Source organism: Nicotiana tabacum, chromosome 3 (genome assembly GCF_000715075.1).
Source record: "Nicotiana tabacum cultivar K326 chromosome 3, ASM71507v2, whole genome shotgun sequence".
Lineage (NCBI taxonomy): Eukaryota > Viridiplantae > Streptophyta > Magnoliopsida > Solanales > Solanaceae > Nicotiana > Nicotiana tabacum.
The window spans coordinates 3,649,440-3,721,528 of record NC_134082.1 but is presented as its reverse complement, the minus strand read 5'-3'; the positions used below and the strand labels follow the sequence as shown (position 1 = coordinate 3,721,528).

The 72,089-nt window shown below is 40.3% G+C and overlaps 1 protein-coding gene across 1 annotated transcript; it reads left to right on the top strand.

Moving 5' to 3' along the window:
- The first annotated feature begins 42,053 nt into the window (after positions 1-42,053).
- Positions 42,054-44,310, top strand: LOC142179364 (uncharacterized). Its single transcript, XM_075249090.1, has 2 exons — positions 42,054-42,164; positions 43,639-44,310. Exons 1-2 carry the CDS (start codon positions 42,114-42,116, stop codon positions 44,149-44,151), a joined length of 564 nt encoding a protein of 187 aa, XP_075105191.1. The 5' UTR covers positions 42,054-42,113; the 3' UTR covers positions 44,152-44,310.
- Positions 44,311-72,089: the final 27,779 nt, after the last annotated feature.

Sequence of the window (72,089 nt, the reverse complement as noted above, 5' to 3'; positions counted from 1 at the left end):
GGCAGAGGTAGAAATCCCTTCTCTCCGGATCATTGTTGAAGCTAAAATTGAAGACAGTGAGTGGGTCAAAACCCGTTTGGAACAGTTATTGCTGATCGATGAAAAGCGAATGGCTGCGGTCTGTCAGGGGCAGTTGTACCAACAAAGAATGGCCCGTGCTTACAACAAGAAAGTGTGACCCAGGAATTTTGAAGTAGGTCAACTTGTGTTAAGGCGCATTCTTCCACATCACCAGGAAGCGAAAGGAAAATTTGCTCCTAATTGGAAAGGTCTATACATCATCAGGAAGATATTGCTCAGGGGAGCATTATATCTAGGTGATATTGAAGGAAAAGATCTCGACACAGCCGTGAATGCAGATACAGTAAAAAGTTACTATGTCTGAACTTGCTCCGACGATGTTTTTGCACAATTGAGAGGACGAAGGCTTTCATTCCCGCTACCCAAACACTCAAATCCTTTGCTAACCCTTTGAGCCGTTTACCTTTCTTTCATTACCCTCTTTGGAACCCGGAAGAGCTAGTTTAAAAAAAAATTAAAAAAACAAAAAAAAAAATTCATGAACTACATTTGACTTGATTCCGAAAGGATACGTAGGCAGCCTCTCTATGGGGTTCGGTCAAACCAAAACAAAAATCCAGTTTTTCCCCAAAAATTTAAACTGGGGCAGACGTTATAATAATTCGGCGATAATCCCGCCTGGACGGTTCCAAAGTTGTAATTCGATCCAAGTTCTTTTGACCCCAAACCTATTTCAAGTCCTTCCGATCAATCGGCAAAAGTTTCTTCAAAATCAAAGGACGCAGTTGCTCGGATCCGACGTAGTCAGGATGAGAGAAATAAAATGAGAGAGTCTTATTGGTGAAAACCTACAGGCACCATAAGACGATGGCGAGCAGAGAAATCAAAATGAGAGATAGTGAAAACTCATGACGAGCACTATATGGCGACAGTAAGAAGAGAAATGAGAGAGGTCGGCTAGCGAAAACTCGCAAAGGGCGTTGTCGGCCGAAAAGAGGATTTCACCACAGAAGGTTCTGGCAAGGTTCCCTGGTTTGGAAACATAGATCCGTTTGGTTCGTGAGAAAATGTAGGTTCGTGAGAGTCGGGCATCCAGTCCAAAAAGCAGGTCATGTCAATTTAAAGCCAGCATGCACCTCAGATAAGTCTTTCTTTTCCCCGAAAAGGACGCTTCTCTTTTAAATTCATTTCCTCGCTCTTTGTTTACCTTTCTTTGGATTCCTTTTCGGTTTAACCCTAAGCCCCAAAACATGCTAGAAAGAAAAGGTGGCAGGACCGGTTTCACAGGGCTCTGTCTGGCAAGAGGTGGAGAACATATCCGGCCCCAGTGATGCGTCAGCCCAATCTTGACTGATCGTGACGTTTGATTACCTCAAAATCCCCAAGCAGAGTTTGAGACGGAAGAAACAGAGCCTTACACGCGCAAATCATCGTGAAATCCTGAAATATTGAGTCTTATTAGTTTGAAACGAGGTCGCCTTGGAAGCCAATCAATGGCGAATTTTCTCAACAGAAATGAGGCTTGGGACCAAGAAAACAATGAAGGCCACAAAATCGACCACAATTTCAAACTAACAATTTTCCTTTGTTTGAAGTTGAAGTAGTTGCAATATAAAACGAACTAAGCAGGAAGCAGGTACGACCCTGCGAGAGGCAGGTGCAGCCAAAAGGAAATGCGCAAAGATTAGAAATAGCTATGCTGCAATAATCAACCCAAAAGGGAAGTCTCCTCCCGATTCTTTCCTACATTTTTTTTCCTAACCCGAGGACTCTTTCCCTTTTCCGCCATAACCCGATGACTTTCCCGGCATAACCCGAGGACTTTTTCCCTTTTCCGTCATAACTCGATGACTTCCCCGGCATAACCCGAGGACTCTCTCCCTTTTCCGGCATAACCCGATGATTTCCCCGGCATAACCTGAGGACTCTCTCCGTTTTTTCGGCATAACCCGATGACTTCCCCGGCATAACCCGAGGACTTTTTCCCTTTTCCGGCATAACCCGATGACTTCCCCGGCATAACCCGAGGACTCACTCCCTTTTCTGGCATAACCCGATGACTTCCCCGGCATAACCCGAGGACTCTTTCCCTTTTCCGGTATAACCCGATGATTTCCCCGGCATAACTCGAGGACTCTCTCCCTTTTCCGGCATAACCCGATGACTTCCCCGGCATAACCCGAGGACTTTTTCCCTTTTCCGGCATAACCCGATGACTTCCCCTGCATAACCCGAAGACTCTTTCCCTTTTCCGGCATAACCCGATGACTTCCCCGGCATAACCCGAGGACTCTCTCCCTTTTCCGGCATAACCCGATGATTTCCCCGGCATAACCCGAGGACTCTCTCCCTTTTCCGGCATAACCCGATGACTTCCCCGGCATAACCCGAGGACTTTTTCCCTTTTCCGGCATAACCCGATGACTTCCCCGACATAACCCGAGGACTCTCTCCCTTTTCCAGCATAACCCGATGACTTCCCCGGCATAACCCGAGGACTCTCTCCCTTTTCCGGCATAACCCGATGATTTCCCCGACATAACCCGAGGACTCTCTCCCTTTGCCGGCATAACCCGATGATTTCCCCCGGCATAACCCGAGGACTCTCTCCCTTTTCCGGCATAACCTGATGACTTCCCCGGCATAACTCGAGGACTTTTTCCCTTTTCTGGCATAACCCGATGACCTCCCCGGCATAACCCGAGGACTCTCTCCCTTTTCCGACATAACCCGATGACTTCCCCGGCATAACCCGAGGACTCTCTCCCTTTTCCGGTACAACCCGATGATTTCCCCGGCATAACCCGAGGACTCTCTCCCTTTTCCAGCATAACCCGAGGACTTTTTCCCTTTTCCGGCATAACCCGATGACTTCCCCGGCATAACCTGAGGACTCTCTCCCTTTTCCGGCATAACCCGATGACTTCCCCGGCATAACCCGAGGACTCTCTCCCTTTTCCGGCATAACCCGATGACTTCCCCGGAATAACCCGAGGACTCTCTCCCTTTTCCGGCATAACCCGATGATTTTTCCGGCATAACCCGAGGACTCTCTCCCTTTTCCGGCATAACCCGATGACTTCCCCAGCATAACCCGAGGACTCTTTCCCTTTTCCGGTATAACCCGATGACTTCCCCGGCATAACCCGAGGACTCTTTCCCTTTTCCGGCACAACCCGATAATTTCCCCGGCATAACCCGCGGACTCTCTCCCTTTTCCGGCATAACCCGATGACTTTTTTGGCATAACCCATGGACCTTTTCCGGCATAACCCGAGGAATCTTCCCGGCATAACCCGATGAATCTTTCCGGCATAACCCGAGAACTCTTTCCCTTTTCCGGCATAACACGATGAATCTTTTCGACATAACCCAGACAGTTTCCAGCATAACCTGGCAATCCTCCCAATTTAGGGCTCCAATCCCTGAACTGAGCACTTTTTCACTTAGCCAGCATTAGGGCTCCAATCCCTGAGTTGAGCGTTTTTCTGTTAGCCAGCATTAGGGATCCAATCCCTGAACTGAGCATTTTTTTGTTAGCCAGCATTAGGGCTCCAATCCCTGAACTGAGCGTTTATTTTCCATTCAGCCAGCATTAGGGCTCCAATCCCTGAACTGAGCATTTTTACCTTTGGCGACATTAGGGCTCCAATCCCTGAGTTGCGTTTTGCAGACTAGAGTTTTCTTTTTTTTTTTTATCCCCGCATCAGTGCTGTAGATTATTATGGCAATTAACTCACGAAATTTTCCTAGTGAAACTGGGGCAGAAAAATTTCGTTCGTTTGTTTTGTTTGTCTCAGCAGGTCTGACCTCGAGGCGCATGGATCGAGACGACTTACGGGATGAATCTCGATCTTGAATAAAGTAAAGAAGAAAAGAACAAAAAGAGAAGATGTTCCCAAATACTGGAACAAACAAACGGAGGATCGCTCCAAAATTTGATCAAAGTCTCGAAGCTCCGGCAATCTCGTTTCATTCAATATTGCAGAAATAAACAAGCGCCTACAACTTGCAAGCATCAAGATTCGGATCAAAGCCTACAAGCAGAATCAGCTAAGACCCAAGATCAAGTAGCAAAAGAATTATAGATAGGAATCTTGTAACTAGCGGTTGAGGGGCATAAATAGTTAGTTCAGTTTCATCTTCCTGTGGTTGTAATAAGGCGGTCGGTAAGCAGTAGCGGCAACAGCAACAGCAGTAACAGCAAGCATTGCAATCCAATGGTAGTCCCAGCTACCAAAGTTTCCCGAACTACATTGACCTGATTCCTGTTTAGCCCAGGATATGTAGGAAATCTTTGAAGCAAAGATTCGGTCAAGTCTTTCAAAGGTGCTTCACACGGAGTATTCCAATGGGCAAAATTGCTCATATCCGCTCACTTTATCTTTGCACGAAACCTCTTTGTGTTTTTGGGCAAAGAGGGGCAGCTGTGAGCACGTGATTTTTGCTTCACGGAAATCACTCCAAAAAGAAATCAAAAAATAAAACAAGTTACCTTCGGGTACAATTTTGAGAATTTGCGTGACATTTTTGGTAATCATTTTTGTCCGTAAATGTTTACCTTTTTGTAGTTAATCGCAAAATGTAAAATAAATATATTACATGCTTATTTGGGATTTAATTGTACATTTAGGAATTAATTAAATCATGGTTTAGTTTTTAAAGAAAAATCGCAAAATGTATGTTTTCGTCTTGTGTTTTGTTGTCGTGGTGTGATTTTACCTATTTAAATATTTTAATATGTGTGTGATAATTGTGTTAAGTGTTAATTAATATGTGTTTAGTTTTACTTTAATTAGGTATTGTGTTTAAATTAGAAAATAAAAAGAAAAGAGTGCAAATTGGTCTAAATCGGATTGGGCCAGTTTATTTAGAAAATTCGAGGCCCAAAAGCACCAAAAACCAGCCCAAAGGCAGCCAGTCCAAGAGACCCATCACCCAGGCCACTAAACGACGTAGTTTGACACCAAAACTACGCCGTTTCAAGAACAATCCATCTCAGTCATTCAAACCAAGTTGATCTAACGGCCCTCGTCACATATCCATACCCATTGTTTAAACCCGACCCGTTCAACCCCGGACCAACCCAACCCCTTTCAGTTGGAACGACACCGTTCCTCACCAGCTGAAAGATCCTGGCCCTCAATCTCGCTTCATCCAACGGCCAGGATCTAATCACTCACTAACTATATAAGCCCAAAACCTTACCCCACGCCCCCATCCAAACACCCCCCCTTTCATCGTCCCAAACCCACACCTCCCAAACCCTAGCTACCCCTGTGCACCTTCACCGTAAACCCGGCGGCAACAACGCCGGTGACTACCAAAGTTACACCCCTAGGGCACCTCGACCCCTTGAACATAGATCCACCAGCCGTGGGTCTCAAATCTTCCCCCACCGTCTCGAATCTTCATTTGAAGATTCGAGCCAGACCCCAACCTGCACCAAACCCCCCCAAATCCATACCAGGCACTCCCCTTACCTCCCTCATGACCAAACCAGGCTGGTTTTGGTCCTAATCCAACCAGGAAGACCTGAATCCCAAATCCGTCCTAGGAACCCTAGAAGTCCTGAGTCCGAGTTCTTGTCCGTTTGAACGAGAAGATTAGGGTCTAACGGAACTTAATCGAAGTGTTCTCAGTTGAGAACACTTCGATTAAAGTCTTTTCAACCCCAAAAGAAGTTTTGATTCGAAATCCGAGACAGGGTCTTCTGATTTTTTTTTCAAATCTTTAAGGTATTTCTCCTTTCCTTTTCCTTGTCAGTTCATTTTGTTGTTTTGTTATAGTTAAATGTCTGTTCATATGTCCAAATGTTTAGTTGATTTATTTTGAATTTTTGTGTCGACTGTTTCTGTCCATTTTGCCCGGACCTTTTATTTGGTCGAATCTCTTTTGCTATTCATTGATGAATGTATGTGTTTAACAGTGTAATCGATTGAAATGAATTTCGATTGATTAATTAGTTCCCAGGGTCATTTCTTGTTTTGACAGTGCAATCTGAACTCCCTGTTCAATACTGTTCGATTCTGATCATTAGCTATTGATTGTATGTGTTGTAATTCACGTAGTCGATTCGGCGTATGTCGTCAATTAGTTTCAGCTGGGGATGACAGTAATCTGACTCATGCTTTTTAATTTCACTAAGCCATTGTTTGAGTTAGCTAAGAATTGATTTTAACTGCTCATGGTCTGATTAGTTGAACCAAGAGTCATTAAGGATTGGGTTATAGCTGCAATTCAGGTTTGAGTTTGAATCGATGGCATGTGCACTCTTGGGAAGCATGTGCATTATAGTTTCTTTATTGAATTAAAGTAAATTTGACAGCATGTGCTGTCAGGGCATATTCAGGCTGCCCATATTTGCTAATTAGAATAAGGGACAGGCCACTTTAGCAGTAAAGAAAGGGTCTGTCAGGGGAATCTTATGGGGGATACTTTTCTTTTAAGTTTTGAGTGGAAAAACAGAAGAATGCACATGGGGGGAGTTCAATGAGAAATAGGCTGGATTCTAGGCTATAAAAACAGGATAGAAGAGATAGAGAAAGGAGGGAGCATTCTGAAAGGGCAGACCTTAGGAGATAAAAAAGAAGATAGGGGGATTGGACAAAACAGTGGAGAGGGCAGAAAAATATAGTTCAGAAAATCAAAAATAGTTCTGAAAATCAGAAAAGAGAGGGTTCAGAAATCAGGGAGGGAGATAGAAAAGAAAATTTCTGTTGTTTGATTGAAGTTGAAAACTTTGCTTTTCCTCACCTTTTTGTGTTTGAAATCAGCATCAACTGCTTTGTTCTATTCGAAATTTGGGGTTTCTTTCCTTTGAGGGTCTGAAAATCAGAAACTGTGTTTCAATCTTGTGTCGGATTCATCTATTACCTATTGAGTAACATTGGAGTTTCCTGGGTCTCAACTGAGCCTTATTGAGTCTTTTACTTGGACATTGGGTACTGTTTCATTGAGTTACTACTGTTTCATTCTGCCTGGGGGTGCTATTGCTGCTGTATTTGTTGTTGTTGCTGTTGTCCTTTGCTACTGCTGCTGACTTCTCTATCCTTCTTCTTCTTCTTCTTTGCATTTCAGCATCCAGGTACACATTTTGAATCTCACCTTGATATAACAGTAACAATGAGTATTGAAATGAAAGGTGCGGAGAATTTTTCAGTCATTTGGTGTTGTGCCTATAGTCTTATAAAGTGTTAGTAGATTTGTGCAAATTTTTAGGTTGTAACTCAATAAGAAAATACAGTAGGTAGTTTCGTATCTAATTGAAAACTTAGTTTGTTTAATCATTGTGATTTATAATGATTTAGCTTGTTTAGTTTGTACGTATGATGTAATTATGTAATTCGGGGAATCCACGAGTAATTGGTATATCGATAACTAGACTTCATTTTTTATTTATATTTTGTATGTATAAGGTAGATTGCTACTAACCTGGACAAACGCCATATAGCTTTAAATCATTTAATTTAACTCTGTCATGTCCGGATTCCATTAGGCAGTTTCGAATCCAATTAGTAGCATCTCCTAATAAGTAGTTGATTCCATTAATCAAGCCCAAATAAGTTAGTTTAAAATTCGAACTTGAAGAACATTTATTGTAAGTTTAGTATTTTTATTAATCGTGCCTGAAATCTCCTTTAGCAAATTAACAGCATGTTCACCCGTGAAATAAGGCACGAGACAATTCCCGCCTCATAAACAACTAATCAGATAATCAAACAAGAATCCGGAGTTGGCCAAGCATGCAATTTAATTAGAATGTATTTTCTTTCTTCCATTTCTTAGAGACGAACATAATAAAGATGTAGTCATTGTAGGTTTGCCCGTTTCATAAAATGAGATGCACAAACTACGGGGCCCTCATAAATGTACATATTAAATACTTAGAATCCGGGATGGGTCATTTAGCGAATTTCATGACCCTCCCCAAAAATAATAACGTGATAGTCTCTTTAGGCGCGTTTTAATAATATTACTTTCTTAAATTCGGGTGCGCATTTATGTGACCCAAATTCAAATCTCAACGGAGTCGAAATGTGTTAACAACTACGGGTACATTGATTGTGACGTGGTTCGAGATGCATTTTCACGACGTTGCAATTCTATAAAAATAAATGATAATAATAAAAGTGGTTTAAACTTAATAAAAGCACATAAGTCACAACATGTATTTAAATCAGATATTTAGCCATTATAACATTTTAAGCGACCGTGCTAGAACCACGGGATTCGAGGGTGCCTAACACCTTCCCTCGGGTCAACAGAATTCCTTACTTAGAATTTCTGGTTCGCAGACTTTATTTGGAAAGTCGAATATTTTCCTCGATTTGTGATTCAAGATAAACCGGTGACTTGGGACACCAAAAGCCAAACCTTTCCCAAGTGGCGACTTTGAATTAAATAAATAATCCCATTTTGAATATTGTCACTTAAATTGGAAAAACTCCCTCGCGCATTAACCCTTCGGGGCGGGCGCGCAAAAAGGAGATGTGACACATATCAACCTTCATCTCCCAGATATTCCTAACCAGCCACTATCCATCACACCTATAACTCCCAACCATCCCACTTCCAATCACCACCAGCTCGCAAAAATTATCCAAGACCGAGACCCAACTTTGACCGTAAGCCACCTAGACAATACAACTCCATTGCTGAGCCTATCGACCAACTATATGAAAGGTTGAAAGTCGCTGGTTACATCACTCTTGTTCCCGTTGTGGCATTAGAAAACCCATCCCAATGGGTCAATCCAAACAAAACTTGTGCGTACCATTCCGGCATAAAGGGGCACACCACTGCTGAGAGCCAAACATTGAAGGATAAGATCCAGACGCTAATTGACAACAAGGTCATGCAAGCAAAGGAAGCCGCACCTAATGTCCGCAACAATTCCTTCCCTGATCACTGGTGTAAATGTGATAGAGACAAATGAAGAATGGGACACTGAGGGGTCGATCAGGCTTATTCGAGAAGGCAATAATTTAAGGTTACAGTCACACTTACTCCTATTGTGGTTCAGACTCAGGCACCAATCGAGGTTGAGGTAACTGCATCAGTTCCATTCGAGGTGGAAGTGGCTCTGCCCTCAGCCACCCCCGCTCTGTTTGAAGTGGAAGTGGTCACACCTTTTATTGTGACAGTATCAACCACACCCCGATTCAACTCAAAATCAATACCCTTGGATTATGTTGCCGAGGCTCGGCGGAAAAGGAAAGCTAAGGTAGAGGAATCTGATGCTGCACAAGGAATGACTAGAACTGGAAGAGTCTATACACTTGAACACCTGGGAGGTTCAAGTAAGGAGGCCACTATTAGGCAGCCTATTATTGAGACCGGACCAGATAACCTGTGGAGGAAAGTACAGGAAAACGAGTATTCTGTTGTTGACCACCTAAAAAAAGTCCCTGCTCAGATATCTATCCGGTCACTATTGTAGAATTCAGAGACATATAAGAACGCTTTGATGAAAGTACTGAGTGAGGCTTACGTACCCAATAACATCACTAGTGGAGAAATGGCCAACATGGTTGGGCAAGTGCTGGAGAGCCATAAGATTATCTTCCACGAAGATGAGCTACCGCGAGGGTTTGAATCACAATTGGGCATTGCATATCATAGTGCAATTTGAAGACAAGTTCATTACCAGGGTCCTGATTGACGGAGGTTCGAGCCTAAATATTTGCCCATTGGACACTCTGAAGAGGTTGGACAAAGGTTTCCATGAGATACGGGTAGGAAGCATGAATGTGAAGGCTTTTGATGGGTTTTAGAGGGCCACGATCGGGGAAATCAACCTTTGCTTGCAGATGGGGCCAACTTGGTTCAACGTTAAATTCCAAGTGCTTGGCATACCAGCCTCATATAATCTTCTATTGGGTCGACCATGGATCTACGTTGTTGGAGCCGTTCCTTCCACGCTACATCAAGCCGTGAAATTCAAATGGAACCGCTAGGAGGTAATCATTCACTGAGATGGGAGTAACCCCATCTACACTAGTCAAACCATCCCGGCCATTGGACATAGAAGAAGGCAAGGAGGGGAAACCTATCATCACATTGAACGAGTCAACACCGTCGAGAAGGATAAGTGGTGGAGTAACAAAATAGAAAGCATACTAGCATGGTCCGGATATGAACCCGGCAAAGGATTGGGAAAGAACCTCCAAGGCATCACCAAACCAATACAACTAAAAAATCATGGTACCACCTTTGGGCTTGAATACTAATATACATAGCAAGAGTACAATGATTGGTCGCCTCCATGGCTTGGACCATATTACCCTCTTGAGCAACCGGTGCCACGTTTGGAGCAGGCTTTTCATCAGGCTGACACAATATGGGGAACTGCAAAGGAAGAAGCGCTAGCTGGGTTGAAGAATATGTTCTTGGAGGATGAAGACATGGACTGCAGTGCCATAATTGAGGAGGAGGAGGAGAAAGAAGGCCTCACTATTCAGGCTATGGCGAAGGGAGTTGTTCTTAGGAACTGGACCACCACACCATCCCGAGCCCGCCGAGTCCCTTGGTAGCTTGGCAGAATTTACTTCTATAGTCGTTCTAGGCATTTAAGATTTTTAGTAATTTTGTTTTAAGATTTACTTGTTTCAAAATAAATGTTCGATCCATCGAGCCAAGCTTTGTCTGAACAATTTTCTCTGTTTTAATCAAAAGCATTTGTCTTTTATCATTATTCATTACTATTTTTATATTTTTCCCTTCTATAGTGCTATTATTATTTTTCCTGATGAACCAGGGACATGTAATGGGGCAATGCAACATGAGAATAGTGATTTAGATGAGGAAGACGAGATACCCGAGGAAATCTTCAGGGAGGTCAAAATTTTTGAAAATAAGCCTAAGTCTAATTTGGACGAGACCGAAGCAATAAATTTGGGAGATGCCAAGACTATCAAGGAGACCCGCATCAGTATTCACTTGCCACCAACAGAGAAAGAAGAGTACATTCGTTTCTTAAAAGAATATGAGGACATTTTCGCGTGGTCATATGATGACATGACTGGTTTGAGCACTTCCATAGTGGCTCACAAGTTGCCTACTAATCCCATGTGTCCGCCAGTAAAACAGAAACTCAGAAAGTTCAAACCAGACATGATCATGAAAATCAAGGAAAAAGTTACCAAGCAAATCAAAGACAAAGTTCTTAGGGTGGTTAAGTACCCAACCTGGTTAGCTAACATTGTGCCAGTTCCGAAGAAGGACGGGAAGGTTAGATTATGTGTTGACCACCGGGTTTTAAACAAAGCAAGTCCCAAGTACGACTTCCCGCTGCCAAATATACACATCCTGATCGATAATTGCGCCAAGCATGAACTCCAATCCTTTGTAGATTGCTTCACGAGTTATCACCAGATTTGGATGGATGAAGAAGATGCAGAGAAGACAGCTTTTATTACACCATGGGGTGTATATTGTTACAAGATGATGCCATTCGGTTTGAAGAATGCTGGTTCTATTTATATGAGAGCCATGACAACCATCTTCCATGATATGATACACAAAGAAATAGAGGTGTATGTGGACGATGTCATCATCAAATCCAAGAGGGCTGCAGATCACATAGCGGACTTGAGAAAGTTCTTTGATAGGATCAGGAGGTACAATTTGAAATTGAACCCCGCAAAGTGTGCATTCGGGGTTCCCGCAGGAATGTTACTAGGATTCAACGTCAGTCATCGAGGGATCGAGCTGGATCCGTCTAAAGTCAAGGCTATTCAAGAGTTACCACCACCTAAGAGCAAAAAGGATGTGATGAGCTTCCTAGGATGTCTCAGCTATATCAGTCGCTTCATAGCACAGTCCATAGTCATATGTGAACCCATCTTCAAGATTCTAAGAAAGGATGCCGAAACAAGCTGGACCAAGGATTGTCAGAAAGCTTTTGATAAGATCAAGGAGTACTTCTCCACACCACCAGTTCTTGTCCCGCTAGAACCAGGACGACCTTTGCTACTTTATCTATCTGTATTAGATGGAACCTTCGGATGTGTTTTGGGAAAACATGACGGGACTGGAAGAAAGGAGCAGACCATATATTACTTGAGTAAGAAGTTCACACCTTATGAAGCATGGTATTCTCTGCTTGAACACACCTGCTGTGCTTTGACCTGGATAACCCAGAAATTGAGACATTACTTATATGCCTACACTACATACCTCATATCCAGGATGGAGCCTCTAAAGTACATATTCCAGAAACCCATGCCGACTAGAAAGTTGGCCAAATGGCAGATACTGCTAAGTGAGTTCGATATGGTCTATGTAACTCAGAAGGCAGTCAAGGGGAAAGCAAGATCACCTTGCTAAAACTCTAGTGGGAGGAGAATACGAACCCTTGAAAACATATTTTCCTGATGAAGAAGTATCATTTGTAGGAGAAGACATTACCGAAGCATATGATGGTTGGAGGATGTTCTTAGACGGAGTCGCAAATTTCAAAGGAGTGGGCATTGGAGCAGTTTTGGTATCAGAAACGGGTCAACACTATCCGGTATCTCCTAAAATCAAATTTCCTTGCACCAATAACATGGTGGAATATGAATCATGCATACCGGGGCTCAACATGGCAGTCGACATGAAAATTCAGGAGTTACTGGTGATCTGTGATTCAGATTTTCTTGTGCACCAGGTACAAGGAGAGTGGGCCACAAAGAATTCCAAGATATTGCCATATTTGCACCATGTACAGCAATTGAGAAAGAGGTTTACAAAGATAGAATTCCGGTATGTGCCCTGAATTCAGAATGAGTTTCCTGACTCATTAGCCACTTTGTCATCCATGATACAACATCCGGATAAGAGCTACATTGATCCCATTCCGGTGAGGATCCATAATCAGCCAGCATATTGTGCTTATGTCGAGGAAGAAGCAGACGGAAAACCTTGGTTCCATGAAATCAAAAAATACTTATCAAAAGGAGAATACCCGGAGCATGCAAATCACACTCAGAAACGCACGCTCCGGAGATTGTCAAATCACTTCTTCCATAGCGGAGGAAACTTGTACAGGAGAACTCCTGATTTGGGTTTACTAAGATGTGTTGACGCAAGGGAAGCTTCTAAGCTACTTGAGGATGTGCATGCGGGGACCTGTGGCCCACACATGAATGGTTTCGTCTTGGCAAAGAAGATACTCAGAGCCGGTTATTATTGGATGACCATGGAGACGGATTGCATTCAGTATGTCCGCAAGTGCTTTCAATGTCAAGTGCATGCCGACATGATCAAAGTGCTGCCAAATGAGATCAATGCAAAAAGCCCACCTTGGCCATTCGCCACTTGGGGAATGGATGTTATTAGTCCAATCGAGCTCACTGCTTCAAACAGGCATAGGTTTATTCTGGTAGTCATTGATTACTTCACAAAATAGGTAGAAGCTGCATCTTATAAAGCTGCGACCAAGAAAGTCGTCGCGGACTTAGTCAAGGATCGAATTGTTTACCGATTCGGTGTTCCCGAATCCATTGTCACTGATAATGCCGCCAATCTCAATAGTGATCTAATGAAAGCTATGTGTAAAACTTTCAAAATCAAGCACAAGAATTCCACAGCCTACAGACCTCAAATGAATGGAGTCGTAGAAGCTGCCAACAAAAACATTAAGAAGATACTAAGGAAGATAGTAGAGAATCAAAAGCAGTGGCACGAAAAGCTACCCTTTGCTCTGTTGGGGTACTGCACTAAAGTTTGCACATCAACCAGGGCAACTTCCTACATGTTGGTTTATGGTACCGACGCTGTCATCCCAGCCGGTGGAGATTCCTTCTTTAAGAGTCATACATGAAGTTGAACTCAGTGATGCAGAGTAGATAATGAGTCGCTATGAACAATTGGTCCTTATCAATGGAAAGAGGATGAATGCAGTATGTCACGGCCAACTTTTTCAGAACAGAATGTCCAAATCTTTCAACAAAAGGGTCAAACCAAGATAGTTTACACCAGGGCAGTTGGTATTGAAGAATATCTTCCCACATCAAAATGAAGCCAAAGGGAAATTCTCTCCCAACTGGAAAGGTCCGTACATGGTTCACATGGTGCTGATAGGAGGAGCACTCATACTTGCAGAAATGGACAGAGAAATTTGGCCAAAACCAATCAATTCAAACGCAGTCAAGAGATACTATGCTTAAATTATGTACATTTTTCTCTTCTGATGTAATTGAACTACGCTTGACCTGATTCTCGTTTAAGAGGGGATATGTAGGCAGCCTTACGGGTTCAGTCATATCATAATAAAATTTTCATTTCCCCCAAGATCTGAAACTGGGGCAGAATTTTGAGGAGGGTCCTTAAAATTCCGAAGCAAGTCCAGCCAACGCCATCACATGCCAGAAAGTCAGTAATCATTTAAGAAACTGGGGCAGAATTTTGAGTCCGAAAAGATTCAGCAAGGCTTATTATCCGCAAATAGTCAAAAGATAACCCACCAAACTAGGGCAGAATTTTGATAAGGACCCTCAAAATTCCATAAGAGAGCTACAATGTCTTTGAGATGTGTCACAGTCACTAGTTCATCTAAATGTATCAATACATTTCTGAAATAACCCTATTTTTATCAAATTGTATATTTTCGAAAACTCTACTTCCATAACAGTCAGACGAAGGCACGAATCAACCTTCCCACCACAAAACTTACAATTTTTCTTTAAATGCAGGCACATTTGATGTAACGATATCATTCGCAAAACATGTATACACAAAGATAATTCACTATCAATCAGGCTATCAGACATCGAATACATCTCCAGCTAAGACATATACTACTCTTATTTGCTGCTCGCTCTTTGCATGGGACTAATTCCTGTGCCCCATATTTGCATGAGGCTAATCCTTGCCTCCCCATTTGCATAATGCTAATCCATGCCTCCCATTTGCATGAGTCTAATCCTTGACTCCATCCTGCATGAGGCTAATCCCTGCCTCCCATTTGCATGAGTCTAATCCTTGACTCCCTATTTACATGAGGCTAATCCCTGCCTCCCTAGTTGCATGAGGCTAATCCCTGCCTCCCCATTTGCATGAGGCTAATCCTTGACTCCTATTTGCATGAGGCCAATCCCTACCTCCCTACTTGCATGAGTTTAATCCTTGACTGCCATCATTTCTTTACCCGAAAACTCTTTCATCCTTCCCGAGTAAAGAGAGACAGTTGATGATACCCAATTTTTATCTATATATTATTAATATGCATAAATACTCTCAAAATAACATATATATGCATATATAAGCACGCATAAGGTTTTTATAATTTTCCTATAATTTTAAAGATTTTAAATTGATTTATTTCCTTCCCTTTTACTCATAAAATCCCCAATAATTATCCATAAAATTATTGTTGGGGTGATTTAGTCATTTAAATTCTATATTTATGATAAAATATTGTTAATATATTTTTAGTGCATTTTTATAATTGCATTTTGTATTTTAAAAGCTAAATTGCATATAATTGTAATATTAGGCTTATTAATGTATAATTATATTTATATGCATAAATTGATCTTTCATATTTTTAAAGTGTTAAATATCTATTTTAAATCATTTTAGTACACAAAATTATTTCTTTGAAATTATCTATTATTTATTATAAATTATATAGGGTTAAATTGGCTATTTAAAACGTAGGCAGATTTGCATTTCAATTTTAGCCCAAATTTATCCCAATCCCAGGCCAATTCCTAATTAGATTACCCGACCCAGGCCCTAACTACCGCTACCCGATCCAAAACATATTAAATCCTGGCCGTTGATCTAAAAGATCAACGACCTTCGTCCGTTCTTACCTTTTTTTTTACTTTAAATGACCCCCCCCCCAACCCTAAGTCATTTTTCAAATTTTTTGCCTCTGTATTCTTTCATCTCCTCTCCTCTCTCAGCAACTCAACCAAACCCTAGCTCTTCAAATCATCGACCTCTCTTCTCCGGTCTTCTCCGGTGATCTCCCATCAACTCCTAAGCCTTCAATGGCTTCTCTAATGACATGCTTGCCTTCTATAAGGTTTTCAAGGGCCCAAGGCCATGCTGACATACACCTAGGATTCGTCACTTGTCTGTTCTTGGCTATTCCAGTGTGATTTCGAGCAAAATCACGCTGTATTTATTACGATCCTTGGATTCTAGACAGGTTCTTTCATCTCTATATGGGTTTCTTCTGAAACCCTAATTTCTGCCTACATATCCTAGATCTGTACAAATGTAACACGATTTGAGTTTGTTTCTTTGCTGTTTTACAATATCCTTGGAACTCTTTACAAGAACCATGTGATTTCAAGTGTTTTCGTCCTCTTCTAAAATTAGGGTTTTCGGAACTTCTTCTAAAACTTTGTTTAAACCGGTTCTTTATGTTTAAACTTCTATCTCTTGCATATTTCGACTATTTCTATGATTTTACTACATTTTCAACTTGTCTATGTTGAAAGCCCTAATTTTCTAGATTTCTTCGTTTGTTTCTGTGTATTAGCATGACTGCTCGTTTCTTGTCTGAGTTTATGTGACTATCTTGCTTCGAATATGTTCTTACTGAATTTTTTGCCTAACTTATATCACCTCTATGTGTTTGTGTTCATCTTGACTGGTCAATACTTGCCTTTTTGCTTGCTATGTTTGGTTACTCCTATCTCACTCTTTTTATATGCTCAAACTCTCTCTTTGATTGACTCTGAACTCCTTGTTTCTGGGCTTGATTTGAAAAACTTCCCTTTAGACCTTCGATTTTCCTGTTTAAATTTGGGAACCCATGTTACTTTCCTTAAATCAGTAATTTCGAATCCTTGATTCCATGATTTACTATATGCTGATTTTCGATTATTTCCATATTCTTCAACTTTATTTTGTTTTCTTACCCTATTTGGTTAACCGGGTATTTTACTGATTCTTCATTAGTTGTCTCCTTAATTGAACCCATATGTACTTACACCTAATTGTCTATTTTGTACCTTATGCTCTACCTGGTTCTTTCCTTAATCATTTCTGCCTATTACCGTTGGTTGATTATCCCTTAATTAAAGGAGTACTTTCATTTATTTGATTCTGATTAGTATTTGGTTCTATAATTACTATGCTACTATGATGCTTGCCTAATTTGTATCTAATTTTGAACTACTATATATACACACTCTCTTATTAGCAAAGCACGAACACATTTGGTTTAAAAACTCTCTCTCATACAAAAACTCTCGTCTGCTCTCTTTTCTCTTATTACTTGCTATTGTTCTAAGTCAGCCGGCTGCAAGCCAAGGTCGATTACTCTACTCTCTTGCTCCTTACTTTGTGTTTACTACCTGCTTTACTGGTATGTTCCAATTTTAATTCAAGTCCGAAAAACAATATGTTTCTCCTATTACTTTAATTTGTCATGTTTCTAATATGCTTTTACCTATGGTTTTGTTGTTCAACCTGCCATTAGCATGTCTACTTTATTGCCTTCTGTACTGCATGCTATAAACCCATTAGGATTCCCTTCTAGTGTGTCTTAATATGTATGTGTTTCCCTGATTCCTGGCATGCCCCTTCCTGTGAAAAGTAATTGGATATCCTAAGCTTCTTGATTTTGTATTAACTCTACAATTCATGCTTTAAAAACCTTGACCCCCCTTTTAAGGGCCGCTCTTGTCCTGTACCTATGTGTATCAATGTTTACTATGTGACCTATGCTTACCCCAAACCCCATTACCCCTAAGTGGATGTGTGCACCTATCTGACCTCATATATTGAAGCGCTGATGAACTTCTTCTAGTTTTGTATTTGGTTTGGTTGATTTTTGATCACTTACCCCTTTTAAATTGTATTGTTCAATAACTCCCTATGTGTTTTACAAAACCATTTCAAACAAACCTCCCTTTTAATACTATTTTCCTACTAAAACCTTTCTAACTATGTCAAGCACTATCACCCCACTCCTAAGTCACTAGGTTCTGCCCCCTCCAATGTGTGTACTGCCTTTGGATCCTCTTGAGAACCCTCTGAACTCTGGCATACTGAGGCTGGCTCTTCCACATTGCACTTATTCAATTTGGCTACCAAGTCTAGGTGTAAGCACTACCCGAGATCCTTGAGATCCTTAGGGAACTTTGATGCACCTAGACAATGACATTGTCTATGGAATTTGGGCATTTGAGGCTATTTGAGGCTTTGGAAATCTGGGCCTATTTGTAGGCTCCATATATACTAACTTCTTATTTTTTCTTATCTACTTATGTAATTCATTCATATGGTCTATAATAACTTGTAAACGAATATTGGGGTAACTAGTGAAAAGGGTGGGTAGTTACATGTTTGTGGGGTAATACGGTAGAAACCATGCCTATAGAACTTTATATTTTTCTATGATTACCTTACCAAGTAGAAACCATGCCTATAGGACTTTATATTTTGCTACGTTAGAAATCATGCCTATAGGTCTCAAGTGGTTCCAATAATAAAAATCATTTTATATGTCTTAAAACTAACTTTACGGGTAGATACCATGCCTATAGGATATGGTCCAGTTCAACTTCTGTTATAACAAGTGTTTACATATGTGTTTCATTTGTCATCATGCCTGTAAGTTTCTAAAACAATTAGATGTCATGCCTATAGGGAACAACACCAGAAATTCTACCTATAGATTTAAACCAGTTTAGTTTAAATAAATCAATCCAGTTCACGATTAGTTCACTTCGAAAGTAGTCTAATTAGTAATTTATTTTCCCTAAAACAAGTTCTTTCAAAAACTGCCTCAATCTATCATTAGGCAGCATGCCTATAGGGATTCAAGAGTCCATTTTAAAATATACCCTATTTCTACTATATAAACGTAGTTATCAGTATTCTGCGTGTAGGCAACCCTATAGGGCATTTTCAAATCCTGTAACTCTGAAACTGTTTCCGGTACTTAATGTCATTCTGATTCTTTTAATAGCCTCTAAAAATCAGTAGACAACTGATAGGGTCATTACTTCTGAGTTTATGAATAAACTGCCTGTCTTTTGTGTCTTGATATTCATGCCTTAGGATATTGTTTAACAAAAGACCCTTATTTGTGCTTGAGTCTTGCTGCTTATATGTATTGTTTGAGGATGTAAACTTGAGCCTCTAATTGCTCCCTTTTTGTCTTATGTGCTAAGGTCCTAATTGTTCTTGCCTGTCGCCTTAGTATTTTTACCTTTAAAACCCTAGGGGTCTGTCTAGAACTACCTATAGGTAGATGTTCTAAAAATTCCTCCAGGACCATTAAGAAAGGACAGGTAACAGCACGCAATAGAGATTGCTGACCAACAAAGGGGTGGGAAGGGTAGATATGGGATATGATGACTACTCATTAATGTCACGTGTAGCCCCTCGTTGAGGAGTGTTTACCGGACATTGTGTGGGGTGATCCTATAGGCTAACCAACCTAGGACTCCCCCTTTTCAAAATTCCTTTTGTTTAAACTTTGTTTTATAATAAAACTTGTCCAAAACCTTTGTCTTATTATTTTAGTTATACAAACGTGCCTTATTTGTAATTATTTGTTTCAAGTATTTATTTGGACTAATTCGTAAATATAAGTTCGGTCGGGACCCACAGTTGTGGACCAAGAGGGGTGCCTAACACCTTCCCCTCAAGGTCATTTCGAGCCCTTACCCTAATCTCTGGTAAAGCAAACTAGTCCATGAGTTAATTACTCTAGGTTCCCTAACATAGCTTAATTCGTTAGGTGGCAACTCTTCAAATACCCAATTCCCAAAAGGAAATGAGTTATTACCCCCATGAATGTCAAAACCCGGACCACTCTCCGCGGAGGGAAAAAAGGGACGCGACACCCAAGAGCTCGGGTTTGCGAAGGATGTTTCACAAAGGGAAAGTGGTCACCTCGGCTATCGGGTTACATTGGAAGTAGGGCCTCAGCTTCCAAGTAGCAACTACGAGAGCTAAGGCCAATTTATCCAAATACGGGTAGCAATTTTCTACTCCCGTTAAAATTTTACTAGCATAATAAATGGGAGTTTGCATACCTTCATCTTCACAGACTAAAACCTCACTTTACCATAACTTCGGACACCGCGAGGTAGATTAACAATGTTTCACCTTCTTTAGGCTTTGAAAGTAATGGAGGACTTGACAAGTACCTTTTCAAATCCCTCAAGGCCTGCTGGCACTTGGGGGTCCATTCGAAATTATTTTTCTTTTTGAGCAGTGCAAAGAAATGATGACAGTTTCTGATAACCGGGAAATGAACCTGCTCAAAGCTGCCAATCTCCCCTTGAGACTTTGAACTTCCTTCACGTTTGACAGTTGGTCTAGGATATCATCGATGGCTTTGATCTTGCTATGATTTACCTCAATACCCCTTTGCAATACCAAAAATCCGAGGATCTTGCCATAGCTGACCCCGAACGCACACTTTTCGGGGTTAAGCTTCATGTTATGCTTCCTTAGGATATTAAAGGTTTCTTGCAGATGCTTAAGGTGATCACTTGCATTCAAAGACTTAACGAGCATATCGTCTATATAAACTTCTATTATTCTTCCTATGTTTTCCAAAAATCTTGTTCACGAGCCACTGATAAGTGGCTCCGGCGTGTTTTAACCTGAAGGCCATCACACTGCAGCAATATGTACCAAAATTCATTATAAATTAAATCTTTTCCTGATCCTCTATGATTATCTTGATTTGGTTGTACCCAGAATAAGCATCAAGGAAACTCATTAACTCGTGTTTGGCCGTGGCATCAATCATTTGATCGATTTTTGGCAGTGGGAATGAATCTTTCGGGCATGCCTTATTAAGATCTTTATAATCTACACACATGCAAAACTTGTTGTTCTTATTAGGAACGACGACTGCATTAGCTAACTGGTCAGGATACCTTACCTCTCAAATTGACCCGATGCTAAGTAAGCGAGTTACCTCCTATTTAACAAATTTATTCCTGACTTCTGCAATAGGGCATTTCTTTTGTTTTACCGGAGCCATGTTGGGGTCTATACTTAAATTATGTATGGTTGCTTCCATTAGGATACCTGTCATATCTGAATGCGACCATGAAAAACAATCGGCACCTGAGTTCAGAGTGCAGTCCTGTCCCCAAGTGGAATTCGCTTTATAAGAATTCTTTGAACTATGCAACTTACTCAAGCTCTTCCGATGTTGACTTCGTTACATTCGTCTCTTCTAGAACCTAGAAATACCTTGGTACCTAATAATATTCTAACGTTTCTACCCCCGAGCCAACTTTATCTAGTTCGAGAGTAAGCGCCAGTTCCTGTAATTGCTACACCACGTGTCCCTTTCCTTTGCTATTGGAGACCGAAATTGCATTCATTTCCCTTGCCACTGGTTGGTCACCCCTTATCTGTTTAACCCCCTCGGGCATTGGAAACTTCAGTAATTGATTATATGTTGATGGTACAGCTTTTATCTCATGCAACCATGATCTTCCCAGAATAATGTTATATCCCATATCACCATCTACCGCTTTGAAAAGGGTTATTTTTATCACCCCTTCAGCGTTTGTGGGAAGCCAAATCTCTGCTCGGGTTTTCAATGCTCGCGAGGTTGAATCTGGCAAGGAGTTTTGTGGCCGGAATGATGATTCCAGTGAGTTTAGCTTGCTCCAATACTCTCCATTGAATTATGTAAGCCGAACTTCCTGGATCCACTAGAATACTTTTAATTTTTAAATCTAGCACATTTTAAAAAATTACTAGTGCGTCATTGTGTAGTAGCAACAATCTGCCTGTGTGACGACCCGACCAGTCATCTCATGAGTTACCGCTTCGTTTCCCCCATTTCTGCTTCTTATTGTTTTTTCTATCAGTTCTATGTGTGATCGGCTTGGTTGGCTCGGGTTCGGAAAGAGCTTGGTAAGGTTTGAGACATTTAGTCTCTTTTGAGGAAGCTTAAGTTGGAAAAGTCAACCGGATGTTGACTCATGTGTTAGAGGGCTCAGATGTGAGTTCTGATGGTTCAGTTAGCTTTGGAAGATGATTTGTCACTTAGAAGCGTGATCGGAATGAGTTTTGGAGGTTCGGAGTATATTTAGGCTTGAATTTGCAAAGTTGATATTTTGGCGATTTCGGTGGTAGGCGAGATTTGGATATATGGGTTGGAATGGAATTTTGAGAGTTGCAGTAGTTCCATTGTGTCATTTGGGATGTGTGTGCAAAATTTCATATCATTCGGACGTGGTTTGGTTGGATTTTTTATCAAAAGCGGAATTCGGAAGATTTTGAAAAAGTTAGGCTTGAATCCGATGTGTTTTGGGTTGATTTGATGTTGTTTGAGGTGTTTTGAAGATTGGTACAAGTTTGAATAAGGTTATGGGATATGTTTGTGCTTTTGGTTGCGGTCCCGGGGGCCTCGGGGTGATTTCAGATAGTTGACAGGAGTTTGACATTTTGTGAAGTTGCAGATTTTTCTGCTTCTGGTATTTCCACACCTACGGATTGGGGACCGCAGGTGCAACGCTGCATATGCGGGAAAATGGCCACAGAAGCGGAAGCTAGGTAGTAGGCAGGAAAACCACAGAAGCGGTTGTTTGACTGCAAATGTGGTACCGCATAAGCGAAATATTGGCCACAGATGCGAAGATGCCTGGGCCAGAAGGTATAAATTGTGTCCTTCGCGATTTTTGAGCTATTTCACCGTTTTTGAGTCGGTTTTGGAGCACTGTGGACGATTTTTAAGGGGAATTTCAAGAAAACTTCATTGAGGTAAGGATTTAGGACCTAAAACGCGTTTCTATGGTATTATTCCACGGATTAGGCTTGTAATTTATGGAATTTAAGGATCAAAGTTTGGGGAAACTAGGGCTTGGAAACATAGACATTTGATTGAGGTTATGAAGGACCATTTGAGGTTGCATTTCAGAACTTTTGATATGTATGAACTCGTGGGGAGATAAGGGATCTATTAATGTAAAAATTATCGAATTCAGAGACGTGGGCCCGGGGGTCAGGTTTTGGTAATTTCGGGAATTGTGGTGTAAATTTATTATTTTTGCTTGGGCTTCATTCCCTTAGCATATTTTGATGCCGTGATTCTGACTTTTGGATAGATTCGACGCGAGTGGAGGCCGATTTAAGGGGCAACGGCGTCGCGGGATAGAGATTTGACCAGATTGAGGTGAATAGTGATTGTAAATGATGTTTTGAGGGTATGAAACCCCAGATTTGCACATCATTGTGCTATATTGAGGTGACGCACACACATGATGACGAACGTGGGGTCTTGCACTGTTGGGGATTGTGACTTAATCCATCCCGAATGACTATTTTACCGCATATTCGATTCAAATCTATTTGATATCATTATGACTTGGGCTGAATGCCATATTAGGGCCTAGTGCCAACTATTTAAACCCTTAGTGGATTTTTATTAATGTTTCCTCACTGTTTTGACTTTATACTTGAACTCAGTCATGCTATATTTCACTTTTTTCATACTCAGCCATGTTTACTCTATTTTAACACTTAAATGATATTTTGAGCTGAGAATCATGTTTTGCTATTGCTCGAGTTGCTTGTAAGGACTTTGACTGAGTAAGGTCAAGGGCCTATGTCGTGAAAAAACATTTGATATTGATTATGAGGATGAGGGCCTGAGATATGCACGCTATGAGGTGGCTTGTTGATAAGAGGTCGAGGCCCTAGTGATGATGCCACGAGATGGCTTGATATTGCGCTTGGGCCGAAAAGGGCCCCTCCAGGAGTCTGCACACCCCTAGTGAGTGCGGGTACCCATTGTGATGTGAGAGATAGCCCGAGGGGCTGGTATTGGTGACATTTTGCCCGAGGGGCAAAAACTTTTATGTGCTTATCTGTCTTATTTATCTATCATTTATCTGTTTAATTGCTGAAAAGGTATTTCCTAAAGTTTAAACTGAACTTATATGATTATTAGTATCTTTACTGATTCATTTTTTTAATGGTTTTACTGCTTCATTATAGCATGCAATGTGCCTCACATGATTTCCTGCTTTTAGTCTTTATTTATGATTATTACCCACTGAGTTGGAGTACTCACTTTACTCCTTACACCCTGTGCAAATTCAAGCGTTGCGGATCATGCCAATGTGAGTTGAGAGCTCCCGGAAGATTTCGGAGTCTACGAGATAGCTCCTTGGTGTCCGCAGTCCCGTGTTTCCCCCCCCCCCCCCCCATCATTTCTATCTCTTTATCAGACAGTTTGTAATAGTTTATAGACTTCTCGGACTTGTATTAGAACTTGTAGATGCTCATGACTGGTGACACCCCGGTATCGAGCTGTGTTGGGTTGTTCTTTCGCATATTTATATTGTTGACGGCTTAAACCTCAGTTTATTTTATCATGCTTTAGACTTGAATCTTATTATTTAACAGCTTAAAATTGAAATGGGAAGTGTCGGCTGGCCTTGTCTTCACAAGAGGCGCCATCACGACCGGGTCCGAGTTTAGGGTCGTGACAAGTTATTATCAAAGCCTAGGTTACATAGGTCTCACGAATCATGAGTAGGTTTAGTAGAGTCTCGTGGACCGGTACGGAGACGTTTGTATTTATCCTCAAGAGGCTGCATAACCTTTAGGAAAAACATCATATTCTTGAAATTCTTGTCGTGCAAATTTGTTGATCCAAGTACTAAACTTCTGTTGTTCTATTCTCTTATAGATGGTGAGGACACGCGCAACCGGTCAGGATGGACGACCATCAGTACCACTAGCTGAGGCCACTAGAGGCCAAGGACGCGTTCATGGTCCGCAGTCTCGCAACTAGGGTGGCTCGCACAGCAGCTAGGGTAGCACCTGCAGATCCACCAGCTGCCCCAGTCCAGGATCAGGTCCCAGTTATGGACACTCCAACACACCAGCTGTGCCCATTGTGATTCTGGGTCTTCAGAAGCCTTGGCTTAGGTCTTATTAGTTTGCACTGGCCTAGCTCAGGCGGTTTTAGCTACTACAGTCATAGCTACTTCTTAGGCCGGCGGAGGCAATCAGACTCTCGCCGCTCACATACCAAAGCAGGTCGTGCAGGGACTTCAGACAGCAGGGGCACATCCATCCCAGCCGGTTACAGCTGCTCAAGACTACGTACTTCCTGCTATACCAAAGGATGAGCACCGTAGGTTGGAGAGGTTTGGTAGGCCTCAGTCTCTGACCTTCAGCGGTGCAGAGGGTGAGGATGCCCAGGGTTTCTTGGATAAGAGTCAGAGAATGTTTCGTACAGCGGGTATTCTGAATACCAGCGGGGCCGCTTTTACTACTTATCAGTTTTCTGGAGCTACCTTTACTCGGTGTGAGACTTTTGAGAGGCGTAGGGGTTCCCTTCATCCCCCTTCTCCAGCACCTGGGAGTTCTTATGAGTGCGGAGATATGGGTCACATATGGAGGCAATTCCCTCGTCGTCTTGCGAGTTCATCTCAGCAGAGGGTTAGTCATCGGCTTCAGCGCCAGTTACTTCACCACCACCCGACCAGCCAGCTAGGGGTGGAGGTCAGTCAGCTAGGGGTCACCCCAGAGGGAGAGGTCGATCAAGTGGTGGTCAGGCCCGTTTTTATGCACTTCCAAGCAGAACCGATGATATTGCTTCAGATGCTGTTATTACAGGTATTATTTGAGTCAATCACAGAGATGCCTCTATATTATTTGATCCTAGTTCCACCTTTTCTTACATGTTAACATACTTTGCTCGTTATTTGGGTACGCCCCATAAGTTTCTTGCTTCACATGTTCATGTATCTACCCCAGTAGGCGATACTGTTATTGTAGACCATGTGTACCGGTCGTGTGTGGTGACTATTAGGGGTCTAGAGAACCCTATGGATCTTTTATTATTGTGTATGGTGGATTTCGATGTCATTTTGGGCATGGATTGGCTATCTCCGTGTCGTGCTATTATGGACTGTCATACTAAGATAGTCACATTGGCTATATCGGGTGTGCCACTGATCGAGTGGCGAGGTTTGACTGATCATGCTCCCAGTAGGGTGATCTCATTTTTGAAAGCCCAGCATATGGTTGGGAAGGGTTGTCTTTCGTATCTAGCCTTTGTGAGGGATGTCGGTGCTGAGACTCCCAGTATCGATTTTGTTCCAATTGTGAGGGATTTTCCTGATGTGTTTCCTGTAGACCTATCGGGCATGCCACCGGACAGGGATATTGATTTTGGTATTGATCTGGTGCCGAGCACTCAGCCCATTTTTATACCGCCATATTGTATGGCACCAACAGAGTTGAAGGAGTTAAAGGAGCAGCTTCAGGCACTCCTTGATAAGGGGTTCATTCAGCTTAGTTTGTCACCTTGGGGTGCGCCAGTTCTATTTGTGAAGAAGAAGGATGGCACTATGAGGATGTGTATTGATTATAGGCAATTGAACAAAGTTACAGTTAAGAACAAGTATCCTTTGCCTCGCATTGATGATTTATTCGACCAGCTTCAAGGAGCGAGAGTGTTCTACAAGATTGATCTTCGTTCAGGTTATCACCAGTTGAAGATCAGGGACTCGGATATTCTTAAGATAACTTTCAGGACCCGATATGGTCATTATGAGTTCTTGGTAATGTCTTTTGGGCTGACCAATGCCCTGGCAGCATTCATATATTTTATGAACAGCGTGTCCCAGCCTTATCTTGACTCGTTTGTCATAGTCTTCATTGATGATATTCTGGTGTACTCGCATAGTCAGGAGGAGCATGCAGAGCATTTGAGAGTTGTGTTGCAGAGATTGAGGGAGGAGAAGCTTTATGCAAAATTCTCTAAATGTGAGTTTTGGCTTAGTTCAGTGGCTTTATTGGGGCACGTGGTGTCCAGCGAGGGTATTCAGGTTGATCCAAAGAAGATAGAGGCGGTTTAGAATTGGCCTAGACGTCCTCAGCCACAAAGATTTGCAGCTTTCTTGGTTTGGTAGGCTATTATCGCCGGTTTGTTCAGGGATCTCATCTATCGCATCGCCCTTGACCAAGTTGACTTAGAAGGATGCTTAATTTGTATGGTCGGACAAGTGTGAGGAGAGCTTTCAGAAGCTCAAGATAGCTTTGACCACAACTCCAGTGTTAGTTTTGCCATCAGCTTCAGGTTCATATACCGTGTATTATGATGCTTCGAGAGTTGTTATTGGGTGTTTATTGATGTAGGAGGGAAGAGTTATTGCTTATGCTTCTCGTCAGTTGAAGACCCATGAAAAGAACTACCTCGTTCATGATTTGGAATTGGCTGCCATAGTTCACACATTGAAGATTTGGAGGCATTACTTGTATGGTGTGTCTTGAGAGATTTTTACCGATCATCGTAGCCTCCAGCACTTGTTAAAGCAAAAGGATCTTAATTTGAGGCAGCCGAGATGGTTGGAGTTGCTAAAGGATTATCATATCACTATATTGTACCATTCGGGAAAGGCCAATGTGGTGGTCGATGCTTTGAGCCGAAAGGTAGCGAGTATGGGAGTTTGGAATATATTTCAGTTGGGGAAAGACCTCTTGTAGTTGATGTTCAGGCCTTGACCAATCGGTTCGTAAGGTTAGATATTTCGGAGCCCAGTCGGGTATTGACTTGTGTGGTTTCTTGGTCTTTCTTATATGATCGCATCAGAGAGCGCCAATATGATGATCCGCATTTGCTTGTCCTTAAAGACAGAGTTCAGCATGATGATGCTAGAGATGTGACTATTGGTGATGATAGGGTATTGAGGATAATAGGGCCGGATATGTGTGGCCAATATGGATGGGCTTCGGAAGTTGATTCTGGAGGAGGCCCAGAGCTCGCGGTATTCCATTCATCGAAGTGCCGCAAAGATGTATCAGGATTTGAGGTAGCACTATTGGTGGACGAGAATGAAGAAAGACATTGTGGGATTTGTATCTCGGTGTCTCAATTGTTAGTAGGTGAAATATGAGCATCAGAGGCTGGGTGGTTTGTTTCAGCGGATGGCTGACCAAGTCTGCGCACTTCATTCCTGTGTGTACTACCTATTCTTTAGAGCGGTTGGCAGAGATCTATATCTGGGAGATTGTTCATTTGCATGATGTCCCAGTTTCCATCATTTCAGATAGGGGCACTCAGTTTACTTCGCAGTTTTGGAGGTCTATGTAGTGAGAGTTAGGTACTCGGGTCGAGTTGAGCATAGCATTTCACCCTCAGACGGACGAGCAGTCCGAGCGCACTATTCAGATATTGGAGGACATGTTGCGTGCTTGTGTCATTGATTTCGGAGGGTCATGGGATCATTTTCTATCGCTTGCAAAGTTTGCTTATAATAACAGCTACCAGTCAAGTATTCAGATGGCTCTATATGAGCCTTTGTAAGGAAGACGGTGTAGATCTCCAGTTGGTTGGTTTGAGCCGGGTGAGGCTTGGCTATTGGGGACAGACTTGGTGTAGGATGCCTTGGAAAAGGTGAAGGTGATTCAGAAGAGGCTTCATGCAGTGGAGTCGAGACAGAAGAGTTATACTGACAGGAAGGTTCGAGATGTGTCCTACATGGTGGGCGAGAAGGTTCTATTGAAGGTTTTGCCCATGTAGGGCGTTATGAGATTTGGGAAGAAAGGGAAATTGAGTCCTCGGTTCATTGGGCCATTTGAGGTGCTTTGGAGGATTGGGGAGGTGGCTTATGAGCATTCTTTTCCACCCAGCTTTTCGAGTGTGCACCAGGTATTTTATGTTTCTATGCTCTGGAAGTAATATTGGGGATCCATCTCATGTTCTGGATTTCAGAACGGTTCACTTGGATGGTGATTTGACTTATGATGTAGAGCAAGCAGCTATTTTGAAGCGTCGGTTCGAAAGTTGAGTTCAAAGGATATAGCTTCAATGAAAGTGTAGTGGAGAGGTCGGCCAGTGGAGGAGGGTACCTGGGAGACCGAGGGGGAGATGCGGAGTAGATATCCTCACCTGGTTGAGGATTCAGGTATGTTTCTTGACTTGTTCGAGGACGAACGTTTGTTTAAAATGGGGAGGATGTGACAACTCGGCCAGTTGTCTCATGAGTTGCCGCTCTGTTTCTCCCATTTCTGCTTCTTATTGCTTTGTCTACCGGTTCTATGTATGATCGGGTTGGTTGGCTCGGGTTCGAAAAGGGTTTGGTAAGGTTTGAGACACTTAGCCTCTTTTGAGGAAGCTTAAGTTGGAAAAATCAACCGGATGTTGACTTATATGTTAGAGGAATCGGATGTGAGTTCTGATGGTTTGGTTAGCTTTGGGAGGTGATTTGGGACTTAGGAGCATGATCGGAATGAGTTTTGAAGGTTCAGAGTAGATTTAGACTTGAATTGGCAAAGTTGATATTTTGGCGATTTCCGGTTGGTAGGGGAGATTTGGATATAGGGGTCGGAATGGAATTCCGAGAGTTGCAGTAGTTTTGTTGTGTCATTTGGGATGTGTGTGTTTTAGGTCATTCGAACGTGATTTGGTTGGGTTTTTTATCAAAAGCAGAATTCGGAAGATTTTGGAAAACTTAGGCTTGAATCCAATGTGTTTTGGGTTGATTTGATGTTGTTTGAGGTATTTTGAAGATTGGTACAAGTTTGAATAAGGTTATGGGATATGTTTGTGCTTTTGGTTGAGGTCCCGGGGCCTCGGGGTGATTTCGGATGGTTGACGGAGGAGTTTGAGATTTTGTGAAGTTGCAGATTTTTTTGCTTCTGGTATTTCCGCACCTGCGAATTGGGGACCGCAGGTGCGATGCCGTATATGCGAGAAAATGGTCGCATAAGCGGAATCTGGGAAGTAGGCAGGAAAACCGCAGAAGCGATTAGGAGGACCGCACCTGCGATGTCGCAGATGCGGATATGGGACCGCAGATGCGGCAAATGGGAAGTTAAGTGAAAAACCATAGAAGCATTTGTTTGACTACAAATGAGGTACCGCAGAAGCGGAATATTGGCCGCAGATGCAAAAATGCCTGGGCCAGAAGGTATAAATTGTGTCCTTTGCGATTTTTAGCTATTTCACCATTTTTAAGTCGGCTTTGGAGCATTTTGGACGATTTTGAAGAGGGATTTCAAGGAAACTTCTTTGAGGTAAGGATTTTGGACCTAAAACTCGTTTCTATGGTATTATTTCATGGATTAGGCTTGTAATTTATGGAATTTAAGGATCAAAGTTTGGGGAAACTAGGGCTTGGAAACTTAGTCCATTGATTGAGGTTTTGAAGGATCGTTTGAGGTCGAACTTCAGAACTTTTGATATGTATGAACTCATTGAGAGATAAGGGATCTATTGAAGTAAAAATTATCGAATTTCGAGACGTGGGCCTGGTGTCGGGTTTTGGTAATTTCAGAAAATGTGTTGTAAATTGATTATTTTTGCTTGGGATTCATTCCCTTAGCATATTTTGATACCGTGATTCTAATTTTTGGATAGATTCGACGCGTGTGGAGGCCGATTTCAGGGGCAAAGGCATCGCGGGCTAGAGATTTGACCGGATTGAGGTGAGTAATGATTTTAAATGATGTTCTGAGGGTATGAAACCCCGGATTTGCACATCATTGTGCTATATTGAGGTGACGCACACGCTTGATGACGAGCATGGGGTCGCGCACAGTTGGGGATTGTAACTTAGTCCATCCCGAATGACTATTTTACCGTGTATTCGATTGAAATCTATTTGATATCATTATGACTTGGGTTGAATGACATATTTGGGCCTAGTGCCAACTATTTGAACCGTTAGTGGATTTTTATTGATATTTCCTCACTGTTTTGACTTTATACTTGAACTCAGTCATGCTATATTTTACTGTTTTCATACTCAGCCATGTTTACTCTGTTTTAACACTTAAATGATATTTTGAGCTGAGAATCATGTTTTGTTATTGCCCGAGTAGCTTGTGAGGACTATGACTGAGTAAGGTAGAGGGCCTATGTTGTGAGGAAACATTTGATATCGATTATGATGTCGAGGGTCTGAGATATGCACGCCACGAGGTGGCTTGTTGATAAGAGGCCGAGGGCCTAGTGATGATGCCACGAGATGGCTTGATATTGTGCTTGGGCTGAAAAGGGCCCCTCCAAGAGTCTGCACACCCCCAGTGAGCGCGGGCACTCATTGTGATGTGAGAGATAACCCGAGGGGCTAGTATTGTTGACATTGTGCCCGAGGGGCAAAAACCTTTATGTGCCTTTCTGTATTATTTGTCTGTCATTTATCTGTTTAATTGTTGAAAAGGTATTTCCTGAAGTTTAAACTAAACTTATATGATTATTCGTATCTTTATTGATTCACTGTTTTAATGGTTTTGTTGCTTCATTATAGCATGCAATGTGCCTCACGTGATTTCCTACTTTCAGTCTTTATTTATGATTATTATTCACTGAGTTGGAGTACTCACTTTACTCCCTACACTCTGTCCAGATTCAGGCATTGCGGATCGTGCCAGTGTGAGTTGAGAGCTCCCGGTAGATTTCGGAGTCTATGAGGTAGCTTCTTGGCGTTCGCAGTCCCGTGTTTCTTCCCCTATCATTTCTATCTCTTTATCAGACAGTTTGTAATAGTTTATAGACTTCTCAGACTTGTATTGGAATTTGTAGATGCTCATGACTGGTGACACCCTGATATCGGGCTGTGTTGGGTTATTCTTCTGCATATTTGTACTGTTGACTGCTTAAACCTTGGGTTATTTTATCATGCTTTAGACTTGAATCTTATTATTTAACTGCTTAAAATTAAAATGGGAAGTGTCGGCTGGCCTTGGCTTCACGAGAGGCACCATCACGACCGGGACCGGGTTTAGGGTCGTGACAGTCTATGTCCTCCTCCATGAATGTGATATCATCATCGGCGACTTCCTAGAGCCTCTTGTTATGTGTTATTGATACTTTCGTCTTTTTTGCTGCTAAGAAGGTGACTCTGTTGATTTCATTCCCTCTGAAGATCATGTTGATTGTTTGGCGCGGGGGATCTTTAACAGTATTGCTACTTCTTCCTGGAGATGTCGGCAGTCCCAAGTCCGGTGGATATTCGTCCTGTGGTATTCGCACCATAAGTTGGGATATCTTTGGCTAGGAACAGATTTTATTAGTTTCGGGCACCGTGCTTATTTGATGTTTCTCATGGCTAACACCAATTCAACTACGCTAGCGTTAAAATTTTATTCTAATAGCTTGGGGTAGCAAGGATCCCGTGACCCTGGCGCTTCTTTATCCTGTAGTGATCTATTATTCTGACTATGATTAGTCTTTCTGTCAATGGAAAACCTGTCCACACTTCGAAAGCCTCTGTCACGTCCTTCAGTCCATCGTGGCAAAAACCGGCCCTTCGAAGGCCGTCTGTCCGTATCGAAATTGTCTTTTAAGTTTTCTCTATTCTTCTCCCGTCCGTTGGTCAATAATGGAAAGCTAACCTGATCACCTTAGATACTTATCTTTGATTCTTACCAGTTGTGGAAATCCGCTCAAGTTGTTGCTTGAAACTCGAGCAAGCTTTCCTTTAATTTTCGGGAAGCATCTGAACTTCTCGGATTCAACCCTTTTGGTGAATGCTTCAGCCGTCCATTCATCCGGGATAGGCAGGAGCATCATTCTCTCTTTTTGGAATCGGGTAACAAACTCTCATAACAACTCGGATTCTAATTGCGCACTCCTGAATATGTCGGCCTATTGGGCCTTTACTTTTCTTGCCCTAGCATGACCCTTGATGAAAGAATCTGCGAGCAGCTCAAATGAGTCTTTGGAATGCTCGGGTAACAGTGAATACCACGTCAAGGCTTCCTTCGTGAGAGTCTCTCCGAATTTCTTCAGCAAAACAGATTCAATTTTGTGAGGAGCTAAATTAATTTCCCTTTACCGCCTTTGCGTAGGTGGTAATATGCTCTTGAGTATATGAAGTTCCGTCATACATTGGTCCATCAGGAATTTTGTACCGCTTCGGGATTAGTTCTGGTGTAGCGCTTGGTTTGTATGCCAACTGAGTATATTTCTTTAAGCATGGTCCTTTCAGCACCGGTGGTGCCCCTGGAATTTGGTCCATGTGGGCATTCACTTCCCTCATAAAACCGTAAGAGTTCATTTTTGAAGGGAACGATTTCATTATTGGGACCAGATTTGCTCCCTCTAGCCCCATTGGAGCCAACTTCTCCCCTCGAGGTGTTGTTGTCGACCCTCTCCGTTGTTTGACCTGCGGGAGCACCAGGAGGAACCTGCTCTTGTCTATTCGCATTATTTGAAGCCCTCGACAGAACCTGCTTTAACTCTATCATAAATTTATCTTTACGTATCGCTTGTTGCTCTTCCAAGACCTTTACTGCGTCAACGACGCATTCCTCCTCAGCGTCATCGGGAGTTGTCTCCCGAACATGTTGAGGATATTTCCTGTCATGCACTGGTGTGGCATCGTTCCCCTCATAGTTGGTGTCACTGATTGAGTCTTCGAAATTAGGTTGATCCCCTCGAATCTCGGGATTGTGCGTGTTGTTAACACCATTATCTGCCATTTTTTGTGATTTTTTCTAAGAAAGAATAATCAAAACACGTTAATAAAAAAGGCAAGGATCAATTTAATTGCACGACTGACTAGACCCCACGTATAAATTCAACTGTACCATTTTACGGGTAAATAATTTGGCGCCTAGTCCACTTCAACTCTTAACTTTTGCAAGGGGTAAAAATTATTAAGCTAACCCACCCTACTAGTGAAGGACTTGGATTATGTATACAACTGTTACACTAATAAAATATTTTTAACTCTATTGTAGTAGATAATCTAATTTATTCTCTAGAATGAATAATCTAACTTTAAATGTATAATTACCTATAATTATTTGTTAAATAATCTAAGAGTATGCATTTTCATTAAGTTAAAAGTGTATAAAAGAGGAAACTCTAAGTGAAAGGTTCATCACGTAGAAATTGCTCACATGACTAGTTCTTAGTCATTTGTATGCATGTATAAGAATCACTTAGCAATCTTCAAAGCAACAATTGACTATACTAACGATTCAATTGACTATACTCAGAGACGAGTTCAGGATCTGATGATTTTGGATTCCTACGACTATAAGTTAATACACTACAACAATAAATTAGTTGGTTTATAATTAAATACATATGGATATTTAATGAATTTCTTAATATATATATATACACACACACACATCAACCTGTTATAACCAACCCTCTAGATCCGTCTCTAATTACATTGAAGTCAGACAACGGACACACTAGTAGAGCAACTACGATGTCCGTTCCCCGAACAAATATCACACCTTCTCTATATACTCTATCCACAAATATAGTCTCATCACCAGGATCCTCACCATGTATGGTACATTAAGAGACTCGAACCGTTTTAAATATAAAGGTAAAGGCAAGGACCCATACGAATATCATGTCGATAGTAATAACACATGTGGCTACCATATTAGATGCCTCAGCATTCTATCTGGTCATTGCAAAGAATCTCGGCGGTCCACCCGCTTTCTGAACACCTAGTGCACCTTGTCTATTATGTTCGCGGGCGCCCTATGGAGTGGCTCAAGCTAGTTGATTTTGAGTCTGTGTGACTATATCAGTTCTTTCTAGTTGTATAGTAGCCTGATTGGTACCAGAGCTATCCTTATGATAGTATTAGTGATGTACCTCTTTTCGCCACAAGTAAAACAACCACCAGCTATACCAAAGAATCGGCCATTGTGGTTCCTACCACATATATAACGTCTCGGATACTGTCCGAACTGAAACAAACTATTATCCTTCCCTTGTATTTGTTGTGGACTTGCCTTACCTAAAACGTGCTAAAAAAAGACTGCACCACTAACTCTGACTGAGTAGACCTGGATTGCCTATGGTAAAAACCACTCTGGCCCGCAGATGGAGCTCCACTAAACCCGCCGGTGCTGCGAGCCCTTTTGCTTTCTCGCTCGGTCCTATCCCTCGCCTGATAGGACTCATAATGGAGAGTAGTGTCAACTACCTCTTTATAGGAACCACCTCGAACATCCCTAACTACTGGACCACGATAATGATGCTCAAGCCCATCCATGAATCTTCTCACATTTTCGTGCTCATCTGCAAACAGAAAAGGTGCATAACTGGCTAAGTCAGTGAACGTAGACTCATACTCTACAACTGTCATAGTGCCCTAGTGCAGTTGCTCAAAATGATATTTCATGTCATCTCGATTGCTCAACGGAACAAACCTATCTATAAACATAGTTGAAAACTCGGACCAGTTAATAGGTGGCAAACCTGCTTGTCTACCTCTCTGAATTGAATTCTACCATGACTCTGCAGATCTTGGAAATATAAAAGTAGCAAATTCTACCCCTCGAGTCTCCTTCAGCCCTAAAGTAGTTAGTACCTTTTTTACAATGCTGAATGACCTTCTAGGGCCCAATAGAAGCTCGTGTAGCATCAAACTCTATTGGCTTAAGATCCATAAAAATCTTAAGATCGTTAGACAGCCCTGTATTTGCAACTGGCTGAACGACCTGCTGAGGGGCCATCTGAGGAGTTGCAACATTCAGTTGAACTTGTGCTTGCGTCTGTGAAGTAGGTTGAGGAGATGAAAGTCCACCTTGAGTAGGCACTAATGCCATTAATAGATTCAACAACCTCGTCATTGCGTCTACAAGTAGGGTAAAAGTAGGCACAACAGCTGGCACTGGTAGTGGAGCATCATGAACCACCTGTTCCTCTACTTGATTTGGCACAACAGCTTGGAGTTGACCCATGTTAACAACTTCAGGCTGAGGGGTAGCCTGTCTTCTACTCTAAGCTCTAGCCTGATGAGCCCCAACTCGACCACCACCTCGGGTAGTACAACATCCGACACCACGTCTAGCAGATGAAGATGTACGTGTCCTAGCCATCTGTGAAATAAATACTCCAAAGTCAAACTCAAGTTCTCTCAACACACAATCAAGTAATAAAAGAAGGGAAACATCCTAAATGCTTAGTAGCCTCGAGATCATAAACATGGGCACCTATATACCAATGAGCAAGACTCTACTAAATACTGCTCCATGATCCGGGACTTAAAGCCTAGTCTTCGATACCAACTTCGTCATGTTTCCCTAGATGTGACTAGCTCCTAACTAACACTACCCGCTAGGCGAACCAATTTTTGTACTCTTAATATTTTATATAAGCATCAAGAAAACACGTACCAGCCAAACACATTAAATATTACTAAATACGAAATAATTATCTAACTAAAACCATAGTTTATTTATAAACTCTAATGAGCACTCAATTAATGAATCTCTAACCCAAAATCCATGCTAAGACTACAGAGCATCTAAAAGAGTAATAGAAGTTTAACTGGAGGGCATGCAAACTCTAAGTAAATAATAAACATAAGATAGGTAGTGCTGAAACAGAGGCCTCCACGAATAATGCGACAACTCACCTCAACAATAGAATCCACTCAACGAACTCCTTAGCCACTAGCCTCATCCTTAGTAACAGTATCTACATGGATATGCAGGTAAGGAGTGAATTATACATAAATATAATCCAATAAGATCCTCGACTCGCCACTTTAAATACTTCTGGAACAAGTGTTAGAAAATACAACCACATAACGAGCACAAAAATAATATGCACAGAAAAGCTTTTACCATATAATTATTCTATAAGATCCAAATAATTATTCAATAACAACACTACATATCTCAGTACAATCTACACTAAGGACTTGTCAACAGCGGCAATGTAGGAAATTAACCAAACACCCCCAACTAGTCCACGACAGCATACATAATACCCCAAATCTACCATGGTAGCATATACAATGCCCTAAATATTATTAAGGCAGCGAAGAAATAATTTCTAACGCCCCAACGCTATAGCACGAGTCTACGCCACATCACACCACACCACAAATTACTAATTAAATAATTTTAGTTTTTTTACAAAATAATATATGTTTACGGGTGGTCTAAGACCACCGATTCTGCCAAGCACACGATCGTCCCAACACATGGACCATGTAGACAAAACCTACTTTCAAAATGGATTTTAAAAAAAGCAAGAATCAAAGCTTCACGTCTCACTTGCCTCGCTAATAGAAAGTCTCCCCAACCTTGAAACGTCTAGAATACCAACCAAACGACCTCCAATGACCTCAATCTATACAGAAATATTAATTAATAGTGTTAATTAGACTAGCCGAGTCAAATCTCAATATCCTTAACCTTCAAACTTGGAGCTATATCTTTTATATTTTTCTTTTATACCATAATAGTAATATATCCCAATATCCCGGTCTAAACTATCACAACCACAGAATACAATCAAAAACTTTCTATACTTAACCATAATAATTCGAAACGGTGGATTTAATCTTAATGTCCAAATAGCTTTGTTAACCCTCAAAAACGGATAACAATTAAATTTGTAAGTAGTTTTAAAGATACGTGTTTGGCGCCCACCGTAGGGCTAAGGATAATAGTGACAATTCAATACAAATTCCCATAACACACCCTATTTTACACTTGTTCTTTGAAGTGTCTTTAATTTCAGATCAAAGTTTAAAATGTCAAACTCCCAATCTACCCTTCTAAACGTGGATGTTGAGTCCGGTCAACATGGCGAGAATAACAACATGGTACCCAGTAACGAGGTTCCCCCTATCGATTCCAATGGAGTTCCAGCCGCGGACCCGATCGACACTAACTCACATGTGGCCATCAATGCGAATTTGCCTACCAATCCTGAGAATAGCGTCCGCGGGGGTGTCCGATCGGTAGCCCAAAATACACACGACGGTAAAGGTGATGGGATCAACTTGCGGATGATCTTTGAAATGCTACAGGATTAACAGGCTGTGATAGCTCAGCTGCAGAACCAAAGTTGCGCCCCCAGCAGAGTTGAGCCCGAGCCGTCCTATGAATGCACTTGCAAAAATGAGCCAGTCACGAAGAGGCCGAGTGAAGCTGAACCCGGGACTAACTGCGAGATCATAAAGATGCTCCAGGAACTGACAAAATGGGTGGAATCGGGAGAAAAGATAATCGAATCCAAAGACAAAATGGTGGAAACCTACAACTCCAGGGTTGATCAAATCCCGGGAGCGCCACCGATACTGAAGGGCCTGGATTCCAAAAAGTTTATTCAAAAACTTTTTCCTCCGAGCGCAGCTCCGAAGCCAATCCCAAAAAAGTTCTACATGCCCGATTTTCCTAAGTACAACGAAACAACTGACCCAAATGAGCATGTGACCTCCTACACATACGCCATCAAAGGGAGCAACTTGGAGGATGATGAGATTGAATCCGTCCTGTTGAAAGCGCTCGGGTAAACATTGTCAAAGGGAGATATGATACGGTATCACAACTTACCCCCCTAATTTTGTTGATTCGTTTGTTACGCTTGCAGACTCTTTCGTAAAGCACACAAAGGGCTATCAAGGTCGAGACCAGGAAGTCAGACCTTTTCAAAGTAAAATAGAAAGACTAGGAGATGCTCAGAGAATTCGTGTCCCAACTTCAAATGGAATGAATGGACCTGCCTCCCGTCGCGGATGATTGGGCCGTTCAAGCCTTCACCCAAGGACTCAACACTCGAAACTCATTGGCTTCACAATAGTTGAAGCAAAATCTGATAGAATATCCGGGTCAAAAATGATCAGCTTGGGGCTCCTTCCGGGTCCATTTATCCCGTCAAACTAGTGACAGGTCCAAAAGAGACATTGATCGTGAACAAAAATCAAATAGAGACTGGTATCAACCATACAATGGAGACCGAAGAGGTAATGGGTCCGGACGAAACCCTGTGTGGAGTGAGAGAAGGAGTGATCGAGGTTATAATAATCGGGGGCTCATGAGCAAGAACTGTTTTGACAGACCCATCGGGCCTAAGGAAGCGCCAAAGTTATCGGAGTACAGCTTCAACATCGATGTTGCTGCCATCATATCTAACATCGGACGCATCAAAGACACCAGGTGGCCTTGACCTTTACAATCCGATCCAGCCCAAAGGGACCCCAACCTAATGTGTAAACTGGAAGAGCTTATTGAATCTTGGGGGATACGCCTAATTTTATTTATCACTGTGTGGGCGAAATATCCTTAAGGACAGTGTCCTTCACACGCCTCAAGCTAATTCTTATTCTTCATAATTAGTTTTTCCAACAATCTTATCAACAAACTCTTCTACTATAACTAGGAGCAGAAACAACAAAAATTTATGAGAAGAAAACTCAGTACAAAATAAAAGGGAAGAAAAGTTTTAACTTTGTTCTTTTTTTTCTTCACACACAAAATGGACACAAGGAATCATATATTTGTAGTCCAAAAAATGGACATCAGATTGTTACCATACTAAAGGCCAACAACTTTAGAAAATTAAAGGCCATTAAAGGCATTGAAAGAAAACATTAGCCATTAAGGCTATTTAAGAATAGTATCAAATTTCAGTTACAAAATTATTATTATATTTGAAAATATATTCCAATTATATTCAATTTATTAGTATAATAAATACCCACCATTAACATAATATTAAAAGAATGAATTTAAACATCAATTTGAAAATTTCTATTTGAGTTATTATAATTATTTTCTAACACATCTAAGATCATCTAAGTCTCAATCAACATAAGAAATCTTATTGTTCTTGGCAAATTATTCTCACTTTTGGCAATTGATCATTCCTCTATATCCAAGTTGTAGGCAATCAAGCTTCCATCGACTACCAAATAGTAAATATTTCTCTTTCTATCTCTCTCTTTATTATCAATTTATCATTCTATTTCATATTTACTTAATTATTTAGCTATTTATCGAATCAATTGCACGTGCATAAATTTTATTATTTTATCCTAATATTCAAATTTTAGGTTAAATAGTTACTGTGTTACCTAGCTGATCGGATAGAAATATGTCTGTAAATAGCGGGAGAAGGAAAAATATATCAGAAAGGAAGAATTTTAAATGATATATAGAAACTCTTCTCGACTGCCTATGGTGAAATTGTAAATGTTAAATTATAGATTTAATCCTGTTATCCTGGCAGGAGACAGTTTAGTGAAAGAAACTTATTGTATTTTTTTAACTTAAGAGTTAAAAAAATTTCCCGCGTCATAAGGATATTTATAAATAATTAGTGGGTACTTTTTGCATTTTAAAAATAATTTCCAAACTTTGTGTCGATTGTTTGAGTTACCAAGAGTTTCTTGCCCATTCAAAATGGGAAAGGTTATTGTTTGAGGCTTGAAAATGAAGCTGAAGAGCAGGTGAACTGTTACTTGATTATTGGGCGTCATAAGTCATCCTGTTTTTTTTTTTTTATTAAAACAAGAAAAATAATTTTATTAATCAATTGTGAGTATAATTTTATTTGGTCTCTCGATTCTCCTTTCTAAATTGTTCTCCCTGATTTGAAGACTTAAGCAGCATATTTTTCGAATATAGAATGATGCGGACCTCCTTATAATGTATTTGATCTCCAAGAAAGTCAGACAATACTCCATGGTATTAACAATGCAAAAAGGTTTTAATGCATGCATTAGTTTGGTTCAAGACAAAATTGTCCTTCAAAATTTATGATTAATTAAAATATGCTACTATATTAAATCAAGTTTGAAATAATTCAAGAAAGTGAGAAATGAAATTATATCCCTAGTAAATAAATAAATACGTAGCATATTTTCTTTTTTATAAATAAATATTAAGTTATATACTACAATATATGTAGACAAACCAAATAATTTTTTAAAGCTTTTTTCATATAAAAAAATTCCTCAACATATGTTTCTTTTAAAAAGATAAATTGATGGACTGGTTATGAGGTTTTTTTTAAACAAACAATTAATTTAGAAATTATGCAATGTTTAAATACATCAAACCAAACAATGGATAAGAAATATGTCAGCATTAGTAATGCTAGCATAACTAATGCAAGCATAACTAATATATATACCAGCACTACTAATACACTATATTCAGCATTATTCTTATATACTCTACCAAACGACCCCTTAATATTTTGATCTCTTTAGAATATCTTAAACGTTTATGGGATTTTCCGAGATAGGCATATTCTATTCATGTGCCTAAATTGCAACATAATTGTTTTCAATATATAGCAAATTTATTTTATTTAAATCATCTCTCTTTTTCTTTTATTTGAAGGAAAATATTTAGACTGCAAAATTTGAAGACTTAAAATAAAAACAGAACTCATATGGCTATCTTAGAAATTATCTAGCATCAGTTGAACAAATATTTTCGATAATTTCACCACTATCTTAGATACCAAAAAACAAGAACAAATATTCATTCCATTATAAAAAAAATAATTTTCTTTGAGATATAGATTCACTTCAAACTTCAAGCTTAGATGAAATAAACCCACAAAAAAATCAGAATAAATAAACGAACAATAAAATTGTAAAAGTTTGAAAATTTCTAGATGATCAGGTATGAAATCGGCAGATAAAAGCTTTAGAACTTTGAGAATGAAGATGGGGCAACAATAGATGAAAAAATACGGTCGGGTTCGGATATTTTAGTATTAACCCGTTTGATATGAATGAAAAAACCAAGTGGCAACATTTAATTGGATATTTATTATACCTCAGATTTGTGTATGCACACGTGCTATAATTTTTGCACCGATTTCAACTTTTGTGTTAAAGTGGAACATAAAAAATATAATTGGAGGGTCAAAATGAAAGATATAAAATAAAATTGAAAGGTCAAAATGGAACAAGATTAAGATAAAGTACTAAAATGAAAAATAGGCCAAATTAAACGGGTTTTACATGTATTTGGCCTATTGCAAATATTGATCGCCAGATAGTTGCAGACACTAAAACGTGAATACCCAACACTACTATTTATGTGCAAATGGAGCCTACATAAATGATTTATTTATAATAACAAATCATATCGAACAAAAATGGATGAAAGATTTGGTCGCCAATAATATTTGTGTCCAGAAGCAAATTGGGGCTTCTTCCATTTGTTTATATTTACTGCATGTCTATCATTGTACGTAGATATATATTTTTATTGATAAGATATAGTCTTGTATCATATTGGATATTGCAAAATCTTTTGGTCCTACAGAAGTGCGTGAATCATGTTGAAACTTGACAAGAACTTGTTGCCTACAATATGGTTTTATAATAGCCTAACCTGTCTATATAAAGCTCATGCATATAGCAAAGATCAATATATAGCTTAATACTCCTATTGAAATGACAATGAAATCGCTTTTTCCTCTTATCCTGCTCGTTTCCCTTGCCCTGGTAAGTTTTCACAGATAATTAATTCTACGCCTCCTTTTTGGTTATTTATTACTCCTTCCGGTCTATAATAAATGACTTTTTAGCCTTTTTATTTTGGTCCAAAATAAGTAGTGATCATTTTGCATAATCAAGAAGAAAATTTTATTTTTCTAATATTTACCCTTATTACATATCCCAATGTGTCAAAGTAATTTAATTAAGAATAATTTAATGAATATTTTTTTGTTTAGAAATTCGTATTTTCTTAAGAGGTGTGCCAAAGACTATAAAATCACATATTATGGAACGATGGGAGTATTAGTTACTCTCTTGATACACTATCATGCACTTCTTTCTCAACTGGCTTGTCTTTCGAATTACAACGTCTTTTTATTTTAGATTTTATCAATTCAATTATATGTATAACGTATACTCTATCTCTTTTAATTTATGTGAACCTATTTGATTGGGCATAGAGATTTTCTAAAAAGATGTAAACTATTGAAATTTATGATTTTAAATATACCAAAATGTTTGTGTGGCTATAACATTATTGAAACATGTGATCCTTAAATATGTCAAATCATTTGTATGGTTTTAAGAGCTTTTTATCAAATATTATATTAAAATTCTAAAATTAAAAGAGTTTCATTAATAGAAATGGGTTCATGCTAAATCGAGAGGAGATAGATTCATGTAAAATTAAAACGGATGGAATAGTATATATTTTCGATTGTCTAAAAAGATTGCTTGCTTCTTGAGCATAACTAACATTTGCTTTTCGCACATTCCTTGCCGTTTAAACCATCTATCTAGTGAGGAGCTTAACTTATACAATCCTTGCCGTTTAAACCATCTAGCTAGTAAGGAGCTTACCTTTTAAGTAGATGACTCATCGGGCGATCGGAGCTGGACTTCTTATCGGAAGTGTAAAAATAGGAATAAATATTTTCTGCAAAGTACTCTTCAAAATGCACTAGAATTTTAGGTAGAACTTTATGTGCCCACACTAAATATTTACGGAAAAATGACACTTTATAGCCGCTATAAAAATAATAGCCAAAAAAATATATAACATTTGTATATTTTGTATATATATATACAAAAGTTATACAAATTTTATACACTTTTTTGGCTACCAAATATAAATAGTTTCTGCCACGGGGTAGAAGTGATAATAACCCAATATTTACATGCACAGTACCTACAAAGGTAGATCTAATATTAGAATTTTGTGAGCTCTTGATTTAGGGCGTTCTCAAGTGTCAATAAATGTGTTCTGAATATAGTCAATTTCTTGATACATATACAAGACTTTAGGCAAAATTATTTGGTTAAACTGAACTCATATATTAAATCATATAACCAAATCCCCACCCCCATGTACCAAATAATTGCACATTTCTGTGTATATAGATGATGTACTCGATCGTAAAGAAGTTCATATAGCATATATCCAATAGTGATCTTTTTATGGTCTCCCTTTCTTGGGTAGTACACAAGCAACAGTGATGCAAGAAAAGACCCCGGAGAATATTGGAGAGATGTGATGAAAAATGAGCCAATGCCTGAAGCAATCAAACATCTTATGCCTCGGCATTCAGTTTCTCTCTCAAAAGAGAAAACGGATTGTTACACATCATCTTCTGTTGGAGGTGAAGCCTTTGAACCAAGGCCTAATGTATCCGTCTACCACGATGACGCCAAGCTGAAAGAAGCTGAGAAATCAAAATTCTCGAAAGAGTTCGAGCCAAGGCCTAGTACAACTAGTTATCATGATGACACTGGTCTCAAACAAGAAAAGTCTTTTGCCGAAGAGTTTGAGCCAAGGCCTAGTTTAACTAGTTATCATGATGACGCTGGTCTCAAACAAGAAAAGTCTTTTGCCGAAGAGTTTGAGCCAAGGCCTAGTTTAACTACTTATCTTGATGATGCTGGTCTCAAACAAGAAAAGTCGTTTGCCGAAGAGTTTGAGCCTAGGCCAAATGTTTCTGTGTATCATGATTGATATAGCATATAATAAGTATTGTGTGTCTTTTCGCTTTTGTGAATTTACCTTCTGTATGCCTCCTGATGTTAAGTGATTTATGAAATAAAGATTTGTAATCATACTTGATAAATTTATTATGTGTTCGAAGCAATGACCAATATGCTCGACTTCCTTTTAGTTGATTTGTTTCTGATATTTTGTGGGATTAATTTCACGAGTGGTCACTTAACTTTTGCTTTATTACATGAACGCCACTTTTTTTCTTAAAAAATCACTTAACTTTAGTATTACGAATATCAATGAGGATTAAATAATTACAGAATGCTGGTTTCACAAGGCTAATAGTAAATGAATAATTTATTTATTTATTTTTCTATGTTATAGAGTGCGCAGAATAATGTTGAACACTGAAGATTGAAGATGAAGACACAACCAAAATTTGTTACCGAGAGAAAATTGAAGATGTGGAATTTTGCCAAGGTGGAGATTTGTTGAATTATGTCAAATTTCCATCCCACATCGGTGGGTTAAGGAGTTGGTGGGAAACTTTTCCCCTATAAAAGAAGGCTTAATGTTTAGGATTTAAATACACCTCTCATTTGCCTTCTCATCTGTTTAAGGCATTTGTATCTTCTCTCTTTAGTATTATTTCACTTGTATTTTTGGAGTGAAATAAAATATTGGTTGTGTCCGAGGAGTATGCAAAATTAGCCGAACCTCGTAAATTCTGGTGTTCCCTTTATTGTTGTTTTATTGTCTTATTTATTATTTGGTGGCTGTCATAATTTTTGGTATAGTAGTTGTGACTTATTCACACTATATACATTTGGCTTCCGCAACAATTGGTATCAGAGCCAAGGTACTGTCTAAGTATGCTCTGTGGTTGCAGCATAGTCTGATCTTCCACATCAGAAAAGATTTATCTTGGTAACTGAGTCAAGGTTCTGTCTGAGTATGCTCTGTAGTTGCAGCTTAGTCTGATCTTCTACATCAGAAAGGAAATAATCTTGATTTGTGCCGTCAGTTATTAAATAATGTTTGTGTCAAATATGGGAGACAATAAACAAGAAGAATCTACATCAAGTGTCAACAATACGTCATCATTGGCATCTTCGCTTATGACAAGAATTGTGTCAAATGCGAAATTTGCGGTAGAAATTTTTGACGGGTCCGGACATTTTGGGATGTGGCAAGGCGAGGTTCTAGATGTCCTTTTTCAACAAGGGCTAGATCTGGTCATTGAAGAAAAGAAACCAGATGTTATTGGAGAAGAAGATTGGAGAATTATCAACCGTGTTGCTTGCGGTACCATTCGATCCTACCTTGCTAGAGAGCAGAAATATCCATACACAAAGGAAAGCAAGTAAATTATGGAAAGAACTGGAGGATAAATTTTTGAAGAAAAATAGTCAAAATAAATTGTACATGAAGAAGAGACTGTTTCACTTCACCTATGTTCTTGGTACCACGATGAATGAACATATCACCAGTTTCAATAAGTTGGTCACAGATTTGCAAAATATGGATACAACTTATGATGATGGTGACTTGGCCTTGATGTTGTTGGCGTCACTTCCTGATGAGTACGAGCACCTTGAAACTACTCTACTTCATGGAAATGACGAAGTTTCTCTTAGAGAAGTTTGTTCGGCTTTGTACAGCTATGAACAAAGAAAGCGAGAAAAACAGAAGGGCGGAGAAGGAGAAGCACTATTTGTGAGGGGTCGTCCTCAAAGTCAAACGAGGACAAAGAAGGGAAGATCCAAGTCAAGATCCAGACCCAGCAAAGATGAATGTGCCTTTTGTCGAGAAAAAGGGCACTGGAAGAAAGACTGTCCGAAGTTGAAGAATAAGGCCAAACATAACAATGGAAAGGCCATTATGGATTCAAATATAGCTGATTGTGATGATTCAGATTTCTCATTAGTTACAACAGAGTCATCAACATCATCAGACATATGGTTGATGGACTCGGCTTGTAGCTATCATATGTGTCCCAACAGGGACTGGTTCGTGGAATTTCAAGAAGGAGAATATGGAATCGTCCACACAGCAGATAACAGCCCTCTTACCTCATATGGAATTGGTTCAATACGATTAAGGAACCATGATGGAATGATCAGAACATTAACAGATGTTCGATATGTACCGGATTTGAAGAAGAATCTCATCTCTGTGGGAGCCCTGGAATCAAAAGGGTTTAAAATCATTGCAGAAAATGGAGTGATGAGAGTATGTTCCGGTGCACTAGTGGTAATGAAGGCTAATCGGAAGAATAATAATATGTACCGCTATTGTGGCAGTACAGTTATTGGGACAGTGACAGTAACATCCAGTGACGACAAAGAGGCAGAAGCAACCAAGCTATGGCACATGCGCTTGGGACATGCTGGAGGAAAATCCTTGAAAACTCTATCAGATCAAGGATTGTTAAAAGGAGTCAAGGCTTGCAACTTGGAGTTTTGTGAGCATTGTGTTAAAGGGAAACAGACAAGGGTTAAATTTGGTACAACGATCCATAATACTAAAGGCATTTTGGATTATGTACACTCTGATGTTTGGGGTCCTTCCAAAACACCTTCATTGGGTGGGAAGCACTATTTTGTAACCTTTGTTGATGATTTTTCCCGAAGAGTATGGGTGTATACAATGAAGAGCAAAGATGAAGTGTTGGGAATTTTTCTCAAATGGAAGACGATGGTGGAGAATCAGACAGGCAGGAGAATCAAGTGTATTCGCACAGACAATGGAGGTGAATACAAAAATGATCATTTCAATAAGGTCTGTGAAAATGATAGCATCGTCCGACACTTCACTGTTAGACATACACCACAACAGAATGGAGTGGCAGAACGTATGAACCGGACCTTGCTGGAGAAGGTACGGTGTATGTTGTCCAATGCTGGCTTGGGCAAAGAATTTTGGGCTGAGACAATTACATATGCATGCCACCTCATTAATCGTCTACCATCTGCTGCTATTGATGGCAAGACACCATTTGAAAAATGGTACGGAAAACCTGCTGTAGATTATAACTCTTTGCACGTGTTTGGCTCAACTGCATATTATCATGTGACGGAGTCAAAATTGGATCCAAGGGCAAAGAAGGCTATTTTTATGGGAATTACTTCTGGAGTCAAAGGATATCGCTTATGGTGTCCTATGACAAAGAAAGTAATATTCAGCAGAGATGTTACCTTTGATGAATCTGCTATGGTAAATAAGGTAACAAAAGACACCAAACAAAATAAAGGTGCTTCTAAGCAGGTGGAGTTTGAGGGAAAATTTATTTTTCCTACACAAGAAGCAGATGAGGAAACAAATGAAGATTACCCTCTGGAAGGAGAGCCAGTAGAGGAGATTCCAACTCAGGAACCTCAACAACAACTTGAATCAATAGCAACCAGCAGGCCAAAAAGAACAATAACGAAACCTGTTCGTCTCATAGAGACGGTTGCTTGTGCAACCTCAATTGTAGCTGATGATGTTCCTACTACTTATAAAGACGCGGTCCAAAGTTCAGAAGAAGATAAGTGGAGGATTGCCATGAATGATGAAATACAGTCCCTTCATCAGAATCATACATGGAGATTGGCCAATCTCCCGAAGGGAAAGAAAGCAATTGGGTGCAAATGGGTATTTGCAAAGAAGGAAGGATTTCCTAACCAAGTAGATGTTCGCTACAAAGCAAGATTGGTGGCCAAAGGATATGCTCAAAAGGAGGGAATTGATTACAATGAAGTGTTTTCTCCAGTTGTAAAACATTCCTCCATTAGAATTATGTTGGCTTTGGTAGCACAATTGGATTTGGAACTAGTTCAGATGGATGTAAAAACTGCGTTTTTACATGGAAACTTGGAGGAGGAAATCTACATGACTCAGCCAGAAGGATTCAAAGTTGCTGGAAAAGAAAATATGGTGTGCAAACTTGAAAAATCGTTGTACGGATTGAAACAATCTTCTAGACAATGGTACAAGCGATTTGACGAGTTTATGTTGCGGCAAGGGTACAAGAGAAGCAAATACGATCATTGTGTGTATTTGCACAAGCTTAAAGATGGTTCCTTTGTATATCTTCTCCTATATGTTGATGATATGTTGATAGCTTCCAAGAATTTGGAAGAAATTGATAAGTTGAAGATTCAACTGAAGAAGGAGTTCGAGATGAAGGATTTGGGTGAGGCAAAGAAAATTCTTGGCATGGAGATAATTAGAGATAGACGTTCAAAGAAACTCTGTTTATCTCAAAAGGAATATTTGAAGAGAGTACTTCAACGTTTTGTCATAGATGACAAGACTAAGCCAGGTAGTACTCCACTTGCTTCCCATTTTAAGCTAAGTACTACTATGTCGCCAATGGATGAAGTTGAACGAAAGTATATGTCAAAGGTACCATACGCAAATGTTGTTGGTAGCTTGATGTATGCAATGGTTTGCACAAGGCCTGACATTTCACAAGCTGTTGGAGTTATTAGCGGATATATGCACAATCTAGGGAAGGAGCATTGGCAAGCTGTGAAGTGGATTCTACGGTATATTCATAATACTGTAGATGTCGGGTTAGTTTTTGAGCAGGAAGACAATCAGTCTGTAGTTGGATATTGTGACTCAGATTTTGCGGGTGATCTGGACAAACGAAGATCAACTACTGGTTATGTGTTTACTTTTGCAAAGGCACCAGTTAGTTGGAAGTCTACTTTGCAGTCAACAGTTGCTTTGTCTACAACAGAGGCAGAGTACATGGCTATTACAGAGGCTGTGAAGGAGGCAATTTGGCTTCAAGGATTGCTAAAGGAGCTTGGTGTTGAACAAAAAGGTATCACAATTTTTTGTGATAGTCAAAGTGCTATTCAATAAGGGAAGAACCAAGTTTATCATGCAAGGACGAAGCACATTGATGTTCGGTATCATTTTGTACGAGAAATCATAGAAGAAGGTGGAGTCACGATGAAGAAAATTCATACTACGGAGAATCCTGCTGATATGCTGACAAAGGTGGTGACTGCGGTCAAGTTTCAACATTGTTTGGATTTGATCAACATTGTTGAACACTGAAGATTGAAGATGAAGACACAACCAAAATTTGTTACCGAGAGAAAATTGAAGATGTGGAATTTTGCCAAGGTGGAGATTTGTTGAATTATGTCAAATTTCCATCCCACATCGGTGGGTTAAGGAGTTGGTGGGAAACTTTTCCCCTATAAAAGAAGGCTTAATGTTTAGGATTTAAATACACCTCTCATTTGCCTTCTCATCTGTTTAAGGCATTTGTATCTTCTCTCTTTAGTATTATTTCACTTGTATTTTTGGAGTGAAATAAAATATTGGTTGTGTCCGAGGAGTAGGCAAAATTAGCCGAACCTCGTAAATTCTGGTGTTCCCTTTATTGTTGTTTTATTGTCTTATTTATTATTTGGTGGCTGTCATAATTTTTGGTATAGTAGTTGTGACTTATTCACACTATATACATTTGGCTTCCGCAACAATTGGTATCAGAGCCAAGGTACTATACATTTATTTTGTGGCGTTTGTGCTAACCCCCACAAAATAATTCTTTTTGTGGCGGTTTAAGTGAGGGGTTGTAAAAAAACCCCACTATGTATTCAATTTGTGGCGTTTGTTTCACCCTCCCCAAAATTATTTTTTTTATGGCGATTTTTTTGTGAAGATTTTTTGTAACCTCCACAATAATGTTAAATAAAGTTACTATAAGGTACAATCAATAGTACAACGCTTTAACTTTTAGACAATTAAAAGTTATAATTTTTTTTATCAAAATACATATTTTTACCTCACTAGATGTAAATAATCAAGAAAATTAAGATTTTGTTGAACAAATATGGCTATCTTAGAAATGATCTAGCATTAGTTGAACAAATATTTTCGATATTTCACCACTATCTTAGATACAAAAAAAACAATATCGCAAATACTGATCGCCAGATATTTGCAGACACTAAAACGTGAATACGCATCAGCATTGTTTATGAGCAAATGGAGCCTACTTGAATAATTTATTTATAACAAACCATATCAAACAGAAATGGATGAAAGATTTGGTCGTCAATAATATTTGTGTCAAAGAAGCAAATTGGGCCTCCTTCCATTTGTTTATATTTACTGCATGTCAATCATTGTAAGTAGATGTTGCTCTCAAATGCACACGTAAGTATACGTGGTCGTACAAATAATAAAATGATAAGTCGAGTGTCGAACCCACAGAGACTTATATCAACTACTCACTAACACACCAATATTGTTATTCCGTCAAGCTAAATTCGAGTTCAAGAGTTTAATTATGCTAAACTACAATTCTAAGTAATAACTAAATTATCAAGCAGTAGAATGGTTGTTATGTATTCAATAGAAACAACTATTCCAAGGTTGTGATCGATTCACCAATTCTATTGTGTTCTAGTTAACTCTTCCTCTCATACAATTCACTCATGGTTGCTAATTAATCGATAATTGCTCTCATAGTCTTCTCCCGAAGTACTACTCGCCTATTCAAAATAGATTAATGCCTATATTCCTATGAAATCAATCTATTAAGAACGTATTAAGATTACGATGTTTAATTAAACACGGTGACTAGGTATATTCTTATCCCAACCAAAAATCCTCCCCCCAAAGGTTAAGATCATGATCTCTTCAATTCTTCTCTAATCTAAATATGGCTTTCCCAAGCATAGCATAGATAGTAAATAGAACCTAACTGTTGGCCAGACAATTAAGTAATTAATCACAAAATTGAAGAAACAATCATATATTAGTGAATTATAGTCGAGGTTAAGTCAACGTTAAACAACAATATTCATGGCTAAATCACAACCCCAGAACAATGGGGTTTTAGCCACTCATAATACTAGCAACAATTACATAAGGTTTGAATAATTGAAAATACTAGAAAAGATAAAGAAATCTGAGATGTTCTTGCTCCCGGATGTTTCTTGTGTGTATTTTTCCTCCAAAGTGGCGTCTCTAGTTCTAAGTTCTGTCCAAAACCCTCAAAATAGCGTTTATATATATATTTATACCAAGTAGGGTCGGGCCCAGACGAAACACCCTTTCCTGCGCGAAATATGACTCCGGCTCTGTGAAATTTGTATAGGCGCGCCGCACCTTGCACCGCGCGCTGCGGCGCACTAGTGGAGATTATCAACAGCCTTACATTTTTCTTGTCAAGCCAGTTTTTACACTGTTGTGCCGCACCCTGCGGCGTCCCATGCAGCGCGGTAGTGAGTATTTGCGAAAATGCAAAACATGAAAGTTGTAGCCAGTAGCTTTTAAAATAGCATTCCAACGATATATTGTGGAGCCCATACGAAGTTCTAAGCGAAATGTTATGTGCATTTTACTAGACAATGCATCGACGATTCTTCGTTTCGTTCTTAACTATCATCCGTTGATCCCCGAGCACGATCCCGACTTAATTCCTTGGGCTTTTATTCAGACTTCAAAGCTCCAAATCACTTGAGTTCATTCCATAACGCCTACATATATCGGAATCACTCCTACAAGGCATAAAACACATATTTAGTGCAAAACACTAGCGATTAAAGCTCAAACTCAATTAAAGTGCAGTAAATTAGAGTGTAATAAGCGACTAAAATACACAATTATAGTCAATCATCAACACCCCACACTTAAACCATTGCTCGTCCTTGAGCAAACAAACTACACTTTATATAGACACGGCCTTTTTAAACAATTCTCCTAGCTCATCACACAAAGAATATTTAAAATAGACTAAGCACAAGAGTGTAACATCTTCACCTCAAGATTTGACTCACAAGTACCACGCATTATTCGCAACTCACCCACTTACTCTAATATAGAGGTCACTGACATTACCTTTTCCTTCATGAATCAAGTGCCCTCACACAACAAAAGAGAGTAGTTCCACACACAATATAATTTAAGAACAATTAGGAACTCAAGATAGAAAGAATTCACTCACTCTCAGAAATAACATTCATATGCCACAAAAGATGCACCATAGGCTTGCCCGTAGTGTACTACTCTACTAATCGAGCTCATTCAGTCTAGGATTAAGTAGGACTTTATTTGGTTGTAATGTAGGTTGCGGCTCGGGTAGGATACATTTAGATATAATAGTAACTACATCTCCCTAAGCACTTTAATACATACACTTTAACATTTAAAACCCACACTTATGTCAAACCCATAACTCCACCTTCACATCAACATATATTAACTCCCCACTTCTTTAAGCACAATTATATCAAGAGTCACCACTATTAAATAATATTTTTCACAGTAATACAACTAACTGTCCACTCCCCCTTTTCCTCTAACCGTGGGGTCAAAAATTGGGTATACGACATTGGGAGGACAGCTCTATTCCCTTTCGAGAATTGGGTTTGGAAGTTGAAGAGTCGCCACCTAATGATTATAGTGCATTAGGACACTTTAAGAAGGGTTTGAGATGAAGAGACCAGAGATTAGGGTAAGGGCTAGAAATTATCCCGAGGGGAAGGTGTTAGGCACCCCTCAAGATCCACTAGTGTGCTTTCCGGCCATGTTGCAATTGTGACTTTAAGAAGACAAGTAAGAGAACAAGTAAAGGGATTCACATAGCTTAGCAAACAAGCTTAAGAGTTGAAGAAATAGAGTGTTTAGAAAATTAGTCTTAAAAGAAAACTTTAAAAAAAGTTAACAAGTAAAGGGAAAGGGGGTCCTAGGTTTATTGATAATATGGATCACGTCAATGCAATATCCAGCAATCACTCCTCGAAAGAGGGGTCGCACATGATATTAACGCACCGGTCATCATATCCATATTCTACCCTTCCCACCCCGTCAAGGTATTAAACGTGATTAGTCTCATTTACTTATTGCATGCTAATACTTGTCCCGACCTATTAGTCCTAGGGTATTAGGACTTCTAATCCTAAAAGGGGAGGAGAAAAGGGATAGAGGCATATATGGAGTTTCAAAAGGATAAAAAGACTAGGGCGTCAATCAAAATAAGTAGCAAGTAATGGGGAATAAACAAACATACAAAGGCTTCACATAACCCCTTTTGAATCACATAACAACTAGTTTAGCATGACTTGCATGTACTGATTTGGTCTTTAAAGTTAAGAAATTAAGAGGCGGAAGAATCGGTTTAACATATAAATTTGGATAAAAAGTCTGCATCAAGCCCCTCGGATCTGATTGTTAGTTATTGAGGTCTTAATGCAGAAGAGTTTAAAAGAAAATAAAGACTGCAGTAAGTTTATAAACGAATTTGAAATCAGCGGATTGTTTGAGTAGGAAAAGGAATGCAGAAGAGTTGTGAAAGAGGTTCAAAGGCAAGAATATCTTTAAGAAAAGAGTGAGTTACAGGACTCTTTTAAAAGACAATTTCAGGGACTGAGTAAAACGTTTAGGCAAAATGTTTAAAAGAACTGTTCTAGAAAAGATACAGATTTGAAGAGTTTAAAAAGCATACTGGTTTACAAGAGTTTTATTGAAAGCATTACATCAAGACATTAAGGACCAGTTAACGGACTGTTACTACTTAAACGCATCAGACAGGTTTGAGATGAAACCCTGTAGGCATGGTATTTATACTTGATTTTAAGGCATGTTAAAGAGTTGGTAAATAGAAGAATGTTTAATTACCCTATAGTTTGCCTAACGCATATGCATTTCCTATAGGTATGGTTACTATATGCAATTGATTACATGAATGTTAGAAACCTATAGGCAGGATTTCTAGTGAAATTTAACGCACAAAAGACCTATAGGCATGATCTCTACCCTTTGATTTATGCAGGCAACATAAACCCCTCCCACACCCTTTACTAATATTTTCCCCGAGTTTCTTTACAAGTTGTTACAGACCAAGTAATCAAATTACAGTATTGAAAAGTAAAAAGAAAGAAGTTATTCTATAGGGAGCCTTCAACCATGCCCAAATCTCCAACCTCACTTCTTTCGAGTTTCACAGCCTTTACCAAGGGTCTGGGTGCGACAAAGTTCCCTAAGGGCCCATTGGGGGCCCTGGCCAATACCAGGCACCCAAGCAAATCAATATTGAGCAAGTGCAAGTGTAGAAATTACCAACCTTGTGCATCAAAGTTCAGCGGGTGCTCAAGGCACCCAAAGCAATGCTTACACTAAGGTGGCAGACCCTAAACTTCTAAGAGTAGTGTAATTATGATGGAATTTGAAGGAATTAAGTTGAAAACAGTTGGAAAAGGTTTTATATGAAGAACAATTTGAGAAGACAGTAACAAAAGAGTGAAAAAGTCAATTGTAGATGACCAGTTTTGAAAACAAAGAGTCATACAATATTCAGGGAACACAAACAAGGGCAAGGGAAAGGGAACAAATAGCTCTCAAACAAGAAAACCAGTTACACATGCATAGCACATTAAAGAGAAGTTCTTTTATAGCAAACAAGCATGCTTCAAACTAGGAGTCTGGTTCTTTCAGCACCAGACACCAATTAAAGTCGACCTTAAGAGGAGGTTTTAGGGCTATTGAGTAGCCAAGAGGGCCCTGAACATATACTAGTAATGTACAGGAGTAAGGAAAAAACATACATTGAGATAGAAAAGGGGGTAGTGAACATGCCAAGTCAAGCTAGACATACTAACTAACATAGATACATGCTAGTTGCAGTAAGAACAACAGAACCATAGGTAGAAGCACACAAGAAACAAAAAGAAGTGCAACACCAGTAGAAGCATATTGTTTTGAGGCTGTAACTTAAACAGAAGACATACCAGTTAAAGATAATGCAACACAGAGCAATAGTGGACAATAAGGTGCAAGGAAGTGAGCAATAGTGTGCAGAGAGTATGCAGAGAGAAGGGCAGCAGTGTGTAGAGAAGTGAGCAGCAGGCATACCAAAGTAAGCAGCTTAGTAGAGGCCAGCAAAGTGGTAAAAGTAACCAGGATTACTCAATCTTGGCCTTCAGCCGATTGAGTAATCAACATTCAAATAGAAAAACGAGAGAAGTTGTGTAGAAACAATAGAGAGCAATATGTTTTGTGTGTAAAAGTGAGAGTTCAGAATGAGGAGTTTTATTCGTGTCTGTGTGTGTTGAGTGAGAAAGGAAGAGCAGTACTTATAGCTTTTGAAAATAGTAGAGAACAAGGTATAATTATAGAAACAGTACCAAATTGAATCCATCATAGGTCCTGATTCAATTAAATCAGGGAGTCATGATTCGAATAGCATTACAGACTATCCGGTAAGGAAAGAATCAGCCAGATGACTGATTATACCATAACAAGAGCAATAAGCATGTTGTACGCAATAAAGGCTAGGAACACGATGCTTAAAACAAGGAAAATATATTCTAAATACTTAAAAATATGTTAAAGTGCACAAATATGGCAAAAATATAAGTTAACTCTGAAAAACCAATCAAAGAATCACAGACAAGACCAAAATTAGAGGGAATCAATATGAAATATAGAAAGCGACTCACATATAAGGAAATATTTTGAAAAATTAGTGTAAGAACCTTTAAGGTAAACACATGCAAATCAGGGATTCAAAGAGATGCTCGGAATTAATAGCATATTTAGTAAAGAGGAATATTCAAACATATTTATACACAATAATCTCAGAATTAAGAACCCTAGGTAAGAAATCACATAAAACAGTAGGAAGTCGGAACCCTAGAAAAGATCTAAGACATGGAACTCAGAAACAAAAGGTTTCAAGCAAATAACATAGGAGTAATCACATAATACCCAAAAGAAACAGAAGCATAGTGATTTAAAAAGGGGTCGGAAACCCTAGTTTTGAAAAGAGGAACAAGAACATTTTAAAACTTGAGCTAATCGAAGATATCGAGTGACAAGTAGTGTAGAACACCAAGATTAAACCAAAAAATCATTTTAAAAGACATAGATTAAGAGATTTAGGCAAAAATTAGGGTTTGCAATAAAATCAGTGAGATGAGAAACCTGGCCGTGAAACTTGCTAACAACGATATTTAAAGCATCATCGGACAAAAACCCACCGGAGAAAGGTCGGAAACGGACCCAGGCGAGGCTTCAGTGACCATCTTGCATGATGGAGACTCCTGAAGTTCCAAAGCTGAAGGGAACCGGTGAGATAAGGTTTCACGGCGGCTGGTGGTCGAAAGAGGCGAGGCTGGAGTTGGCTGGAGAGGCGATGAAAGCCATCGGAGAAGGTGAACCAGAAGGTTCTAGAGAGAAGGGGGAGGTGAAGAGTTTTAGAGAGAGACCGGTCTTTTTGCAAATGAGGGTAAAGGGAAGGGGGGTCGTTTGATTTATTTTAGGCAAATTAATCTGGGCCGTTGATCTCGTTTGATCAACGGCTCAGATCAAAACAAAGCTGGACCGGGTATCCAAATGGGGTGTGGGTCGGGTCTCAATTGAAATTGGGTTGGGTTAAAAATGTGGTCAAAATCGGGTGCAATTGGGGCTATATTTGTAATGAAATCTGGCTAGCATTTGAATAGCCAATTTCTCTATTTTATTTTATAAAATAGCTAAAATGATCTGAAAAGCAAAATGAAAACATATAACTAATTAATAACACATAAATATTAATATAAAAATATCCACATGTGTTAGTTCATGCCATATATTAGTTAACATAAATCCAAGAAGGAATTATCTTTGAGATGATAAGAAGTCAATCCTATTGGTCTTAAGTGATACAAGAGTGTATAAGGGTGATTAACCAGTATTAGAAGTTAAACGAATCAAGGATGTTGTAACTCGTATTTTCAGGTAATCTAGCGGTGCTTAATACACTCAAGAGGTCATTTATTAAGTTATTTTAATCATATAATATCCGTATCATAAGTCTTGAAGTCAAACGAGTTATGAAACAAAAGTCGACAAAAGTTGTCGCAACTTAGGTTCATAATTTTACTTAAACATTGGGTCAAATGTTTCTAATCTTTTCTTATAATTTACAAGGAATTATGGGGTGATATACCAACCAAATTAAATATCTAGGAGTCTAGTTTCCAACGCATAAAACCGTTCATCGATACGATCTCGGAGTAGAGAGATATTCGCGTTTTCGCGAGACTGCGCCAAGCACCTCTCTATGGGGCCCACTAAGTCGGTTTAAGATATTTGGACCTATATAGGATGACTCCAACCCGTTTTAAGTCATTTATTTTCACTATTTTCAGACCTTAGAACCCTAGGAACATCCTCTCAAGGTTCTCTCAAGATTCAAGACCCAAAAAAGGGCAAACAACACAAATCAAGTGTCGGGAATTCCGTGGCGCTAGTAAGTCTCTTGTTCTTCTTGTTGTTGCTCATTTTTGTGTCGTTCCAACTCGTGTGGGAGGTTGTTTTAAAGGGTTTATGTTCTGTAAATACTCCCTAATGTTCTTAATATCAATCCTAGGTGATTTCAAGCCTTCTAAAGTGATTCTAGTGCCGAAAAACACTAATTGATCGCTAGTTTCGTTTTTTTGTTGTTGTGGCAGCATTGGAGGGATATTTCTTGGAAATTTAAGGTCAAATTGGAGTTGTTCTCTCTGTATAAAGGTAAGGAACCTCTTACTCTATATGTATTTAAGATTATCCAAGTTGCGGCTAAGCCATTGAAGCTAGAACTTGTGAGATATATATCGAAAGGCTTGGTAGTAATGTTATTGTTTTGTGGACTGTTTTGCGTTGTTGTTGGGCTGCATATTTTACTACTATCTTGTGGAGTTTTGGAGGAGGAAGGGTGTGGAGAAACACCATATATATGTAGGGTTATGGGCTGATAGTTATTCGTAACATTTCCAGGTTGTTTGACACGACTACGGTGGTCGTCGTATGTATGGAGTGATTAGGCTGTGTGTGGACTATTTTGGGAGGCTCAATATGTTTATTATTGATGTTGTTTGGGCTGTTTGGTGACTGTTTTGAATGGTGTGAGGTCATATATATAGGGGAGGTGTTGTCCGTTTCATCGTAAAATAGGTTGTGGTCGATACATAATAGTTATGACGCTTAAATGATAACGATAGTATCGTTTCTCTTATTGTAGACTAAGGAGTTTTGACAATTGCATAGCTTGAGATTGGGGCAGTATATACAAGGTATGTGAGGCTATCCCTTTCCTTCTTTTGCACGACTCCGATTGTACATAATGTAATGAACGATCTTCCAAGATACTCTACTCTTAAAAGCTAGCAGTACTTACATTGTTTTCCCTCTTATGGAACGATTGATGTTAATGTTGCTTCTCTTAGTCTTATGTTGTCAATGTTGTTGGTACTTCCTGATTCTTATAAGGTTCATAGTGAAGAGTTAGTCCTAATAACGTGTACAGAGGATACCGACCTTACGTCACTCCGAAAGGTTTAGAATGTGATTCCATGAGTCGAGCATGCATTATATATATGTATCTATTTTACTCTACCGAGCCACGCTATAGTTGGTCGGGTACGGCACCTATTGTGCAACCACTGATCAGTTGGGTTTTACCGAGCTCCACGTGGCCGGGTACGATTCTACCGAGCCTTATTATGGTCGGGTACGATATGATGATGATGATGCCCACAGAGGCAAATGCTTTAAAGGTTTATGTATTTATACATATGTATCATGCATTTCATGTAAGTAGCCCTCAGAGGTACTAAGATGTTACAGGTTGTATATTCTCTATCCTTGCTTACATTACTGATCGTATTTATGGTTCCTTGCCTTACATACTCAGTACTTTATTCGTACTGACGTCCTTTTATTTGTGGACGCTGCATGTCGTGCTGCAGGTCCTGATAGATAGGCAGGTGCAGCTCCCCCACCACAGTAGACTGTCCAGTTTAGCGGTGATTGGCGAGATCCCTTCTCCGGACTTGCCTTGGTCTTGGTATGCAATTTTTGTTATAGACATTATGGGTATGTCGGGGCCCTGTTCCGGCTATGTTGCAACACTTATGTTCTTTTAGAGGCTCATAGACAGGTGTCGGCTCATGTATAGTTTGGTATGCCTTGTCGTCTAGTTTTTGTTGTATAGTCTTTCATAGTAGCGTGGTAGCTCATACCTTATACGTAGTTTCTTGATTGTCTGGTCATCCCCTACTATGTATGTTCATGCCGTCATATTTTATTGCTGGTTGTCCATGATCTAGGTCTACCATTTATATTGATCTCGTCAGCCTTAAAAGATAATAATGAAGGTTAGATGAAATGTACGTTGGTGCTCGGCAAGTGTGGTCGGGTGCTAGTCATGGCCCTTCAGTTTGGGTCGTGACAAACTTGGTATCAGAGAAAGTCTGTCCTAGGGGTTGTCTATGAGCCGTGTCTAGTAGAGTCTTGATTATGGATGTGTAGCGCGCCACATTTATAATCAGGAGGCTACATGACATCTAGGGTTGATACTTTCTTCCTGAATCTAGATCGTGCGTAGAGTTGAGTCGTAAGTGGTCGTCTCTAATATTCACCTTGTTTTTTTCAGTGATGCCTTCGACTAGGAAGCAAACGATTTGTATACGGCTTGATACAGCAGCGGGAGAGGGTACCAGTCAGGTGCCCCAAGTCAGAGCAGGACAAAGTGAGGCTCAAAGTGAGATGCCCTCTCATACCTCATCTACTCCATCTCCTCCAGAGGATATTAGAAGGCACCCAGCGCATCCAGTTCCTCCGTCTGGCACTCCAGACCAGGATATGAGGAGTGCTTTGCAGTTATTGACTAGCTTGGTAGCTGCTCAGGCTCAGAGGCAGAATACTGCTGAGAAACCAGTTAGTACAAGAGTTCGTGATTTTATTAATTTAGACCCTCCAGTGTTTACCGGATCAGACCCGAAGGAGGACCCACAGACTTTTATTGACCAGGTTCATCGTACACTTCGGGTTATGCATGTTAGTGATACAGAGGCAGTAGAGTTGGCTTCTTATCGGCTACGGGATTTAGCGGTTCTCTGGTATGATAGTTGGGAGAGATCCAGGGGTCCGAACCCTCTTCCAGTTGTGTGGAAGGAATTTTCTGAGGCCTTTCTTCGTCACTACTTGCCAGTTGAGATACGACGAGCTAGAGCTGATAAGTTCTTGAACCTTAGACAAGGTAATATGAGTGTGCGAGAGTACAGTATGCAGTTTGATTCTTTGGCAAGGTATGCTCCCCATATGGTGGCCGAGATGAGTGATAGGGTGCATATGTTCGTGAATGGGTTGGGACCACATCTGATAAATGAGTGTACGACAGCCTCCTTGGTGGAGGGCATGGATATTTCCCGTATTCAAGCTTATGCCCAGACCCTAGAGGATCGTAAGCGCCAGCAGAGGGCAGTTAGGGAGCAGGATAGAGGCCAGCATAAGAGGGCAAGATTTGCAGGGTATTCTGATGACTTCAGAGGCCGCATCAGGCCACAGTTTTCGAGGAGTTCGGCGCCACCTGTAGCTAGTGCTCCTCCACAGTTTCAGAGGCCTCGATATGATCGATCCTATTCTGGTCCAGGTCAGAGTTCACGGGCATCTGGCTCGCAACATCACAGGGATACTAGTCAGATGAGACCCCCAACACCACATTGTGATCAGTGCGGCAAGGCCCACTTTGGACTGTGTCGTCGAGGTTCTGATGCATGCTATTCGTGCGGGCAGCCTGGCCATATGATGCGGGATTGTCCTAATAGAGGAGGTGATGGTATGGCTCAGCCGACTGGATCTGTGTCTGGTTCTTCCTCATCAGTTCGACCTCCAGCACGGGGTTTTCAGTAGTCGACAGGTCGTGGTAGGGGTAGAGGTGCAGTGCCGAGTTCGAGTGGTGCTCAAAATCGAACCTATGCTCTAGTAGGTCGACAGGATCTCGAGTCGTCTCCAGATGTTGTTACAGGTATTATATCTGTGTTTTCTTATGATGTATATGCGCTGATTGATCCGGGATCTACATTATCATATGTTACACCCTTTGTGGCTAATAAGTTTGGCATTGAACCTGAATTGATAAGTAAACCCCTCGTGGTATCTACTCCGATAGGAGATTCTGTGATTGCTAGAAGGGTATATAGAGGTTGCACTGTGATGATTTGTAGTCGTCAAACCTCGGCAAATTTATTTGAGTTAGAAATGGTTGATTTTGATGTGATAATGGGAATGGACTGGTTGGCCTCATGCTATGCAAATGTTGACTGTCGTACGAAGATGGTTAGGTTCCAATTTCCGGGTGAACCCGTCATTGAATGGAAAGGGAACATTGCTACACCGAAAGGTAGGTTTATTTCCTATCTTAAGGCAAGGAAAATGATCTCAAAAGGTTACATTTATCATCTCGTTCGCGTTAGGGATGCGGAGGCGAAATCGCCTACTTTACAATCAATCCTTGTGGTCAACGAATTCCCAGATGTTTTCCCAGATGAACTCCCAGGCCTTCCTCCTGAAAGGGAGATTGAGTTTAGCATTGATGTGTTGCCTGACACTCAACCGATCTCTATTTCTCCATACATAATGGCCCCGGTAGAGTTGCGAGAGTTGAAGGTGCAGTTGAAGGACTTGCTGGATAAGGGCTTTATTAGGCCTAGCACTTCACCTTGGGGTGTACCAGTCCTATTCGTGCGGAAGAAAGACGGGTCGTTACGGATGTGTATCGACTATCGACAGTTGAATAAGTCTACTATAAAGAACAAGTATCCACTTCCAAGAATTGATGACCTGTTTGACCAACTCCAGGGTGCCAAGTATTTCTCTAAGATTGATTTACGTTTAGGGTATCATCAGGTGAGGGTTAGGGAGAAGGATATTCCAAAGACGGCCTTCCGGACAAGATATGGGCACTTTGAGTTCTTGGTGATGTCGTTCGGGCTAACAAATGCCCCAACAGCTTTTATGGATCTCATGAATACTATATTCAGGCCCTATCTTGATGTGTTCGTGATTGTATTCATTGATGACATTCTAGTGTATTCTCGTTCGGAGGTGGAACATGCGGGCCACTTGTGGATAGTATTACAGACGCTTCAGGATCGTAAGTTATATGCTAAGCTCTCCAAATGTGAATTCTGGCTAAACTCAGTAGCATTCCTTGGCCATGTGATATCTGATGAGGGTATTAGTGTCGACACTCAGAAGATCGATGCAGTAAAGAATTGGCCGAGACCTACAACACCATCAGAAGTCCGCAGCTTCCTAGGGCTAGCAGGATATTATAGGCGGTTTGTAGAAGGATTTTCCTCTATATCATCACCATTGACTAAGTTAACACAGAAAGCTACCAAATTCCAGTGGTCTGACACTTGTGAACGTAGTTTTCAGGAGCTGAAGAATCGATTGACATCTGCACCAGTGCTCACTCTTCCTGAAGGAACAGAAGATTATGTGGTATATTGTGATGCCTCAGGTATAGGTTTGGGGTGCGTATTGATGCAGCGTGGGAATGTGATTGCTTATGCATCAAGACAATTGAAGAAGCATGAAAAGAATTATCCAACACATGATTTGGAATTGGCTGCAGTAATATATGCTTTGAAGATATGGCGACACTACTTATACGGCGTCCATGTTGACATCTACACAGATCACAAGAGTTTACAATACATCTTCAAGCAGAAAGAGTTGAATTTGAGGCAGCGTTGGTGGCTTGAATTATTGAAAGACTACGACGTCGAGATATTGTATCATCCCGGTAAAGCCAATATTGTGGCAGACGCTCTCAGCCGTAAATCAATGGGAAGCTTAGTACATATTGAGGCAGGTAGATGGGGGTTGATTAAAGAGCTTCATCAGCTAGCCAATATGAGAATCAGATTGTTAGACTCTGATGACGGAGGTGTTACTGTACAGAATACATCAGAATCATCTTTGGTAGCCGAGGTAAAAGCACGACAATATGAAGATCCTATCTTAGTACGATTAAGAGAAAGCATTCAACAGTGTAAAAGTATAGCTTTTGGGATCGGAAAAGATGGGGCACTGAGATACCAGAGCCGATTGTGTGTGCCTAATGTGGCAGGGTTGCGAGAGAAGATTATGAATGAGATTCATCAATCCCGATATTCCATCCATCCCGGCTCGACAAAGATGTATCATGATGTCAAGGAGCAGTATTGGTGGGATAATATGAAGAAGTCTATTGCAGAATTTGTAGCCCAGTGTCCCAATTGTCAACAAGTAAAGATAGAACATCAGAAACCCGGTGGATTGCTTCAAAATATAGAGATTCCGACCTGGAAGTGGGAGGTGATTAATATGGACTTCATTATTGGATTACCTCGCTCTTATCATAAGTTTGACTCCATCTGGGTGATAATTGATCGACTTACAAAATGTGCCCATTTTCTTCCAGTGAAGACAACTTACACGGCTGAAGATTATGCAAAGTTGTATATCAAGGAGATTGTTAGGCTTCATGGTGTGCCCATATCTATTATATCAGACCGAGGAGCTCAATTTACGGCTAACTTTTGGAGGTCTTTCCAGAAGGGTTTAGGCACACAGGTAAATCTCAGTACTGCATTTCATCCGCAGACTGACGGACAGGCTGAACGTACCATTCAGACACTAGAAGATATGCTACGAGCACGTGTTCTAGATTTTAAGGGGAATTGGGATGATCATCTTCCACTCATAGAATTCGCCTATAACAATAGCTACCATTCCAGTATTAAAATGGCCCCATACGAGGCACTATACGGGAGGAGATGTAGATCACCAGTTGGATGGTTCGAAGTCGGTGAAACAGAATTATATGGGCCAAATTTGATTCACCAAGCTATTGAGAAGGTGAAAGTGATACAGGAGCGATTGAGGACGGCACAAAGCAGGCAAAAATCTTATTCTGATGTCCGACGTCGTGATATAGAGTTTGAGGTTGGTGATTGGGTTTTCCTGAGGATCTCACCAATGAAGGGTATTATGCGTTTTGGGAAGAAAGGTAAGCTGAGTCCAAGGTATATCGGGCCATATAAAATTCTTCGACGGATTGGACAGGTTGCTTATGAGTTAGAATTGCCATCCGAATTGGAATTTGTCCACCCGGTATTCCATGTATCTATGTTGAGAAAATGTATTGGAGACCCTTCTCGAGTCGTCCGTATCAAAGATGTACAAGTTACAGAGGACCTATCATATGAAGAAGTGCCAGTGGCGATATTAGATCGGCAAGTCCGCAAGCTGAGAACAAAAGATGTAGCTTCCGTCAAAGTATTGTGGAGAAACAAAAATATGGAAGAAATGACATGGGAAGCATAAGAGGAGATAAAGTCTAAATACCCTTACTTATTCCAGAATGAAGATAACAAGGATGCTGGTGGAAGACAGGATACATTGGAAGGTGAAACGGCTCTATGAGGTAAGCAATAATTTGAGAATACTCCTCCTTAATACAAAATGGTGATATGTAGATAATGTAAATACGCATAATGCTTTGTGCAGCCTTGTGAAGCCATATGTTGGGCTTAATTACTTGCAAGTTTTGCTAGTGACCATTTTATAGGGGAAAATTGATCGGAAATTTCCATTGGAATCCACGATGATTTAAAATCTCCATAAACCCTTACATTCGAGGACGAATGTTCCTAAGGGGGGGGTGTTACAACCCATATCCACATGTGTTAGTTCATGCCATATATTAGTTAACATAAATCCAAGAAGGAATTATCTTTGAGATGATAAGAAGTCAATCCTATTGGTCTTAAGTGATACAAGAATGCATAAGGGTAATTAACCAGTATTAGAAGTTAAACGAATCAAGGATGTTGTAACTCGTATTTTCAGGTAATCTAGCGGTCCTTAATACACTCAAGAGGTCATTTATTAAGGTATTTTAATCATATAATATCCGTATCATAAGTCTTGAAGTCAAACGAGTTATGAAACAAAAGTCGACAAAAGTTGTCGCAACTTAGGTTCATAATTTTACTTAAACATTGGGTCAAATGTTTCTAATCTTTTCTCATAATTTACAAGGAATTACGGGGTGATATACCAACCAAATTAAATATCTAGGAGTATAGTTTCCAACGCATAAAACTGTTCATCGATACGATCTCGGAGTAGAGAGATATTCGCGTTTTCGCTAGACTGCGCCAAGCACCTCTCTATGGGGCCCACTAAGTCGGTTTAAGATATTTGGACCTATATAGGATGACTCCAACCCGTTTTAAGTCATTTCTTTTCACTATTATTATACCTTAGAACCCTAGGAACATCCTCTCAAGGTTCTCTCAAGATTCAAGACCCAAAAAAGGGCAAACAACACAAATCAAGTGTCGGGAATTCCGTGGCGCTAGTAAGTCTCTTGTTCTTCTTGTTGTTGCTCATTTTTGTGTCGTTCCAGCTCGTGTGGGAGGTTGTTTTAAAGGGTTTATGTTCTGTAAATACTCCCTAATGTTCTTAATATCAATCCTAGGTGATTTCAAGCCTTCTAAAGTGATTCTAGTGCCGAAAAACACTAATTGATCGCTAGTTTCGTTTTTTTGTTGTTGTGGCAGCATTGGAGGGATATTTCTTGGAAATTTAAGGTCAAATTGGAGTTGTTCTCTCTGTATAAATGTAAGGAACCTCTTACTCTATATGTATTTAAGATTATCCAAGTTGCGGCTAAGCCATTGAAGCTAGAACTTGTGAGATATATATCGAAAGGCTTGGTAGTAATGTTATTGTTTTGTAGACTGTTTTGCGTTGTTGTTGGGCTGCATATTTTACTACTATATTGTGGAGTTTTGGAGGAGGAAGGCTGTGTAGAAACACCATATATATGTAGGGTTATGGGATGATAGTTATTCGTAACATTTCCAGGTTGTTTGACACGACTACGGTGGTCGTCGTATGTATGGAGTGATTAGGCTGTGTGTGGACTATTTTGGGAGGCTCAATATGTTTATTATTGATGTTGTTTGGGCTGTTTGGTGACTGTTTTGAATGGTGTGAGGTCATATATATAGGGGAGGTGCTGTCCGTTTCATCGTAAAATAGGTTGTGGTCGATACATAATAGTTATGACGCTTAAATGATAACGATAGTATCGTTTCTCTTATTGTAGACTAAGGAGTTTTGACAATTGCATAGCTTGAGATTGGGGCAGTATATACAAGGTATGTGAGGCTATCCCTTTCCTTCTTTTGCACGACTCCGATTGTACATAATGTAATGAACGATCTTCCAAGATACTCTACTCTTAGAAGCTAGCAGTACTTACATTGTTTTCCCTCTTATGGAACGATTGATGTTAATGTTGCTTCTCTTAGTCTTATGTTGTCAATGTTGTTGGTACTTCCTGATTCTTATAAGGTTCATAGTGAAGAGTTAGTCCTAATAACGTGTACAGAGGATACCGACCTTACGTCACTCCGAAAGGTTTAGAATGTGATTCCATGAGTCGAGCATGCATTATATATATGTATCTATTTTACTCTACCGAGCCACGCTATAGTTGGCCGGGTACGACACCTATTGTGCAACCACTGATCAGTTGGGTTTTACCGAGCTCCACGTGGCTGGGTACGATTCTACCGAGCCCTATTATGGTCGGGTACGATATGATGATGATGATGCCCACAGAGGCGAATGCTTTAAAGGTTTATGTATTTATACATATGTATCATGCATTTCATGTAAGTAGCCCTCAGAGGTACTAAGATGTTACAGGTTGTATATTCTCTATCCTTGCTTACATTATTGATCGTATTTATGGTTCCTTGACTTACATACTCAGTACTTTATTCGTACTGACGTCCTTTTATTTGTGGACGCTGCATGTCGTGCTGCAGGTCCTGATAGATAGGCAGGTGCAGCTCCCCCACCACAGTAGACTGTCCAGTTTAGCGGTGATTGGCGAGATCCCTTCTCCGGACTTGCCTTGGTCTTGGTATGCAATTTTTGTTATAGACATTATGGGTATGTCGGGGCCCTGTTCCGGCTATGTTGCAACACTTATGTTCTTTTAGAGGCTCATAGACAGGTGTCGGCTCATGTATAGTTTGGTATGCCTTGTCGGCTAGTTTTTGTTGTATAGTCTTTCATAGTAGCGTGGTAGCTCATACCTTATACGTAGTTTCTTGATTGTCTGGTCATCCCCTACTATGTATGTTTATGCCGTCATATTTTATTGCTGGTTGTCCATGATCTAGGTCTACCATTTATATTGATCTCGTCAGCCTTAAAAGATAATAATGAAGGTTAGATGAAATGTACGTTGGTGCTCGGCAAGTGTGGTCGGGTGCTAGTCATGGCCCTTCAGTTTGGGTCGTGACAATATTAATCTAAAAATATCAGAAATAATTTTATAGTTATAAAACATAGCTAATTGCAAAATAGGCTATAATTGCAATTTCGTGCAATTAGCTTTAGAAATTCCGAATAAATTTGTAAAAAATGTGCAAAAAATTATATTAATTATATTTTGTTGTAAATATGAGAGGGCAATACATTATTCACTAAAAAATGATAATTTGGAAATAATTTTGGATTTTGTACTGTTGATACATATGTTATTTCAAAATTTCCAGGCATGCTTATATATGCATACATATGCTATTTCAAAGGTATTTTGGGTGTAAAAAATACATAGAAAAAATTGGGTATCAACAGCTGCCCCTCTTTACCCGAGGAGGATGAAAGAGTTATTGGGTAAAGACAAGATGACCAATTTTGACCGAAAACGGCGATTGTAGAAGAATTTTGACCGTGCTCTGGTTTCTGAGCTGCCTACATATCCCTGGTTTTACAGGAATCAGGTCATGTGTAGTTCGGGACCATTGACGGAATGTGTCAATGGAGATTCGAAAAGACGGACACAATGGTTAAGTTTGAAAAGGCGTTTGGATTCAAATCGGTTGAGGAAAACCGAAGCGGGATCGGTTCTGCTGAGACGGCCGTTCGCTAGCCGGTGTACCTGTAGATGAGCAGATGCACATATTGTGCGTAATTTAAACATGATGCAAATTCCCGTTGGACCATGAATGCTGTCTTCGGACGGTCAAGATGACGTCCTCAGACTATGATGTCCTGGGCCATGAAGAGCATAAAAGTAAAGATTCGCAGGCCATGAAATGGTGTTCTCGGGATATGCAAATGGTGCCTCCGAACTATGATGCCTTTGAATAAGTTGGGGATCTTTCAGCCCATGAGAAGGTGGCAATCTTTCAGCCGAATGAATGCAAAGAGTGGCAATTTTTCAGCCAAGGCATAAATTTGAATGCAGGTGGCGATATTTCAGCCGAAGCGAGAATTTAAATAAAGTGGCGATATTTCAGCCATGCAGGATGGAGACAGAGCTTAGTCTCGAAAGGCAGATAGATAGCCTTATGCAATATGGAGGTAGAGCTTAACCTCGAAAGGCAGAGAATAGCCTTATGCAAAATATAGATGGAGACAGAGCTTAGTCTCGGAAGGCAGATAGATAGCCTTATGCAATATGGAGGTAGAGCTTAACCTCGAAAGGCAGAGAATAGCCTTATGCAAAAATATAGATGGATACAGAGCTTAGTCTCGAAAGGCAGATAGATAGCCTTATGCAATATGGAGGTAGAGCTTAACCTCGGAAGGCAGAGAGTAGCCTTATGCAAAATGTGGATGAAGACAGAGCTTAGTCTTAGAAGGCAGAAAGATAGCCTTATGCAATATAGAGGTAGAGCTTAACCTCGAAAGGCAGAGAGTAGCCTTATGCAAAATGCAGATGGAGACAGAGCTTAGTTTTGAAAAGCAGATAGATAGCCTTATGCAATATGGAGGTAGATCTTAACCTCGGAAGGAAGAAAGTAGCCTTATGCAAGATGCAGATGGAGACAGAGCTTAGTCTCGAAAGGCAGAAAGTAGCCTTATGCAGGATGGAGGTAGAGCTTAACCTCGGAAGGCAGAAAAGTAGCCTTATGCAAAATGCAGATGGAGGTAGAGCTTAACCTCGGAAGGCAGAAAAGTAGCCTTATGCAAAATGCAGATGGAGACAGAGCTTAGTCTCGAAAGGCAGAAAGTAGCCTTATGCAGTGCAGGAATGTAAAGGAGCAAATAGTAGTAATTTTCTTAGCTGATAGGCGGTTGGGATATCATGACTGCTGGGGAATGTTGGGTATAGATAGTAGACCTTTGTGAGTTGAGTGATTGTTTCGAGGGTTTCGACTTTGAAGAGTGAATGCATTTTGCATTGCGATCTGAGTTCCTGCATCCAAAGAAAAATCATGAGTTCTGTAGAGGGGGAAGGTTAGTTCGTATCCCTTGGCTCCTGACGTTACGTATCATTGGGGTAACATTGCTAAACGATGGTGATGCAAATGATGTTTATGCATGATTCAGTGAATGTAATGTAAGTATATATATTTTGAAAAAAATGATTTTATTTTGGATGAACCAACAACTGCAACGTGGTTCAAGACACGGCAACCTTGCTTGCTCCGAAATTTTGAGGGTCCTCCTCAAAATTCTGCCCCAGTTCACTGGGCTGGCGCTGCTGACGGCTGTGCTAAATAACTGAAAGCGGATCGATTCCAGAATTTTGAGGGTCCTCCTCAAAATTCTGCCCCAGTTTACTGGGTTGATGTTGATGCGAAAGCCGACAAACTGACTTCGGAATTTTGAGGATCCTCCTTAAAATTTTGCCCCAGTTCCAATAGCGGGGAAAATGGAATTTTTATTAAAATGTGACCGAACCCATAGGGCTGCCTACGTATCCCCTCTTAAACGGGAATCAGGTCAGGCGTAGTTCAAATTACATCATAAATAAAAGCATACGATCAAATATAGTATCTCTTTACTGCGTCTGAGTTGATCGGCTTCGGCCAGACTTCTCCGTCCATTTCTGCAAGAATAAGGGCTCCTCCGGTTAGAACTCGGGGAACCATGTATGGACCCTACCAATTGGGAGAGAATTTTCCTTTGGCTTCGTCTTGATATGGAAATATCTTCTTCAACACCAACTGTCCTGGTGTAAACTTCCTTGGTTTAACTCTCTTGTTGAAGGCTCTGGACATTCTGTTTTGGTACAACTGACCATGACAGACTGCATTCATCCTCTTTCCATCTATGAGGGCTAACTGCTCATAGCGACCTTTTACCCATTCTGCGTCATCTAACTCGGCTTCTTGTATGATCCTTAATGATGGAATTTCTACCTTAGCGGGAATGACCGCCTCTGTACCATAAACCAGCATGTAGGGAGTTGCCCCGGTTGATGTGCGGACTATGGTACGATAACCCAATAAGGCAAATGACAACTTCTCATGCCATTGTTTGTGCCTCTCGATCATCTTCCTTAGTATCTTCTTGATGTTTTTGTTGGCCGCTTCTACCGCTCCATTCATTTGCTGTCTATAAGCCGTAGAGTTCTTGTGTCTGATCTTGAAAGTCTCACACATTGTTTTCATCAGGTTGTTGTTAAGATTGGAACCGTTGTCGGTGATTATTGACTCTGGAATTCCGAACCGACAAACAATACGGTCACGGACGAAATCTGCTACCACCTTCTTGGTAACTGCTTTGTATGATGCTGCTTCAACCCATTTAATAAAATAATCAATTGCTACCAAGATGAACCTGTGCCCGTTTGACGTGGTAGGCTCGATTGGACCGATAACATCCATTCCCCAAGCGGCGAACGGCCATGGTGAGCTTGTTGCATTAAGCTCGTTTGGAGGCATTTTTATCATATCTGCATGTATCTGATAGCGATGGTACTTTCGGACATACTGGATGCAGTCTGTTTCCATAGTCATCCAGAAATATCCTACTTGGAGTATCTTCTTTGCTAAAACAAAACCATTCATGTGCGGTCCGCAGGTCCCTGAATGTACTTCCTCCAATAACTTGGTTGCTTCCCTTGCATCGACACACCTTAGTAAACCCAAATCAGGAGTCCTCCTGTACAGGATTCCTCCGCTGTGAAAGAAATTATTGGATAGTCTCTGAAGCGTGCATTTTTGGGTAGCATTGGCAAGCTCTGGATATTCTCCTATGGTCAAATACTCTTTGACGTTGTGGAACCATGGGTTCCCGTCGGCTTCTACTTCAACATGAGCACAATAAGCTGGTTGGTCATGAATATTGACCTGGATGGGGTCAATGAAATTTGTATCTGGATGCTGAATCATAGATGACAAAGTGGCAAGTGCATCGGCGAACTCATTCTGTACCCTGGGAACATGCTGGAATTCCGTCTTTCTGAACCTCTTTCTCAATTCCTGTATGTGATGCAGATAAGGGAGTATCTTGGTATTCTTGGTTGCTCATTCTTCTCGAACCTGATGTATGAGTAGGTCCGAGTCTCCGATTACTAGTAACTCCTGAATGTTCATATCAATGGCCAGTTTAATCCCTAGAATGCAGGCTTCATATTCGACCATGTTGTTGGTGCATGGGAACCTGAGCTTGGCGGATACCGGGTAATGCTGACCGGTTTCTGATACCAGGACTGCTCCTATGCTAACTCCTTTGAAATTTGCAGCTCCGTCGAAAAACAACCTCCAACCATCATAGGATTCTGCAAGATTTTCTCCTATGAAAGATACCTCTTCATCGGGAAAATACGTTTTTAGGGGCTCGTATTCTCCGTCTATGGGATTCTTGGCGAGATGGTCCTCCAAGGTTGCCCTTTGATTGCTTTCTAGGTTACGTAAACAATGTCGAATTCACTTAGCAGGATCTGCCACTTGGCGAGCTTGCCAGTGGGTATGGGCTTCTGGAAGATATACTTCAGAGGGTCCATTCTGGATATGAGATAAGTAGTGTAAGCACATAATTAATGCCTCAACTTCTGCGCGACCCAAGTCAGAGCACAACAAGTGTGTTCTAAAAGAGAATACCGGGCCTCGTACGATGTGAACTTCTTACTGATATAGTAGATGGCTTGCTCCTTTCTCCTTGTTTCATCATGTTGTTCTAAAACACAACCGAATGCTCTATCCGATACCGCAAGGTAAAGCAATAGGGGTCTTCCTGGATCAGGTGGAACCAAGACCGGCGACGTTGATAGGTATTCCTTAATTCTGTCAAAAGCTTTCTGACAGTCATCAGTCTATTTGGTAGCAGCTTCCTTCTTCAACATTTTGAAGATAGGTTCACAAATGACCGTAGATTGAGCT

Excerpts from the sequence above, each read along its gene's own strand:
- LOC142179364 (XM_075249090.1), top strand. The coding sequence starts at position 42,114 with ATGACAATGAAATCGCTTTTTCCTCTTATCCTGCTCGTTTCCCTTGCC. Across the intron at positions 42,165-43,638 it reads TGCTCGTTTCCCTTGCCCTG|TACACAAGCAACAGTGATGC; the intron begins GTAAGTTTTCAC and ends TTTCTTGGGTAG.